This window comes from Carassius auratus, unplaced genomic scaffold (genome assembly GCF_003368295.1).
Source record: "Carassius auratus strain Wakin unplaced genomic scaffold, ASM336829v1 scaf_tig00028952, whole genome shotgun sequence".
NCBI lineage: Eukaryota > Metazoa > Chordata > Actinopteri > Cypriniformes > Cyprinidae > Carassius > Carassius auratus.
The window spans coordinates 119,023-191,111 of NW_020525727.1; the positions used below are offsets into that span (position 1 = coordinate 119,023).

Genomic DNA, 72,089 nt, shown 5'->3' on the forward strand with positions numbered 1-72,089 from the left:
ATAGCAAGTATCGCGCGATGTGTGCTGAATGAGACTTCTTGAACGTGATTTCATAGCGATAAACATCTCATGTCCTCGTGTCGAATTCTGACGCCAAAAGTTTCCCACTGAAAGCAATGAAGGTCGTAGTGCTTCGATAGTCGACGCAGAGAGGCACATTTGGCGCTTGACCATGCTTCGGTTTTTGACGCCTTTGGAGTGAGAATGGGTTGGTTTATAAGTCCCAGACAGTCTAACACAGTACACAACCCCACAACATGTTCACGCCCAGATTACCCAGATTTCTTCTTCTATAGCTGGACCACATCTCTGCAGACTGATGGTCCTCAATTTGGTCATCCACAAGCGTGATTACGTCACCTTTATTTATATAGTGCTTTAAACAAAATACATTGCGTCAAAGCAACTGAACAGCATTCATTAGGAAAACAGTGTCTCAATAATGCAGAATGACAGTTAAAGTCAGTTCATCATTGAATTCAGTGATGTCATCTCTGTTCAGTTAAATAGTGTCTGTGCATTTATTTGCAATCAAGTCAACAATATCGCTGTAGATGAAGTGACCCCAACTAAGCAAGTCAGAGGTGACAGCGGCAAGGAACCGAAACTCCATCGGTGACAGAATGGAGAAAAAAACCTTGGGAGAAACCAGGCTCAGTTGGGGGGTCAGTTCTCCTCTGACCAGACGAAACCAGTAGTTCAATTCCAGGCTGCAGCAAAGTCAGATTGTGCAGAAGAATCATCTGTTTCCGATAAAACACGTTAAAACACTGAAAAATACAACAAACATAAATATATAAATAAATCTTTACAGAAAAAGTAAAATGTAGTGGTAAGTTTGTTTTAAATGACCAAAGCCCAACTTTACCATCCAGAAGAGGCTTTTAAATGACACAACACAGAATTATAACAAAATAAAAGGAAATTTAACACGTGTGTCGATCCTTATTGTATGGCTATTTATACAAGATATAGCTATGCTATTATTACTGTTATTCAAAAGCCTATAGTTTTGAATGTATGCAAGCAGTTTGTATTGTTACCTTCAGAGCTTCATCTGAACCAAGCTTATGTCAGTGTTATCAAATGTAACGGGAAGTTACTCGCTCCAAAATAACTCTGAGGGACATGCGCATTAGTTTCCCTTATTACAAGCAGAAACATCAGCTAGAGACAAAAAAGAAGGTAAGTCTGACCACGCCCCAAGCCACGCCCACAAGCCACACCCCAGCACTCATTATAAAAATATATATTTTAGCACATTAAAAGATATATCGTATATTGTAAAAATACATACTGTCCTGTAAAAAAAGCAACCCCTAATAATCATGTTAACACTATAATGTATTATAATACAGTACTATAATATATTATAGTAAAGTATACAGAATTATTATTATTATTAAAGTACCTGTCAAAAGATTCAAAACATTACAAATTATTAATGATTTTGAAATAACTCTCTTCTGCCCATCTAGGCTGAATTTATTTGATCAAAATAAAGTAAAAAAAAAAAAAAAAAGAAATATTGTGAAAGGATTAAAAATACAATTATTATTATTATTATTTACATTGTAATACTTTATAAAATGTAATGTTATTTCTGTGATGCAAAGCAGAATTTTCTTCATCATTTCTCCAGTTTTCAGTGTCACATGATCTTTTAGAAATCATTACAATTTATTTGACTCAAAAGAAACATTTCTGATTATTATCAATGTTGAAAATAATTTTGCTGCTTCGTATTTTGTTTGGAAATGATGATGCACTTTATTCTTCATGATTTTTCGATAAATATAAAGTTTAATGAACAGAATTTATTTGCATTCATCAAATATCTTAATTATATTTGTAAATGCATTTATTAAATATAAATCACTTTAAATGTCTTCTCTCACTTTTTTGTCACTTTCATGCATGATTAATTCAATTATGAATCTCTCTCTCTCTTTTTTAAATCTTATACATTGTAATTGCAGTTTGTACTTGACAGTGAAAGTATCTCAAAAGAGCTCAAATGACAGTAATATAGTAAAGGCATCATAAAGCAGCGGTGTATGTATGATTTGGAGCAGGCCGTGCAGAGACGTTTGGAGGGGCAGGTGCTCAAAGCATAAAAGGGACACGCGGAGCACGGCTTTTAACAGGGCTGTGCTTCGTGCTGATGCTTTCAAAAGAAAGTAATAAGTAATATACAATGTATTACATTTAGGAAGTAACTTGTCCAGTAGATGACTGAATGCTTTTGTTTTCTTTGGTGTTGTCACCCCTCACACTCCTCATGTCACCCTAAAATTATTTTCTAGATCCCTCCGTTTTTAAGATGACAAGCACTCTAAATAGCAATTATTCAGTTTCCTTAACACTTTACATTGTGTGTTGACTCCTTTTAAATGTAAACCGTATAATTATTTTATGATAAGGAAACAAGTGTATCAGTAAATAGAGTTTCTCCTCTGACATTATGAAGCTGCTGCTTTAGGACAAGAATCGTAAATGTTCATAAAGTATAATGAACTGTTAGTGTTCAAGTTTAATATTCACACAGAATGAGGCAATTAACAATAAACATGGCATTTTCGAAATTAATGTTTCTGGTTTATGCCTTTCTTTATGGGTGTCAATTGATTACATTTGCACTCTTATTAAATCAAAAAAAGTAAAAAAGAAAAAAGAAACCTTTCTTTGAGTATGATTTCTAGGATGATATGACACTAAATAACTGAAACCAAATCTTAGCACTAATGATGAAGTTACTGTAAGTGAAGGGAGAGTCTTCACTGAAGAGACTAGAATCAGAAATATCAGAGGTCAGAGTTCATCTCACCTGCTCTTGAGCTCATCCAGTGGACTTTGGAAATGAAAAGTACTACATGGATGATAATATTTCAAAAGTGTGATAAATCTACACTCAATGCAATGAATTAAACCAGAAAAGACCATTCAGATTTAAAGAGAATTACTTTATTCTGTTTGTAATTATTTTTGTGTGAACATTTTAATACATCTTAGCGTAATAAAAGTTTAAACAATAATAATAATAAAAATAAAGCAAAGTATATACATAAAAAAATAATGCAGAGCAAAATCAATGTAGCAACTGTAAGTTTCGGCACATCAGGTATAGCTATTAAACATATAATTCTGACATAACTGATAGACCTGATATAAGTTTTAGGTAAGTTTTTATAACATTAATCACTGTGGGATAATTGGATGTTTCTATCGTTCAGTACATTCAGATGTTGTAAGTTGTTTTCTGTCAGCTGATGGAATAACAAGTTGTGTCTCAACTCTTCAAATAGTTTTATTTCATCAGATTGTATTCAGTTATTTGATATTCTTTGTTTTATTTGATCAACTTCATTCATGACATTCTGTAACTGATTAATTCCTTTCCTCATTTCATCAATGAATGTCTCTGCTTTTTTCTTGAACTCCTTTTCATCTATTTGTTTATCTGCGGGTGTTTCTTTGAGGTTGTCATTGTCATTTTGCTCCTCTTTGTCTTCGATGATCTCTTCCAGAATTTTAAGCACAGAACTCATCTCAGCAAAAGTTTCTGACAGATCTCCAGTCAAATCTTTCTGTGCACCCACTGCTCTACTCCTATCTCTCTGGAAGAGCTGTGTTTTTTCAAAGGAGGAGGAAAAACGTTCACATCGTGCATTAACTTTGTGCTCTGATAGTGTAGGGTCTCTCAGTATTTCCTGAGCACGATCATAAATCTTCTCTAGCATGTTAATAATAGGGCTGATTTTATACTGAAGTTCCTCAAGTTCTTTTTCTATGGTTTGCCTTGATTTTTTCCCCTGCTGTTTTTTCTTGAATTCTCCAATAATAAAAACAATTGCACCACCTGCAGCAACAGTAGCACCTAATCCAGCGGCAATGACAGAAGCCCCAAAAGTAAAGGGAGCTAAAGCTAATCCTAAAACCATGCCATAGAATCCGATTCTCATTCCGATTCCAGCACCTCTTCGTATATTATCATAAAAAGCATGTCTGTAATCTTTTTCAAACTCATTGACAATTTCAGTCATTTTCTTTATATGCTGATTGCATTCAGGAGTAATTTCCTCATGGAGTCTGTTCAATTCTTCTCTGAGATGAATAATGTCAGATCTGGAGTGAATAAAAAAGAAACATCAGTGTTTTGTAATAGAAATGTTTATATTTGACTGATTATCTAGTTTATTTTGAGACTTTATGCTACAAAAATGAATACATCTTATTAATACGATTTTATTAATTTTGCCTTATAATAAATAAATTAACCCCATTTATGTCAAGCTCTCTCAATTATTCTTGTTCTCTGAATCATGTGAATAACATAAAAACACAATTCTCTCACAGTTCTTCAGTCTGTTCGTCCACACTGTGTCGGCGTCTCTGTGGTTTCATTGTGGCTGCAGTTAAATAACACAAGTGAAAACACTCTTAGTTTTGTTTTAATCCTATCTTATTAACATGTAATACGTAGTCAAGGCATTTACACACGATTTGATGCTTATTGTATGTTGCAGAGCTAATAGAAATCATTAGAGACATATACTTGTCATTTGTGTTGTATTTATGCTTTTGAATGCATTATGTACAATAAAATGTTTAACTGAACTTTAACCAAACTACAGCTTTAAAATTAGAACTTATTTTACTTTTTTATAAATTATATATATATATATATATGAAGAGATCAGATGCAAAAGCCTCTAAGTGCCATCTGAAATTTTCATCTAAAATTAGGATTTTTATCAGTCTCCTATATTTATGTTCAGTTATTTCACTTTAATAGCCTGGAAAATGACCTGCACATTGCTATTAAAGTAAAATGACTCAACCTAAGCATAGGAGCTCAAAATTCAAAAAGCAATTTACTGACTCACATGACATTAAAGGAGGACTGCCCATGCTGTCATCACTGGAGTCAGAGTCACTCTGATGGAGATGCATTTGCATACTGTCTCTCGACATGGTGACCAATCAGAGACGTGCTGTCAGATCATTCAAACCCTGCAGAGAAAGAGTGACAAATCAGGATGGGTAAAACATCTGTTTAATAGAGTTTCATTAAATGGATTCCCATTGCATGTTCTGTTTGAGAGTATAACACGCTTAATATGCTTTACTATAAACTACATTTCAGACACTTAGCCCTTGATATTAATGGGCAAAATGTGTTTATCTGTGTTTGTTCAGAGGCTGAGTTTTCATTCAGTACTATAAAGAAAAACAGCAAAATTTGTATAATTCTGAGAAGCTTGAGAATCTGCCATCTTTCATTTTCAAATTCAAACATTTAACATGTATTGTGTTACAGTGAAAGCTGATTAATTATGCCAAGTTAACAATTTATTTTCGTAAAGTACTGTATAAAATTGTCCTTTTAGGCATAAGAAAGTTAAACCATCCGGAGCAGCGGGACATTTCCCAGTGGCCTGACGGTCATTCTGGTCTGCCGGCTGTCACTGTGCAGTCTATCAGGCTGACGTGCAACTGCAAATTAATTTAAGGACTTATGAATATATGAATCAGGACATGACCCAACATCAGCGAAGCACTGCCTAATTGGCTTTATCCAGAGGCAGGCTTTATCTTAGAAAATTGTGTAAATGCAAAGGAGGAGCAGAGACGCAACGGAGAAAAGCCCTGGCCACAGACGCAGCAAGTTGCTGCAAAATCCCAGCCATGTTCACCAGTAAGGTCAGAATTACATTTATATTTACTAGGGATGGGACGGTTCACATGCTGGCACGAGCTGGAACCGCTTGTTCAATACAAATACAAACACTGGATCAGTGCATTCTTTTATATTATGCATTCAGTCATTATATTAATCGAACAACAACAATAAAGAAATCAATCATTGCTCTTGACTAAAAAGCTTTTGTAACTTTAATAAAAACTAATCTATAATAATTTATAGTCCAAAATGCAATGCTGTTTTACACTTGATTACTTAACTCAATTTTTTTTTTATCTAAAAATAAACAAACCTTGAAAGTATTTTTATTTTATTTGTGTCTTTAATCTATTGAAATAATTTGTGCTGTTGCTTGTAGTTAGAATATTCTTAATAATGTGATAAATATATATATTTTTTGAAAGTATAGTATTTTTTTTTTATAAGTTACTTACAATAGATAAAATCTTTTCTATATATATATATATATATATATATATATATATATATATATATATATATATATATATATATATAAAGATCGAAGTTTTAAAACTCAAGAAACAAAATGTGCAGAATGAGAGAGAGAGGGATTAAGGGAAAGATGATAGAGACCGTGAATGCCTTGATACTTCATTTGATTATTTTGTCCTTCCACAGTCTAAGGATTTTGATGTATTTTTTTAAGTATAACCCAATCCAAACAACTGAAAGAGCCAAAGAGTTGATCAGTCTGGTGGACACATGAATTGGGCGGTGACTGCAGCAACAGAGGTGGCCTGGGATGGAGTCAGATTCCCTGTTTTACTGTCCCAGTCCGCCACTGATGTCTGGTTATTTCTAGTCGTTTACTGAAGACACTGTCTGCATGGAGAATATGGTCAGCCATCAACCCAGAAATTAACTATGTCACTGGTGTAATTCAGAGTTTATGGTGGTAATACCAACTAAAATAACAAGTGTGACATTTTGGACAAATATTACAATGTAAGGATCCACCCGCCAGCCCAAATAACAGAATCCAGCGGCCTGGTCGAAGGTTTAATGCGTATTCGGTCTTTTACTTGGGCTTCTGAATTTATCAGGATTTAGTTTAAATCCTAGTCTAGCTCCATGCTCAATCTGACTCCAATTTCACGTGATCATTAAATTTAGACAATGTTTCTATTTAAACACTGATCACGAAGGTTGATTATGTATCAATTTTGATATTTGATTATCTCGGACTCACTATACTTTCAATTATCCGTTCACTGGGGACCTAATGTCTCTTTTAAGTCTCACGCTAGCTTCACGTGGATCTTACGATCACAAACTCTCCAGTCTGATGTTAGTCAGAGGGTGTAGCTAGACTAATACATGTTTTGCCTGCCGCCTACTGCTTGCTTATAACAAAAGTGTAGTTTATTTAGTCTTTTCCCATACAACTTGCTAACAGCAGTGATACACAGAAATCAGAAGGTCTCCGATGATGTGCCAACTGCTCCAATCATTCTTGAGCCTTCAGTTTGACCAATCCTGGCCATAACTTTGCGGTAACAAAAGCTTCCTCACAGTTTACTAGTCATAATGATTTCAGACGAGTTTAGGATAAATCAAATATAACAATTTATTATTAGTCAGGTATAATTGTATCATGTCAATTACATAATGAAAACAATTAGAAGCCAATTTAGAAAGGATATTGCAAATGTGAATCGCATTGTCACCACGTGGCAACTTTGCTCCTGCACAGACACTGCAGCCATAAAAACAAAAAACAACCATGTGATCCACGCAGGAGACAAACTAATTTAACATAGTCACACATGTAACAGTTATTCTAATTTAAGACACATGTTCTAAAATGTATAGCAAAGCACTCAGGTGTTTTAGAGAATAAACTTAACTAGACAATGTGCACAGGTAGTAACACAAACAACTATATAATGTGCTCTAAGGGCACAATGTGTCCAACACAATTACATTTTTGAGTAAATAATAATATACCTGACTTCAGAAAGATACATAGTATGGAGCATATGAGATATACTCCACACTATGGGCTGATCTGACTACAGAATCGCCCCGTACTGTTTTGTCACCCCCTTAAATACTCAGACCAGACAACAAAGAAATCTTCAAATCAGTTGTAAAAACATAACGGTAATTTTGTCCAATAGGTTCCCGTGGTCACATAAGGGTCAAACCTGGTTGGAGTTAAACATTCTCAAAGACCCCTAAAGGGGAACACACCTCCTTCTCAGCAGAACACAATTCTACAAAAGTTCTTGATCTTTCTCCTAATATAAAAGACTATTGTGTAATAGAGACCATTTTACCAATCGCACAGACCTTTAAAATTATACTAAACATGAATTGGAAAAAAAACAACATTTTCACAAGATATAACATGGCATATGGATATTCTTGCTTTTGGAGGAGAAGAGTGAGAGTCAGAGGCAAGGAGGGGAGAGGAGAGGGAGGAAGGAGGTCGTAAATAGGTGTTGTTTGTACTCCTTGAAGATCTCTTTTCCAGATCAGTTTTATTGTTTTATCGCATGGCAGAATGGTATCTGTTTTCTGTGAGCTCCTGAGTTTTGGCTTGGGGAGTTAATTTCGTAAGGATATAATTTAATTCCTTTCAACAAGATGTACAAGTTGTTTAGTTATTTCAAATGAGTAATCTTTGTTTCGCTCCAGTGTGTTTAGTTTCGGTTTCGTTTTGGATCGCGTGCATTATTTCCATGCATCACTAATAAATTACCCTTACAATTCCTTAATAATGCTTAATAATGCAAACCTTATATTAACGGACCCAGTCAATGAATAAACCCGACCTTGTTGCAGTCTTGATCGAAATTATTTTGCGTTTCGTCTCCTCGTCAACAATGCGATGAACCTGAACTTTATGCGCTGAAACGGTTAAACTGTGGATTACACGAAGATAACTAATCCATACAACTTAGTTTTAAACAGTTTTCCTAAAACAAAATAAACATGGCGTAAATCTACCCGACTGAGGTTAAAACACGAACTTCTTTCGCTCCTCCCTCCTTTTTCTTTTTCCTGTTTGACGAATCACTAAATCATATCGGTAGAAAATAATGCGCACAACAATAAAGAATAATATAAGAATATTTACTCATCTAAATACTGACTTTATAAAAACAAGAACATACAATTTGTACATTTAACTGAGTTACCCTAAAAGTGCATTTTGCTCAAACAATGTCGTTATACAGTAAAGTTTGCCAAATCCACGGTTTTCTTCGGATCTGGGTTACATTAAATCTGTAGCCGTGGGTTATTTTTCATGTCCACGGGTTGAAGCGAACACAATAATGTGATATTTAGAATTTGACCAGTGGAACTTCGCTACAAATGTATATTTTACATATATATCAGTAAACAAAACCATAAACCATTGTGTTTCTTAATAGATTAGATTCAGAATAGATTAAATTTGGTTCACAATATAAGTAAATTAATTCAGTAAAAATACTGCTACCCTTTGTCAGAATAGTCAGTAAAGCAAAAGACTACAGTCACCCATAAGAGATGAATATCTTCAATGATACATTTCTTTTTTAAGATTTACATTTCAAGATTTAGTAACCTGAAGGGGTTAAAGTAATAACAATCGAGAACTTATGTTTTACAAGGAATCCATCATAAGAAAAGAGTGCTCTGTTGTATAACTGACTAATATTCTGGTCAAAACAGTTTTTAAAAAAAGATAGAACGTTTCTATAAATGCATATGAAATACAGTCGCATATGCAAAAATTATGCTTATGTATTTATGACCAAGATAGGAGCATTTCTTTATTTATAACGGCTTGATTAGCTGTGCATTTTCAGCATAAGTGTGGGTAATTTTCATTGTAGAGAAAAAGTGTTTTCAAGTTATGTTTATCACAGACCTTATTTTATTCATTATTTGTAAAACCCTGTTATAAAAACCCATTGGAAAGCCGGCAGCCAGGTGTAAATAAGACAGCAGGGAACAAATTAGGCAGTTCAGAGGGGTTTTAATCCCCAGGGTGCAAACATATAGTTCTCCAGAGTGTCCAACATAGCAGTCAAAAACCATACCAAAAAAATAAATAAAAAAACCCAAACATTTATGGAAATAAATAATTTACAATATACAAACAAGTGTAAGTTTGGCTATGCCAATGTTCATTTTCTCCCCTAAATTGGCTGCCTTTTAAAGCTTTGGCTCTGCCTATATTTGGAACACACCATGCATTTAATATACGTTTAATCTTTTCAGTGCACTGCATCAGTGCCTAATGTTTCTCTACTGTAACTCTAACTGGATCCATAAAGGATCATCAGTTACGTTTCTTAGTGTCTGGTGTGGAGTTTACATCTGTATCCTGTTATGGAAATATAGAAAGCAGACCACCTGTCTGTGTCAATTGTTTATTTGTATTTATTGATTTTATTCCATTTTATCAGTGAGAGTTTTTAAGCATACTAATTACACACTTGATTAAACTTATTTTTCATAAGGGTTGTTTTCTTTGAGTTTGATCTCAACATGCATGTGTCTCATGTTGTGAATCAGCTCAAAGGGGAAATATAAATAATCAATCATAACTAGTTATGACTCATTATGAATATTAAGATCTGCTGTAAGTATTTACTTGACCTCTCCGTTTCAACTGTCTGTCAATTCTAAGAATGTTACTTTCCTTGTTCAGGAAAATAACTTTCTTACTGTATAATAATACTCAGAGCATGTAGCAAAACTCTGCATGATTGGGGACTTCAGTTATGAGCAAACAATGAACAACCTCAAGTTTAATACAAATAAGACTTTATTAATTACAAAAACACTTAAACTAGTCTAACATACACACACACACACACATACAGTTATGTACACACATACACATACAGGCACTGGAAAAAAGGAGATAAAGCTTAATCAGTAAATATATTACAAATAAAGACATGAAGCTATGGTACAATTTGATATTCAGCAGATCTACAGCCTGAAGTAAACATAAGTTTCTTAGTTCTAACACACCTTTGTAAAAGGTGCAGATGATACTTAATGTATAAGTTAATAAGTTTGATACTTGCAAGTCTCACCTGATTGATAAAGACTCCTGATGCACTTCGGGGCTCCGGTTGATCTCTGCTGAAGTGAGTTGATGAGAAAGACCAGTTTGAATCAGATCATCTTGATGAATGAATAGTCAAGGCTAAAGCCTGACACAAGCTTAGTGTGGTTTTAAAGGCTCTTACCTCAGCATCTTCTCCTGGAATTCCTGAATCTAGAAGAACCGCATGATCTGGTGATCGGTGATCTATAAGGGGGATGATGTCACACCCTCAGGATTTGAATGAGCCAATGAGGAATGGTATCTTTTGGAGGGACGTTTTACAACTCTGTTCCTAGTATGGTGTCTTGCAAATGAAATTAGATTGTGGGGATCATTTAGATCATGAAAATACAAACTCATAGATACCAAACATCATATAGATGAGATTATATTAACTAGTGATCCACAGTAGTGTGCCGTGGGGTTTCAGTCAGGGCCTTCAGTGAGCAACTGTAAACTACAGACCCTTACACATCTGTCTTACACATCTCTGTAACAGCTAATATGCCATATGTATATAAGATCCACAATTTCAACTGTAGACTAGATGGGGGTGGATTAAATTCAGAGTAAATTCCCCTTCATGGGTCAGCAGGGCCGTAGCTGGGGTTAGAGGGGCCCTGGTGCAGGTTGTACAGTGGGCCCTGTCTGAAATTGTTTAATTTGTACTGTATGTTCATTCTATTTATTTATTTGTGCTATTTACACAATGTTTACATTTTTTTACGTTTGTAGGTGTCCAGAAACTAATTTAAAATAACACTGCCTAGTCTTCTCTGTAAATTAAAATACACAGTCAAACCAAAATGTATTCAGACACCTTCAAAAGTGGATTTGGACACGACCTGAGTGCACCTGCGGTGTGCGCTTTACACTTTGCGTTTACATCATTAAGATAGGGCCCCTAGTGTTAACAGATAGTGTGCTTTTGGTTGCTAGGGAACCAGAGGCCTGTCCATAGTCTTGACTTTTGGGGGTAGGGTCCATAGACCCTTTGGTAAGATGAGGAGGCATTAGATATTATTTGTTAAATGTAACAAATAATTGTGTGTCTGATTGGTCCAAATGCTACACTCATTATCATTAGTATTATTATTAGTAGTAGTAGTAATAGTTGTAGTATTATTTAATAGCATGTGTTTGAACATCAGAATGAGTTGTGCATCACATTTCTGCTGTCAGTAACACATTAACAGCTGAAGGGTTTTCCAACACATTATACGTAGTTACATTTTCATTGGACTAGAACAATAAAAGTAAGACACAAACTTTTATAAGTTATACAACTTTAAGGATGACCCCGAATAGTCGACGATTCAATGTTTCGATAGGAGGAATCCTGATTCTAATACCAATCTCACATACGTACTGTATATTGGCAGGCTATAATTGTGTTAATGTAATGCCAGGTTCAGGCTACATCATTTTAGCCTGATTTTGCTAGGATTTGCTTGACATAGGGCGTCGTGGGGATTTTTAAACGGCACTGGGCATCAGGATGCAAGATTCCATCATTTCACCTCGTGTACACTAGAGGTGGGAATCTTAAGGCACTTAACGATTCGATCCGATTCCGATTCTGGGAGGAACGATCCGATTCCCAAAACGATTCTTAATTAATTATCCCGCTGTGCAAAAAATAATCTAAACTTTTTATTTTAACCAAAATTGGAGTTACTATGCTTTTTGTATATAGTTAGAATATCTGTTTGACAGTATTGCCAAATTAAAATGATTATTAATATTTCTTTTTCAATACTTTTAATTTATTAACAAAGTTATTTTCAGGATTAACAAACTCTGAATGAATGGTAAGCCATACAATTGCAATGAACAATCATTAAGAATAAACAGTTCTCAATTTGTATGACAGGGAGAATTAGGGATTCTAAGATGTGATCTTTACACTCACTGTAGAGTGCGGGGACAGCCGTCTCACTAAATTAACGACGTGAGGGCAAAGTGTATCGTGGCTCAAGTACCTGTAACATCGTGCGAAATCCTTGGTTTCCACAACCGAGTACGGGCGCAGATCTTTGGCAATAAAACCCGCCACTGATCGGGTAATTCGTTTCGCCTTTTCAGAATTCGGTGGAAGCTTTGCTACTTGATCCAGGGTCCTTTGAATGTAACCGGGAGTGTTCGTGATTGGAAGAGTGGAAGTGGAACCGCGTAATATGTTTCTGCATGTTAGTCGTGTTGCCAAAATATTTGAATTTGGCGCTACAGATTTTGCACACGGTATGGCTTTTATCAACGACACCTTTGGTGTCTTCAGAAAATCCAAAATGTTGCCACACATCCGATTTTAAATGAGATGGTGCAAGTCGTAGTTTGTCCATTTTATCTTAAACGAAGCTAATTCACCAGCATATGAACGGTCGTCCATCACCGTCTTTTTTGTTTGGTCACGTGAGTCTTGACAGCGCTCGCATTTGAATTGAACACAGAATCGATTCTGAATTTTTGAGAATCGATTCTGAATCGTTAGATAACGAATCGCGATGCATCGATGCATCGAGCTTTTCTCCCACCACTAGTGTACACACCTATTGATTATCTCCAGGTGTGTGAGGGCAACTGTTAATTGATTTCAATTCATTCATTTGCAAGGAAACTTAGACTCCCTTTTTCTTTAATTTGCTTCATGTTTATTAAAGACAAATTTAACATTAATACTTTGATCAATTGAAATACAAACAAACATAATATGGCAAATTATTCGTAAAGTATGCTCATTGTGACATGATTATGCAAAAACAATTAAGCATGTAGTAAAGTAATACAGGAATTTTCATTTTCATAAGTGTACTAGTACGACAGTAATCTGAAGTAAGAGGAAAAATGCATCTCCAGTTTATATACACAATTAAAGAACAGTATTCATCTGGAATACTTCAGATTCAGGTTTGGCTTTTGTTTCTATACCCATGAATAAAAAGGTAAGTAATTAAATCACACAAAAATATATCCATACACAAACCTGCAACTGTGTGAACGCATACTGAAATTGATGAAATGTGTGTGATATGGAGATGGTTTGGGCATGTTTTATTCAAAATTCAGTTAGCATTAAAACAAGGCTAAGAACAAATTTATGTAGCCACATACTGTCCACCAGAGTGCAGTATCTTTGTATATCTCAAGTCATTAATACAGTATATGTTAACTGATATTTACAAAATAGAATGATTGCATATGTCACACGTCTTCTGTTGTTTGACTGTGAACAACATAGACATAATTCATTCTCAGCAAAAAAACATTTCTTCACTCAAGCTCATAGACAATTCAGTTGGATGTTGTGTGTGCCACTGAATTGTATCATATTTATATGTTTGAACTCTCTAAATCTCTGTAAGCCCTGGCCACTTCTATACAATTTTTTAGTTCCTCTCTTGTTTCTTTAATTTCCTTTAAGACATTACATAGATCTGTATGTGTCTTCCTAATTTCAGCAATGGACTTGAGTAAACTTGACGTGACCCTGTTTGGATCATCTACTTGTCCCTGTCTCATCTGGTGAATGTCTATGGAGTCCTGTACTATGAAGACCGTGTCAACAATGACTAATAGTCCACTCAACACTCCTGTGACTGCGGCTACCGCTGTAGCTGCTGCGCGTCCTACTCTGGTGGTTTGAGCAAAAATTCTGCCAATATTTGCCAGCAGACCTAGATGCATGAGTTCTGTGCCACACACTAGTCTACTTCTGTCTACACTGCTCAACATTTGCATGTTGCCAGAGGAGTCACTAACAAAAACCCTGAATTTTTGGACTGTTTTCAATACCCTTCTCAGTGCATTCATTGAATCAATAAGTGGTGTCACATCTGTAAAGTTCTGCTGAATTATCTGAATATTCTCACGGAGTGATTTTTGTTGGACTGTATTGGTAATGCTGGAAGCAGCAGCTGTTACTCCACCTGCTACTCCAACTCCAACACCGACACCAGTAACAATCAGAGATGCTCCAAAAGTGAAAGGAGCCAAAATTGCACCAATCACTGCAGTGATTCCTCCAGCTGCTCCAATCACTGAACCTGACAGAGTACCTATAGTGCATTTACGATGAACCTCCTCTATTGAATCTGTTGTTACTCTCCACTCTTCAACTAAGGCCTCAAAGTTTGGATAGTGCTTATTGTAGGCCTCATCAAAGATCTTGAAGGATTCCTTGAGCCTTTTTTCAAGGCCCACTGGAATCCCCTGGTTTTTCTTTACTGCATTGTTCAGGAATGGTTTTGCTAGGATCTCATCAGCCGAAGGTCTCTGTCTTGGGTCACAGCTGAGCATTTCTTGGATTAATTTTTGTAGTTCTTCTGAGTATCTCTCTGAGATTTGGGGGGTGTTTCCTCTCATACTGTTGATATGATGAAAACGACGCTCTATGGCATCTGACTGTGGGATAAAGAATCAAATAAAATAAAAAAATGTGGATAACCATTCAATCCTACTGAGCAAGCTTTATTTAAGACTTTACTTTTAATCTAACACACCTGAACAAACTAATCAAGCTCTTCAGGATCACTAGAAAGATACTGACAGTGGAGTGGACCACCGAGAAACCACTGAGGTATCTCAAACTAACAATTAAAAACTTTTTTTTTACCTTTCATAAATCTAGTGTAAAGCAAGTTCATACATTTACTTACCAATTGTTTATTTTGTTAAATCATGTTTTTAATAATACAGTAGCCTAGGAATGCTAATGGGAAAACAGCTAAACAAGTAAACTTATACTCAATATATTAAATATACCTTTAAAATAACAATGAAATAATTATATTTCCAAGAGAAATTTATAAGGCAAGGACCCCTTAGGTGACAAAGACATTGAGTAGGGACCCCCAATCCAAAATATGTCAAACAGAGCTACATATTAAGTATAAAAAACTTTGATATTAAAATAGACTAACCATATTATACTTAAGAAGTTATATTAAGTAGATCAGAACTACAAAATATGTTCAACACTGTTAAACTGGAAAAATTTATCACCTGCGCTAATGTGCTAATTTTAACAGCACTAAAAATGATCTCTAACATTTAAAATTCAAAAGTTTTTACTTACAGTTACCAGGATCTTAAAAGTAAGTGAAGACTGTGTTTGTAGAATGTAAAACTAGTGTAAATGGACCCATTAAAACCCATCTGGTTCTACTCAACCCTGTCTGAGCGGGATTCAAACCTGCGTTTCCAGCATGGGAGGCAGGCACTCTAATGAGGACACTAAAGACTACATCCTCTAGTGTAGGGCTGTGCGATATTGAAGAAAAATGTGATATGTGATACCTTGTAAAAAAATGCAACATTCGATATGCGATTCGATATGCGATTCGATATTGCTTAAAGTTTGTAAAATCTATTTCAATTATATTTGAAAATATAAAAAAAATAAATTATATAACCAATTTGTTTTACATTATTTCTTGAAAAAAAGAATCAGTATAAGTTTTGAAAGGGACTAGCATGGTTTTAGCATTACAAAAAAGTTATGTCAAAAATCTGAAAATGTGTTTGACTTTTAACACTAATTTTATATGATTGTAACTTTGCTTCTCATACACTTTATTTCTTCATATACCACAGCAAAAACTATAATCTGAGAAAGTTCAAACATGATTAAAAGCAAGTGAACAGTAAGTAAAAAAAAAAAGAAAGAACAATTTACAAGCATAGATAAAATAAACAGTATAGTATTCAGGTACAGAAATGTAATAAGTGTAAAATAAATGGTATAGTGTTCACTGTATGAATTAAATTTAGATTAATCTTTGTTATAGATGTTTTGTTATTTGATTAACATTAGTGACATTCAGCAGGCTGCTGTCCTTTTAAATCTGACTGCATGGATCCAGTATAATGCAACAGCCGATTTATTTATCAGCTATTTAAAACATAACCGACTCCATTTATTAGTATGATCTGTCAAGACGGGTACTACTGATATAATTCTGTGTGTATTATACGTATATGCATATCGCAAAGGTGTGCGATATCTAAATCATTTTAATAATAGGCTACTTAAATCAAAATGTTGCAAAAGGTCAAAGTTTTAGTTCGATGCATATAGCTGAGAATTACGTGACGTTAAAAAAAGAGTTAGGCTAAGTGCAATGAAAACAACTTTTTACTGTCTGACGCACTCCTGAAGCGCACGCACAAGCTGCATCTAGCACAGCATTTCAGCATTTTGTCTGCTCAAACATAAGGAGATGCGAAAGATCTGTATCTGAAACACATCTCTTTGTGTGTGTTAGTATGTGTGTGTGTGCGTGTCACACCCAGGGGCGGGCTATGCTTTGACCAAGCCACACCCCCTCTCAACTTCCACCTCGAGGAGGTCCCCAAAGCCAACCAAATGACCAGACAACACGAGAACAAGTAGGTGATAAAACAATCTTTATTTAAATATTTAAAAAGCTTGGGGAATGGGGAAAGGGCAATTAAAACTAAACTCTGACTCGGCCCTCCAGATGGGCTATGGCCGGGAAGAGGTCAGGGAGCAAGGGGGCCACGGGGATCCGGGGCGTGGGACTCGGGCCCCGGCCTGAGTCTTAGGTATCCGTAGCGCCCTCCTTCTTCCTCCTCTTCGCTGAATACAGCTCACGGTAAGTACTGGTTCACACAGTTCGTTCTCGGGGTGCTCACTCTCTTTCTCTTCCTCCACAGGCAACGGCTGGGACACAAAGGCACAGTTAATTCGGCTTGGTTTTGCTCTCACCTCTTCGCTGATTGCAGCTCACAGTAAGTACTGGTTCACACAGTTCGTTCTCGGGGTGCTCACTCTCTTTCTCTTCCTCCACAGGCAACGGCTTGGACACAAAGGCACAGTTAATTCGGCTTGGTTTTGCTCTCACCTCTTCGCTGATTGCAGCTCACAGTAAGTACTGGTTCACACAGTTCGTTCTCTGGGTGTTCACTCTCTTTCTCTTTCTCCACAGGCAACGGCTGGGACACACAGGCACAGTTAGTTCAACTTGGTTTTGCTCTCACCTCTTCGCTGATTACAGCTCACAGTAAGTACTGGTTCACACAGTTCGTTCCTTGGGTGCTCACTCGCTTTCTCTTTCTCCACAGGCAGCGGCGTAAGTACAGGTTTCCTCGGTCTCTCCTCGTGTTGCCCACTCTCTCTCCTTTTCTCTCCAAAGGTATCAACTTGGGCACAATAGCACAGTTAGTTTGCTTTGAATGGCTCTCACCTCTGGGCTGGACACAGCGTACTGTAAGTACAGGTTTCCTCTGTTTCTCCTTGTGTTACTCACTCTCTCTTTCCTTTCCTCTCCACAGGTATCAACTTGGACACAAAGCACAGTTAGTTTGCTTTGAATGGCTCTCACCTCTGGGCTGGACACAGCGTACCGTGCTATCTCCGGAGATCTGAAGCACGCTCACAACATATACTGTACTGAACTAGGCTAGGACCAGCAGTCTCCTTGTCCTCCCGCGACGAAGTGCGTGAAGGCGGGGGTTTATCTGACAGGACACACGGCAATACACAGCAGCCCACAGCAATATACAGCACCACGTCAAAATTATAGGTTTTCACAGCACGAAGACTCACCCACCACACTCAGTGTACGAAAAGGACACCCGTCTTCCTTCACTTCGCTTGGTTCGGATCTGGCGATGGAATATGCGGCCTAGCTAGTGATGTCGTCGTTGTGACTACTTCAATAAGTATTCCTTCGGCTCTCCCACCACGCTATATTAGGGGTAGGGCCGCCCTCCTCCTCCTGGAGAGATCTACACAACGCCAGGTCAATATACAGGGCACTTTCGACTGGCTCTTAGTACTCACATCAATGCCGCTTCCAATCCCCTTTTTCACGTCGTCTCGGTTCGCCGTATAATCCGTTCACTTCTCAACCTTTAAGGTTCGCGATGTCTTCACAATCATACAATTCCAGCCTGAGGGAGAGAGAGAGTTAGACAGCCACCAGCAGCGCACCAAGACGGGCACAACACAGTGCTTCACACACACCAGAAAGAGCTCTCAGACTGTGAAATAACTTGGCCTTAAGTACTGCCTTGTCCAGCGTATCCTCCAATCACCAACCGCTGTCCCTAACTAGGCACAGGTGCATCGAATTCCGGTACCGGAAGTTCCGGTGTTCTGTTTTTTCCGCCCCTAAAGATCGTCACCTTGTGACATCCTCCCCCGCCAATCCGTTCTAGTCCCTAGAACGTCCTCGGGCTGTCCACTCACCATAGCGGGCAGGGGGTCGGCCTCGGTTCTCTCGCTGGGATCGTCTCACTGGTAAATCGGGCTCAGCTTGTTCAGGGGCTGCTTCTGGTTCTCTCAGGGCGATCGGGGGTGGTGCCACCACGGGTCTCCCTGGTACCACAGCCCAACCTTCAATCCAGGGGGCCGCTGGTACAGGTTCCGTGGGGACTTCTTCCACGGCTTCAGGGTAGTTAGGGCATGGGCGAATCATGTTCCGGTGCACCACACGGTCGGGGCCTGACTTCCCTTCTGGCCGGATGGTATAGACCGGCTGTCCCGGCCTCTGCTGCCGGCAGACTACATAAGGGGTGGCCTCCCAACGGTCACTCAGTTTCCCCTTCCCCTGCCGCCGATTATCTCTCACCAACACCCTCTCTCCTGGCAGTAGAGGGGCTTCTCTAGCAGTCCGATCATACAACCGCTTACTTTTCTCTCCTGCCGTCTGTATCCTTTTCGACACCTGCTCGTAGGCGAAATGCAAGCGCTGGTGATGGCGCCCCACCCACTCCGTTACACTTGCTTCCTCTTGGTCGGCTGTCACTCCTAGGACCAGGTCAGTAGGCATTCGTATGTGTCTGCCAAACATCAGGTAAGTGGGGGCGTAACCCGTAGTACTATGTATACTGTTGTTATAGGCCTGTAGGAGGTTTGGCAATGCACTCACCCAATCGTCCTGCCGTTGTTGGTCCAAGGTCCCCAGCAGCCCCAATAGGGTCTGATTGAATCTCTCACAGCCGCCGTTCCCCTGAGGATGATACGAAGTGGTGTGAGTTTTCGTGCAACCGTACAACTGGCATAGTTCTCTAATTACCCTGGACTCAAAGTTGGCTCCTTGATCGGAGTGCAGAAACTCCGGGCATCCGAACGTCTGGAAGACGGCCCGCCATAAAACTGTAGCGGTGGTGGCTGCAGTCTGGTCGAGGGTGGGGATAGCCCAAGCGTACTTTGTGAACAAATCCGTTATTACCAAGATGTTCTGGTAGCGATCTCGTGGTCGGCCCAGTGTCAAGAAGTCCATAGCCATGATATGAAGGGGGGCCTTCGCATGGATGGGTACCATTGGCGCTCGGACCTCCCGTCTGGACTTAAACAATATGCATCTCGGGCAAGCTTGAATTAGGGCGTGCACCGATGCCTCTAGCCCGGGCCAAAAGAAGAAAATCCTAAGCAGGGACACGGTCCTCTCCTGTCCCTGGTGCCCCAACTGGTTGTGGTACGCCGAAACTAACGCCGTTACCTCATCTGCGGGTACCACGATCTGGCGTACTTCTTTGCCCAACTTCGGGTCACTGACCCTTCTGCACAGAACGCCATCTCTCAGCTCCAGCCTGTCCCATTGCCCCAGCAGCCTCCTCCCAGTATCCGTCTGGGCTAACCTCTCCGCTGGCGTCAGCCGTCGGACCTGTTCCAGCCATTCTCTTACCAGCCACACATCTTGATCCCTGGCCTGTCTCTCCCTCCACCGACGGGGATCCCATCCCCAGTTCTCAGGCACGGCCTCTTGTCTGCTGCCTGGTGCCTCTACTGCTCCTACCATATAGCCCTCCTCCGGGCTGGCCCCTCCGGGGCTTTCCGCTTCGGGCAGCCTTGAGAGGACGTCCGCGTTCGTGTGTTCACGCCCTGGTCGGTACTGTAGTTGATAGTCAAAGTTGGCCAGTTGGGCCACCCACCGCTGCTCCACGGCTCCCAGCTTCGCCGTCTGTATGTGTACTAATGGGTTTTTGTCTGTAATGATCGTCACCTTGGCACCCCAGAGGTAATCTTTAAATTTCTCACTTAGGGCCCACTTCAACGCCAGCAGCTCCAATTTGAAAGAACTATAGTTCGCATCGTTTCTCTCGGCTGGGTGGAGGCTCCGGCTGGCGTACGCGATGACCCTCTCAACTCCGTCCTGCCGTTGAGCCAACACCACTCCCAGCCCGAGATTTCTGGCATCTGTATACAAAAGGAATGGTTTTGTGAAATCTGCGTATGCCAAGATAGGGGCCTGTAGCAGCTCCTGCTTCAATGTCTGGAACGCCGACTCACAATTTGCATCCCAGTCTACGTTGGGCGACCCCCGGCCCCGATTACGACCTGTGCCAACCAGCAACTGATTAAGGGGTTTAGCAATTTTTGAAAAGTCCTTTATGAAACGCCTATAGTATCCCACAAATCCTAAAAAGGATCGCACTTGCCTCACTGTCCTCGGGGCCTTCCAGTCCTTCACGGCCGATACCTTTCCAGGATCTACGGACACTCCAGCCGCACTGACCACGTGGCCCAGAAAGTTGACTTCTCTCCGTAGTAAGTGACACTTATTGGGCTGTAGTTTCAATCCGTACTTCTCCATGGCCCGAAAGACTTCCTCGAGGTGCCTCAGGTGTGAATCAAAATCTGGGGAGTAGACAATCACATCATCCAGGTAAACTAATACTGACTCCATTAACTGACCTCCCAAGCACCGCTGCATCAGCCGCTGGAAGGTGGCCGGGGCATTACAGAGCCCGAAAGGCATCCGGTCCCATTCAAATAGTCCAAACGGGGTTGTAAAGGCAGTCTTCTCCCGGTCTGCTTCGGCCACCTGCACCTGCCAGTAGCCACTGGCCAAATCTAGGGTAGAGTACCATGCCGACTGCGTGAGGCTGGCAAGCGAATCTTCGATCCGTGGCAAGGGGAAAGCGTCTTTCTTAGTCACGAGGTTCAGCTTACGGTAGTCCACGCAGAATCTCCAAGCCCCCGTCTTCTTTTGCACCAGCACTATGGGGGCCGCCCACGGGCTGCTGCTTTCCCTGACAACTCCTTGCTTCAGCATGCCTTGCAGGAGTGTACGTACCTCGGTATACAAAGTGGGCGGAATTGGGCGATACCTCTCCCGGCTGGGCCCTGCATCCCCGGTAGGTATATGATGTTGTACCACCTGGGTGCATCCGTAGTCTTCATGGTAGGTGGCGAACACATGCTGCCATCTCCGAAGGAGGGCCTGTAACTTCTGTGTCTGTGCTTGCTCTAAATCCTCCCCTTGTAATGACTCACCCGCCAGGTGGCTCGGCACACTCCTCTCCATACCACCCCATGGGGTGTCTACTTATGTCAGGGCCACCTCGATGACAGTGGGGCACACCTGACGAAAACTAATATCCCTCTCTTCCCTTACTTGGTGGGGTGCAACCGTTGTCAGACGGGCTAATCGTTGGTGCCGATGTAGTTGCACCGCGTATGGGTGTACATTCCGTATCCTCACGGGGACTCTCCCCCGCCGGACCGTCGCTAGTCCTCGTGCCACTTCCACTTGTGGACAATCCACATGGGGCTCCACCAGCACCCACTCTTCTGGGCCCGCTCTTCGGGGCGGTACTCGCGCCCACACAACAGCCTCACTTTTTGCGGGGACAGACAAAGCAAAACGACACATCACTCTTCCTACCTCTTCCTGTTCTCTGCGGACTTGGCTCATTTGCACCCTTCGACAGTCAGCTACCACACACTCCCACTTGGGCCTCTCTGCAGGTGGTATCTTCGATACGGGCCTAGCCCGAAATAGCTCTTCCCAGCAATCAGCGAGGACATTCATGCCCAACAGGGCTCGATGTGCACCCAGACAATGGTCTTGCACGATAATCACACCTTTCTGGGGGACCATCACTCCGTGAACCTCTAGGTCCGTCAATCGGTAGCCAATATATGGGATGTCGAGGCCATTTGCGCCCTTCAGAGTAAGCCAGGGGGCCTCCGCCCCTGGTGCCCCTTGTTTCCCAAACACTTCTTCGGATAAACTCTCAGCAAATAACGTCACTTGGGAGCCTGTGTCTACCAGGCATTGAATCTCCTTGCCGCACACTCTCACCTTCGCCACGGGGCTACGCCCAATCATCTGGCTCCTAGAGCCATATCCTCTTCCAGGGTCTTCTCGAGGGGTCCCGGCCACACGACCCACAGTGGCCGGCCGACCTAAAAAACCCCTTCTGACGCCCTGCGGGGCCCACACTGGCGGCTATAGTGACCTGGTTTGCCACAGCGGTTGCAGATGGGTCGCCCTTGCTCGTCCCATTCAAAACGGGGCCGGTTAAAGTGGTTCGGGCGCCTGAACGGCTCTCGGCCTCCCTCTGAGTACACTCGGTCTCGGGGCGCCGGCCGTGGTTCCTCCCGCGCCCGTCCTTGGCGCAATTCTCCTACGAGGGCTTTAGACACTTCAGACATCTGATCGCGGACATCCTTCAAAAGTTCAGCCTTCAGTGCTTGCTTCCAGTCAGGGCCTCCGGGTTGTGCTGGTGCTACTTCACTGACGGCCGCACACACTGGGGGACCACTCACCTCAGTCTCATCACCTTCCAGGGCCAGTGCCTCTTTCTTCAGATCTTCGAACGTAAGACCCGGGTCCCTTCGAAACTGGATACGTAGGCTCTGTCTCACCGGACCCTCCTTCAGCCCCAGAAGAAACTGGTCCCGCAATAGAGTCTCTCCATCTCCCAACCCGTGGTCCTGACGGGTCTGTAGTCGGGCGAATTGCTCTCGCAACCTCAGGGCGAAAGCTCTAATCGGTTGACGGGGGCCCTGCTTACAATTGAAGAACTGGGAGCGAAGAACAGCTACGGGGGTGTGGTCACCATACTGTTCAGTGAGGAACTGGAACACGGTTTGGGCGTTGGCTCTAACGGCTTCGGGGGCGGCATGCACCTCTCGCCGCGCTTCTCCATCCAGGGAGTTTAACACAAATTGAAGCCGCTGGGCTGCACTAAGGCCCTGTAGGTCAGCCAGGTACTCTAGTTGGGCCTTCCATTCAGACAATCGTACCTCGGATTCTGTCCCCCCATATTTTTGGATCCAGGGGCTCTCCATAAAAACGGGCATAGCACGGGGTTGGGCTGAAGGCCCCGCGTTGTCGGTCATTGGACGACCTTGGTTACACAACTCGAGGTGGAAACCCTGCCGACTACGCCAAAATCTGTCACACCCAGGGGCGGGCTATGCTTTGACCAAGCCACACCCCCTCTCAACTTCCACCTCGAGGAGGTCCCCAAAGCCAACCCAATGACCAGACAACACGAGAACAAGTAGGTGATAAAACAATCTTTATTTAAATATTTAAAAAGCTTGGGGAATGGGGAAAGGGCAATTAAAACTAAACTCTGACTCGGCCCTCCAGATGGGCTATGGCCGGGAAGAGGTCAGGGAGCAAGGGGGCCACGGGGATCCGGGGCGTGGGACTCGGGCCCCGGCCTGAGTCTTAGGTATCCGTAGCGCCCTCCTTCTTCCTCCTCTTTGCTGAATACAGCTCACGGTAAGTACTGGTTCACACAGTTCGTTCTCGGGGTGCTCACTCTCTTTCTCTTCCTCCACAGGCAACGGCTGGGACACAAAGGCACAGTTAATTCGGCTTGGTTTTGCTCTCACCTCTTCGCTGATTGCAGCTCACAGTAAGTACTGGTTCACACAGTTCGTTCTCGGGGTGCTCACTCTCTTTCTCTTCCTCCACAGGCAACGGCTGGGACACAAAGGCACAGTTAATTCGGCTTGGTTTTGCTCTCACCTCTTCGCTGATTGCAGCTCACAGTAAGTACTGGTTCACACAGTTCGTTCTCGGGGTGCTCACTCTCTTTCTCTTCCTCCACAGGCAACGGCTGGGACACACAGGCACAGTTAGTTCAGCTTGGTTTTGCTCTCACCTCTTCGCTGATTACAGCTCACAGTAAGTACTGGTTCACACAGTTCGTTCCTTGGGTGCTCACTCGCTTTCTCTTTCTCCACAGGCAGCGGCGTAAGTACAGGTTTCCTCGGTCTCTCCTCGTGTTGCCCACTCTCTCTCCTTTTCTCTCCACAGGTATCAACTTGGGCACAATAGCACAGTTAGTTTGCTTTGAATGGCTCTCACCTCTGGGCTGGACACAGCGTACTGTAAGTACAGGTTTCCTCTGTTTCTCCTTGTGTTACTCACTCTCTCTTTCCTTTCCTCTCCACAGGTATCAACTTGGACACAAAGCACAGTTAGTTTGCTTTGAATGGCTCTCACCTCTGGGCTGGACACAGCGTACCGTGCTATCTCCGGAGATCTGAAGCACGCTCACAACATATACTGTACTGAACTAGGCTAGGACCAGCAGTCTCCTTGTCCTCCCGCGACGAAGTGCGTGAAGGCGGGGGTTTATCTGACAGGACACACGGCAATACACAGCAGCCCACAGCAATATACAGCACCACGTCAAAATTATAGGTTTTCACAGCACGAAGACTCACCCACCACACTCAGTGTACGAAAAGGACACCCGTCTTCCTTCACTTCGCTTAGTTCGGATCTGGCGATGGAATATGCGGCCTAGCTAGTGATGTCGTCGTTGTGACTACTTCAATAAGTATTCCTTCGGCTCTCCCACCACGCTATATTAGGGGTAGGGCCGCCCTCCTCCTCCTGGAGAGATCTACACAACGCCAGGTCAATATACAGGGCACTTTCGACTGGCTCTTAGTACTCACATCAATGCCGCTTCCAATCCCCTTTTTCACGTCGTCTCGGTTCGCCGTATAATCCGTTCACTTCTCTACCTTTAAGGTTTGCGATGTCTTCACAATCATACAATTCCATTCTGAGGGAGAGAGAGAGTTAGACAGCCACCAGCAGCGCACCAAGACGGGCACAACACAGTGCTTCACACACACCAGAAAGAGCTCTCAGACTGTGAAATAACTTGGCCTTAAGTACTGCCTTGTCCAGCGTATCCTCCAATCACCAACCGCTGTCCCTAACTAGGCACAGGTGCATCGAATTCCCTGATTTTCCCTCTTACGGCGCTACCGGAAGTTCCGGTGTTCTGTTTTTCCGGTCCGGTCCGGTCAAACTTCCCGAATTTTGGTTCCGCTCCAAAGATCGTCACCTTGTGACATGCGCATTTCACACATCTGCAGCTGAACTGAAGAAATTCTGTGCTAGATGCAGCTTGTGCGTGTGCTTCAGGAGTGAGTCAGACAGTAAAAAGTTGTTTTCATTGCACTTAGCCTAACTCTTTTTTTAACGTCACGTAATTCTCAGCTATATGCATCGAACTAAAACTTTGACCTTTTATATATATATATATATATATATATATATATATATATATATTTTTTTTTTTTTTTTTTTTTTTTTTTTAATTTACATGGGCTTATTTTAATACAGTGCTTTTTTTTTTTTTGAAGGAAAACCAGAAATACTCACCCACACATGCAGCATGCAGAGATCATGGAGCACCCATCCCAATGACCAGATGTCACTACGAAGATACAGATAACAATGAAAAATAAATAAATACATAAATAAAATAGCTGTACTTAAATTAAAAAGTGAATTGCATTATTTTACACAACTAAAATAATCAACGTTTGGCAAAAACTTTGTAACAACTTTAACAAGTCTATCAGAATTTCACATTCAACATACAAAAAGCAAACCTTTTGGACTTATATTTATTTTTCAGAACTTCTGGACTGACATACAGCTCTGTACCCACTACTGATTCTGCATATGCTTCAGCTCTGAAAAAAGAACACACATTTGAACAGAAAGATTACTTTCACATTTAATGAAAAAAAAAAAAAAAACACTGATGTGGAGAAAAACATAATTTTTGTAAAATTATCCTAGTTTAGTAAACAAGGTATAAAAGAAGAGTCTGCTTTTATCATAAAAATATGTAATCATGAGGTTGTTTTTTATCTGTCTGAATGAAGTAGAATGACTGACTCTGGTATGGACTGAGATGTGTTATCTATGATAATTATTGTGTCTGCATGGGAAAGCATGGGTATTGGACTGAATGTTTACAAATTTTGGTTCAGTATTGATACAAATGCATGTAACACCTACATAAATGTGAAGGTTACAAAGACTATCAGGAGGAAAAGTGGAACTGAGTGCACAGGGTCCAGAACGATGTCCTCTCACTGAACATGATTTCAAAATCTAGATATTTTCAGGGAGACATTATATTCTGATAATTAATTGTACAGAATTTCCCAAACTCAACAGCACTTTAAGTTTTTATCCAACATAAGCCGATGTGAGAAAGCAGTGGTTGGTAAACATACATGACTGTTTCATCACAGGGTGTCAGTGCTCTAAACTAGTAATCATGACGTTGAAGTGTTTTTGATATCTGATAAATACCTTTATTGATCAGTATTAAATAGAGCTTGAGTGACCGAAGAAAAAATTAAGTTACAATAGGTATAAAAAGAATCCAATGCTGTATTATGGAGATGCTAGGAGGTAAAGAAGTGGAGGTGGGTTCAAATATCTGTGCAAAAGACTGAAGAGCATGCGTTGATTGGTCTGAAATAGGGTTGTTGTTTAGAGTAGGTGGAGAAACCGATCAGCTGAGTGATACCTGATATGGTACTGTAAGCCTGTATACTGTACTGTATGTTTAAAATAGTATACATGTAATGTGGGCAGTGGGCAAGTGGTCTTCTTGAACTACACTTGAATTCCATTCGGTCACTCTGTTTAATTTGTGATTGTCATATTGTCTGCATATGTGTATATCTAAGAAAAAAATGGTTGTTGTCAGCCTGGGGGATCCATGCCTTAAGGATGTATCTTAAACTGTTTATGTTAAAGTGTATGGCAACTGAGTGCCTTAAATCCTAAGCTTTCGCCACATCCAAGAATTGCCAAAAAGTGTTTCAACATAAAAACTTCCCTATACTATAATTTAAATCTATAGTAGTATGCCCATCGCCCAGATTGCATGCATACTATTTTAAACATATGGTATATTATCTAATTTCTTGTATCTTATTTTATGATAGTAATCAGATAATAACATAAATATATTTTGAAATACTATAGTTAGAATTTGTTTAGCTATCGCAGACAAAGTGAAGTATGACTGAAATAAAGATCTATGTATCTACAGTATATATAGTATATGTATCTATGTAGTTAATTAAGTATTTATTTACTTACCCTTCCAATCCCTTTGAGCATCCAAAATCTCCAAGATTGACGTAACCATCCTCAGTCAGGAAGATATTCTACAGTGACAACAGAAATTATTATTATTTCATATTATTTGGTTTGGTGACTAATTATTTATAGAGCTTCTGCCAGTGTTTACCTGTGGTTTAATATCTCTGTGAATAATATTCTTCTTATGAATATACTGCAGAGCCAGACAAATCTGAACAAGCCAGTCAAGAATCTACACAGATGATAAACATGGAGAAAGCAGTGAGTTCATTAGTACAGTATTTACTAAGTAGTTAAACATTGCAGACCTCTGTATTTGTCTTTTATTTATTTCAGGCCATTACGTTATACCCTAAAAGGCTGCATCTTTACTCTTACAAGGTTTTTGAGTCTTTCATCAGTACTAGGGTACAGGCTGCCCATTAAAAAGTGTACCTTTCTGTATGGTGGTCTGGAATTCCTCAGTACTTTCCATTTTAGTACTATTTTGGAGCGTTAATATTAATAATAATAATTCCTTACATTTATATAGCGCTTTTCTAGGCACTCAAAGCGCTTTACATACATTACATTTACATTTATTCATTTAGCTGACGCTTTTATCCAAAGCGACTTACAATTGTTATATATGTCAGAGGTCGCACGCCTCTGGAGCAACTAGGGGTTAAGTGTCTTGCTCAGGGACACATTGGTGTCTCACAGTGGATTCGAACCCGGGTCTCCCACACCACAGACGTGTGTCTTATCCACTGCGCTAACACCACCCCACATAGTCAGGGGGTATCTCCTCATCCACCACCAGTGTGCAGCATCCACCTGGATGATGCGACGGCAGCCATATTGCGCCAGAACGCCCACCACACACCAGCTTACTGATGGAGAGGAGACGGAATAATGAAGCCAATCAGCAGATATGGGGATTGTTAGGAGGCCATGATGGTCAGAGGCCAATGGGCGAATCTGGCCAGGATGCCGAGGTCACACCTCTACTCTTTTCGAAAGACATCCTGGGATTTTTAACGACCACACAGAGTCAGGACCTTGGTTTAACGTCTCATCCGAAGGACGGTGCTTGTTGACAGTATAGTGTCCCCATCACTACACTGGGGGTGCTAGGACCCACACAGACCACAGGGTGAGCGCCCCCTGCTGGCCTCACTAGCACCTCTTCCAGCAGCAACCTAGTTTTCTCAGGAGTCTCTCATCCAGGTACTGACCAGCTCAGCCCTGCTCAGCTTCAGTGGGCAACCAGTCTTGGGCTCCAGGGTGATATGGCTGCCGGGATTAATGTAACCTATAGGCTACATGTTACTTTTTTATATATATGTTTTTTTTTTATTATGTGAAACCATCATCTGGGCCTCTATAGAATAAACTATTAGCTATTTATCGAAGGAACATTGCATAACTTATACATTAATATTACAAACTTGTACATAAATGTTCATTTGCCTAGAGTATGTATGTCCACATAAGACACTCACCTGCTGTTCTTCAAAAAATCCTGTCTCTTTCTGTTCTTGCATCCTCTGGTAAAGATCTCCTCCACCACAATACTCCATCACAACATAGAGTCCTGCTTCTTTATCTAAATAAAGAAATATCCAGTCAGTGATATAACTTAGAATCATGTATTAGTATAATGGCTTTATTTCCAAAATCTACAGATGTTTTTGTTTAGTTCATGTAATTATCTTTCTCTGCACACTATGTCTTTATACATTTATATATTTTTTTCTTTAATAAACATACAATTTAAACATACCTTCAAATAAATCCACATAAGTAACAATATATCCATGCTCCAGACTATTCAAGATCTCGATTTCTCTATTCTGTGGGGAAAAATTGTCATTTGTAATTATATTTGTAATTATATTCAATTATATTCAAGATTGACACTCATAGCAATTGAAAAACTACATCTTTAATAGCATTAACATTAATATGGTACTAAGTACTTGATTTAGTATATGCTTTATTGTACTTACATTTCCGGAATTAATCTTTTTGATTACATAGGGATTTGCTTCTTCGTCATGCACCAGAAACACTATTCTCGAACCCCTTTGTCCAAGTTCTTTCTGTATGGTGTATCCATGATCTTTGAACAATTCTACAATCAAGATTTACACATATTAGAAGATAAATCATTTTCATGAATTGGGAAGTTATCAGAACATATTTATTTATTCTATACAGATACTTTTCTAATTGAAATTGAAGTCATATGCCACATTTTCAACATTAATAATTAAATGATTAGCAAATAAAGAGACATTTTGACATGGAAAACTATACTGAAAGACTGTGATGGATATAATAAAGTGAAAAGAGAGAAAATCTAAATTTTAACCAGCCCCATGAATATTTAATATTGTCTCAAAATTACTATACTAGAATATACTCATAATAATCTATCAGAAAAACTATTTATAACACATGGGCTAATATACATAACCTTAATTGTGAATTTGAGTTATAACTACATTATCTGAGACATCTGATTGTGGTTTCTGATTTTGCTGCTTAATGCTGCTTATACAAAACACTGATGTTACTCAGTTACTTCATTATGAATTTTACTCACGACTGAATGAAGGAGGTACTTCAGTGCTTGAATCAGTGTCAACACCGGAGTCAGAGAGATTGGTTCCACTGCTGTCACTTCTGGAGTTAGAAAGTCTGCTATAGCGATGCATCTTTAAGAAAAAGTCAAACCATCTCTTAATAAATTATATTTCATATTTCAAATTGTAAGTCTGTGCACTGTACTCGGGGAAAAAAGATCCTGCTCATGTGGTATAAAGGTCAATATTCAAGCTGAGTAATGTTGCCTAGTCAGTTGTGTATGCTGTTTAAAGAAATCATGTTTTTCTCTAGTTATATTTGATGATTATATTCTATCATATACAAGTATTTCCATTTCAAGTATTTCCATTTTGTATAAAGGAGACATCACGTGTCAAACAGATGGAGTGCAACAGAGAATGGCAGCCCAATAATTTCGACTAAAATCTTGAAGATATATAATGCATAAGGAGCCCCTACAAAGTATTGAGTACATGTACAGGAAATGAACTTTCCAGAAGGCCAACAATTCACAAAAAAAGTTTTTTTATTATTATTATTTTTTTATTGGTCTTATGAAGTATTCTAATTTGTTGAGATTTGTGAATTGTGGTGGGTTTTTGTTTAATGTGATCCAAAATCATCACAATTAAAAGAACCAAAGACTTAAACTACTTCAGTCTGTATTCATTGAATTTATTTAATACATTAGTTTCACAATTTGAGATGAATTACTGAAATAAATTAACTTTTCCACAACATTCTTATTTATTGAGATGCACCTGTATTTTCATAAAATGTATCAAAATGTAAGCCACGATACACTTAAAAAAAATGCTGGGTTGTTTTTTCAACCCAAACCTAGGTAGGACATTATGTTGAAATTTGGCCTTGATTGTAACCAGAGACAATTTATTGTAACCCAGCGGCGCTGGGTTGAGAACACGGACATGAAGGAGTTTTTTTGTTTTGCACTTGTAGAGGTGTTAATAGAACGGTTATGGTTACAGTCACTCATGTTAATTTATCTTATTTATCGCAGTTAAACTGAACGTACATCAGTTTCCTAAACGAAACACCGTTATGTAATAAAGACTAGCATAATTATTTTCAGACTGTTGAAGGGGTATTAGTTAAAAGTATGTTTTGCATGTAATATTTCAGACTTGTTGAGCTCGTGTCTTCATTGTGTCTGCGGTGGTAGTTAACTAACGTTAACATACACAGAAGCCTGCTTTTGTGAGGAGGAGGTTTTTCTCTCAGCTTATTGTGTAGAGAGGGAAAGACGGGTTTTAAGGCAAGTAAACTTCATAATTATATCATGTTATCTTTCTTTTTTTTTTTTTTACTAAGACTAAAATAATGTTTGTTTTGTAGATGTTGAAAGCCAGAGACAAGATAACTTAATTCTTTTGAAGACTGGTGTGAGTTATTTTTAGAAAATCTATGTTTCTGTTGTCTCCTGCCTGTTTACTTCAAGTCAAGTCAAGTCAAGTCTGCTTTATTATCGATTTCCACATGTACAGTTGTCACGCTGTCTAGTCTCTGTTTCCCTGGGTGTCCACTAGTAGGCTCACTTCCCCTTAGGCACTTCACCTTAGGCACTACAATTCCTCTAGTCTTGTCCTTTCATCACAGTAATTGCACTGGTGCTAATTGCACCAGGTGCATTCACTTAATTGTCAGCCTCCCTATATTTACCAGTCTTTTCATGTTGTCTGTATGGAGTCCTTACCTTTCGTGTTTCCAGTCTTCTCGTCCTCCGAGATTCTTCATTGTCTTCTAGTCCTCCGAGACCCCTCGTTTTCCGAGTTCCCTTTCCTGTCCCTTTCCTTTGTTTGTTTGTTTTGGACTGCCTTTTTGGTTTTGACCTTGGCTTGTGTTGACAACGATTTGGATTACCCCTCAATAAATACCTGCTATTGGATCTCTCTCTCTCCCTGTGTTTCACTGGTCGCGATCGTCACAGAAGGACTCCATCACTGAGATCCAGCGGTATGTTTGTTCATGTTTCCTCCCCAGCCACCGAGCGGGATAGGAATGGTTTTGAGGGCCAGCCCAGCGCCACTGCCCAGGATGGCCGCAAGTCCAGCTCCACGGCACAAGATGGCCGCCAGCCCAGCGCCATGGCACAAAATGGCCACCAGCCCAGCACCTCAGCACAAGGTGGTCACAAGCCTAGCGCCACGATGCAAGATGGCCGCCAGCCCAGCGCCACAGCACAAGATGGCCACCAACTCAGCATCACGAGGCAAGATGGACACCAGCCCAGCACCGCAGCAAGAAGTGGTCGCCAGCCCCGCACCACGATGCAAGACAGGCACCAGTCCAGCGCCACCGCCCAAGATAGCTGCTGAGACATTTCATTTTTGGATTATTTCTCCATGCTGTCCAAAATCCTAGAGATTCCCAGGAGTGTTCACGTCACGTCTGCTGATCCAGAGACTGTTCACGTCACGTCTGCTGAGCCAGTGCCACAGTACAAGATGGCCACATACCCAGCGCTACTGCACAAGGCGGCCACCAGCCCGGAGCCACTGCAGAGGATGGCAGCTACAGTGGGCTTTCCAGAGTTGAGTTAGGTTCCCGTTGACCCTCCAGAGTTGAGTCAGGTTTCCGTTGACCCTCCAGAGTTGAGTCAGATTCTGGTTGACCCTCCAGAGTCGAGTCATGTTCCCATTGATCCTCCAGAGTCCTTCCTGGACTTGTGTTTTTGTGTTTTTTGTTTTGTTCTTCTGTCTGTTTTCCACCTATGGACCTGGCCCTCCGTCCCTCCCCTGATCCTCCGCCGGTCCACCTCCCTCCTGGGTTTCTTGTCTGTGTCTTTCTTTCTGTTTCCCTCTAGGACCTGGACCTCCGTCCCTCCCCCTGATCCTCCGCCGGTCCATCTCCCTCCTGGACTCCTTGTTTTGTGTTGCACTCCTCTTGTCTCTGTTTTCCCATTTTACCTTGTCGTCTTGTCTCTGTTTCCCCATTTTACCTGGTCCCCTTGTCTCTGTTTCCCCATTTTACCTGGTCGTCTTGTCTCTGTTTCCACATTTTACCTGGTCCTCTTGTCTCTGTTTTCCCCATTTTACCTGGCCCTCCATCCCTCCCCCTGGTCCTCCGCCGCTCCACCTCCCTCCTGGTCTCTTTTTGTCTATGGTCTTCCCTTGGGTTCGGGTAGAGCATCTGGCAGCTGCTCCGTGGAGGAGGGGGTAATGTCACGCTGTCTAGTCTCTGTTTCCCTGGGTGTCCACTAGTGGGCTCACTTCCCCTTAGGCACTTCACTGTAGGCACTAGAAATCCACTAGTCTTGTCTTTGCATCACAGTAATTGCACTCCTTCTAATAGCACCAGGTGCCTTAATTTATTGTCATTAGCCTCCCTATATTTACCAGTCTTTTCATGTTGTCTGTATGGAGTCCTTACCTTTCGTGTTTCCAGTCTTCTCGTCCTCCGAGATTCTTCATTGTCCTCTCGTCCTCCGAGACCCCTCGTTTTCAGAGTTCCCTTTCCTGTCCCTTTTCTTTGTTTGTTTGTTTTGGACTGCCTTTTTGGTTTTAACCTTGACTTGTGTTGACAATGATTTGGATTACCCCTCAATAAATACCTTCTGGTCGCGATAGTCACAACACTACATACATACAGAGAATCGAAATTGCGTTACTCTCAGACCCCGTTGCATACAGATAAAATTAAGATTAAAGCCTAAAAATCTAGATCAAAAATAAAATGTATATACAACTATACAATAAAAGATAGTCCAGTGGTGCCTGGGGCAGAAGAGGGGAGGGGGGTAAGTTCGGGAGTGAGTTCAGATTCCTGACAGCCTGATGGATGAAGCTGTCCTTCAGTCTGCTGGTTCTAGACTGGAGACTCCGCAGTCTTCTCCCTGACGGCAGCAGACTGAATAAGCTGTATGATGGGTGGGTGGGATCACCTGTGATGCAGAGGGCTTTGCGGGTGAGACGGGTTCCATAAATATCCTGCAGGGAGCGAAGAGAGACACCAATGATTTTCTCAGCTGCTCTCACTATGCATTGCAGGGTCTTTCGGCAGGATGCGTTGCAGGCGCCATACCACACAGTGATGCAGCTCGACAGGATGATTGATGGGGGGTGGGGCTCTGGCTCTCCTCAGTTTGCGGAGGAAGTAAAGTCGCTGCTGTGATTTTTTTGGCCAGTGCTGCAGTGTTTTCAGTTCAGGAGAGGTCCTCTGTGATGTGCACACCCAGGAAGTTGGTGCTGCTCACTCTCTCCACAGTCGCACCGTTGATGGTCAGAGGAACGTGCTGAGTGTGTGCTCTCCTGAAGTCTACAACAATCTCCTTTGTCTTCTCCACGTTCAGAGAGAGATTGTTGTCACTGCACCACCCGGCCAGGCGGCTCACCTCGCTCCTATAGTTTGTCTCATCTTTGTTGCTAATGAGACCCACCACAGTCGTGTCATCTGCAAACTTAATAAAAAGGTTGGAGTTGTGTGATGGTGTGCAGTCATGGGTCAGTAGAGTGAAGAGGACGGGGCTCAGCACACATCCTTGGGGGGCCCCAGTGTTGTGTGATGGTGCTGGATGTGTTACTGTCGACCCGTACTGCCTGAGGTCTTCCAGTCAGAAAGTCCAACAGTCAGTTGCAGAATTGTTAGACAAAACTGATCATCTTTGGAGAGTTCAGACTCTCTCCCCAATACAGGAAAGTGAACTTCATTCTTTACAAGCAAAACTTAATAGCTTGAATAATAACAATGTTAATGGAGCTTTCATGTGCTCAAGAGCTAAATAGATTGAAAATGGTGAGAGGAACACAGAATTATGATTTTTTTTTTCTTGAAAAAAAAAAATTATTTTAAGAAAAATCATTGTCAGCATAATGTATTAATAACACCTTATGTGAGAACCCTAAATTAATTTCAGAATTTGTTAGATATTTTTATGAAAAATTATACCAATCTGATTTCAATTACGTTATCTGCTAATCTTCTACTGACAATTTTCTACATTTTCTCCATTGATACATAATAACTTTAAAAACCTTGTGATTCTGACCTCAAGAGAGAAAATTGCAGATAGCTCTCCGACATATATATATAAAAAAGGTAAGAGTCCATGTTCTGATGGACTTTCGTAGCTCCTAGTGACAAAATTCTAAGAAAATTCTTAGAAATGTGGGCGTTTACTCTTAAAATTAAAGAAAAAAATCCTAGTAAAGAAAAAAGTAATTCAGAAAGCAACCCTTAAAAGAGGTTTTAAGGTCAAACTTGTTAGGAGCACAGACAAGGACTTTTAAAAGGTTTAAGAGTTTCTTTAGCAAAGGAGAAAATGGCAGAAAGACGAAGAGGAAGAAGAAATTACATTTATTCATTTAGCAGACACTTTTAACCAAAGCGACTTACAGATGAGGACAGTGGAAGCAATCAAAAACAACAAAAAGAGCAATGATATATAAGTGCTATAACAAGTCTCAGTTAGCTTAACATAGTACACGTAGCATGAGATTTTAAATATAATATAAAGAAAAACAGATAGAATAAAAAAAGAATAGAGCAAGCTAGTGTTAGAGATCTTTACACACACACACACACACACACAATTGCATAATAAATAAAAAAGAAAATAGAAAATAGAATACAAAAAGATTAGAGAGGTAGATTTTTTTTTTTTTAAGGTTTTCAACTAAATTATCTCAATTTCACCAGCAAGCGTTAGTGGCTTGGAAAATGTGTTTCCATCACAACCTTTTTCCGCCTACATTGCTGTTACGGAACAAATATCTTATTACTTCTAGGAATAAATTGTTATTTTTGCCCAAGTGGTTTTAAAGTAATATGTATTTTGTAATGGATCTGTTCTATAATAATGGAAGCATTCTGTCTTATAAAGACTTTATGCTTTTTCACAACTTTCCCATCCCCTTTAAATAATTGTTGCATAATCACCTCACTTTTAGAAGTAATGAAAATATACTTCCAAAGTTAATAGTTGATGGTATTGCAATATTTACTTCGCCTACATTTTTTTTACAAATTGTTCAATCAAAACATAAAATCTCATCTCGAGATAAATTATTTTGGAATGCAAACATTTCTGATATTAATTGGATTAATTTGTTTTTTTAACAAAGTTAAAGAGGTACATTTTCAAAATATTTCACAACATTTTTCCATGTAAAGAAGCTCTCTCAAACATTCAAAATTGTTGCATTTCCTGTAACACTCATGAGGAAGACTTGTCCTCCTTTTATCTTTTAGGTTTTGTTCTGTTGTTAGTGCCTTTTTATTTGTGCAAATAAATGTTAATTGCATCCTCTTTTTTAAAGATGTTGTTTGCTCTTATTCACACAAAAGCAAAATGATGCAGTAAGACGTTAACTTTTAAATTTTTAAGATAAATATTGCATTCCTAAACAGAAAATTGCAAAATGCTTGACAAAAGTTAATTTATTTTTTATTAGAAATTGAATTTTTGAAAAAGTGTCTAATGCAAATTAATAACAATTTTTTCACATGTAGTTCCTCCGCTGTAGTCCTTGTTTTTTGTTCAAAGGAAATAAGAACATAACTTTAACCATTGTTATTTTTTATTATTACTATTTTTTTTTTTCTCTTTTCTTAAATGTTATCTTAGCAGTGAAGACTGCTCTTCTTTTTTGTGTATGTAGACTTGTTTAAATGTATTATAATGTTCAATCATTTCTTTAAAGGGAACAAAACACACATTTTTAACCAATCTCATGTTAATCTTGAGTATGTATATAGTGGTACTGCATTCTATATATTTCTGAAGAGTCTTTAGTTTTATCAGATTTATAAAAGAAAGACACATCTTTATGATTCTCACCAAAAACAACCGAACTCCTGGAGGTGTGCCGTGGGTGGAGCTAAAGAGTCACAAGCACTTACGCACCGATTGCCAACAAAATACAGAAATTTGATGCAGTTTACTAGAGATGAGAAGTTCAAATTATTTTCCTGACTGAGATCTGCAGCAAAATGAACAAATACTTTTTTCAAGTCATTTTATTCATTTCAGCAGAATACAATTAAAATGTTACGTGTTAATATGCAAAACCCCCAACACATCTATTTACACTGATCACAATATATAAAGTCTAATGCAACCAAGACCAAATTAAAAGAAACAGAAATGATTAATTATTTGCTCAGCTGGCTGTTCAGTCTGTTAGCTCACCTCCCCTCCCCTCGTTAGTTTCCCAATGCGCTTGTTTGTAAGGAAGGTTGGGAATTATTAACTAATTTCTGTAACCATTGTTGCTCTCACGTGTCAAAAGAATGAACGACTGTTCTGTTTCTGTGCCATTCATTAATGATTACTAAATCAGCAACTGATAAAAAGTATGTCTGATTAATAAAGCAATATATGGATTGTTACTAATTAAATGTGTCATCATGTATTAATTCCTTAATAACATATTAGACTACAGTATAAACTAGTAGTCTAACTTAATGTGTTAACTACCACAATGGGTGGTAGTTTCAAAGTATCCAGTATCTGTTTTAATTAATCATTAGCTAAAGATTTGCAAAGATATCATAATATTATGCTATTACTTGTTGAGGCACATGACAAATTATGTTGCGTAAATATTATTTTTATTTTTATTAAATTCATTGACAATTAAACCATTTTACTCTAAAAATGTAAACCTTGTAAATATTAAATTGTACTCACCTGTAAGTCATTCATGTTTCCACCTCATAGAAGACAATGACAACTCATCAGTTATCTGCTAAATACAAGATAATAACATTTATTAATAGGCCTACATGTTTTTTATTCGTTTGTTTGTAAAACCTTGTATCCTTGGTATATTTTATTTTATTTTATTTTAATTTTGCATATAAACAGCTGAATATATCTAATTGTCTCCGGCCTTAATAAACAATGCGTAGAGAAGCTTGAGCTCGACCTTTACACGTTGAAGAAGAGAAACTCTTGAGCTTTATAGCGAAAACTGATAGAACACATTGAACCAACAGATCCAATTTAGTTTTAAACAATTTGAATAACACAAACATAAACAATGATTAATTTGCTAAAAGTTACCTACATTTAAGTTAAAATCCACTTTCAGCGTTTTGCTTGTGCTTGCTCCTCCTTTGTCGTTCGTCTTGACTTTCTCTTTCTTTCCACCCGCCCTAGTCCAAAAGGTCACACAAATCCGCCCACAAATTGACCAAAACTTTAACTTTAATTTAATAATTTGAATAAATATGTCTATCAATGTTGATAAGGGTCATTATTTAACGTTAGATGCAAAAAAAAAGTGATAGAAAAAAACAACGCAATTAGCAGATATTTCGCACTCGTTCATGCAAACACCATCATGACAGGCAAAACTGTCATTCAAAAAAAAAAAAAAAATATATATATATATATATATATATATATATATATATATATATATATATATATATATATATATATATATATATATATATATATATATATAAAAAACAACAACAACAACAATAATGCTCTTACCTTCGTGTCTCTTTAACTTTAGACAGAACTAGAGGAGGCCTCTTGTTTAGTTCATATTGCAGAACATAATACAGAACTGTGCACAGTCAAAACTAATAAAGTCTAGCAGCTTTCAGGGATTTATCAATCTGAACTGTTTAAAAAAAATATCAAAGACAGGATCGTATGAACCTAGATGTTTATTTTCAGCCTTGATTAATTAATTCAAATGTGCTCTGATTTCAGAATTCTTATGATACATCCTTCGTTTCATCTCATTCCACAATAATTCATGCTTTGAGACTTGTTTTAGCAGATAATGTCAGTTGATTTATTTATTTGCTTATTAATAATTTTACCACTAGATGGCGACAGTGTACACGGTGCTGAAATTCATATTTAACCCTCGTATGGTGTTCGGGTCTGTTGGACCCGTTTTCATTTTTTATCAAAAGAAAAATTATAAGATTAATTATTTTTAATTATTATTAATTATTTATCACAAAAACAAACATGTGTGTGTGTGTGTATGTGTGAGTGTGAGTGTGAGTTTTGTGTTTCTGCACTTGCCATTCCCACACAAGGTCACAACATTGTTGCAAAATTCAAGCTCGACCACGGTCCGCTCTCACATTCCCGCACATTTTAACATCTGTCTTGCGGGAACCAATCTTTCTTTTCTCATACTCTATCCCAGCTGCGAATTGGGCACGGGACACAATAAATAATAATAAATAATAAGCTTTGCCAGTGTGGTGAAAATTGTAGGTTCTGTGTACCTTCACTCTGTCCGGGCCTGCTGTTATTGTGTGTGTGTGTGTGTGTGTTCTTTTATATATGGTTTATGAGGACACAAGTGTGTATAATGGGTACTACAACATAAACATGGTTTATGAGGACATCTGTGTTCTCATAAAACAAACGACTTAAAAAACATACTATATGCTGTTTTTTGTAATTCAAAAAATACCAACGTTTTAGGGGTGGGGTTAGAGTAGGGGGTAAATTATACAGTTTGTACATTAGAAAAACCATTATGCATATGGAGAGTCACCAGAGGAGGAGATGCCTCTTTCTCGAGGAACTGGGAAAAGCACTGGTACAACCTCAAATCCAGAGAAGGCAACATGTTTCAAGCGCCCCAGCGTCTGCAGCCATCACGAGGAGGATTCAGGAGGAGAATGGTGGTGCCCCATCCACTCGACCTACAGAAATACCATCTGCAGAGCCTGAAAAGTGTGTTATGCTGTTGCAGTATAGGATCTCCTTGCGAGAAAGAGAGACCTGACCCGAATGGGTTAAATTTCTAATGAAATTCACATAAATAAAAGTCAATAGTTATGAAAAACCTTGCTTCATTTGTAAATTTGTTGAATTTTTCCACTCATATGTTGATTATAATAGATTTTTTTTTTTTATGTCATTTTAGTAAAAAAAAAAAAAAAAAAACGTGTAGCACTTTAATTATTAATTGTGATCTAACAAAGTTAAAAAGAAAATATTAACCATATATGCTGTTTATATTGCTTCTAATTGGGATGAAGTAAACATCTGTTGAGTATTTTAACATAAAATAGTTTGATTGTGTTGAATTAAAAACCCCAAAATGCAGCAGGTCCACCAGACCCACAAACACTGGCTGAATAACAAAAAAATGAACATCATACAAGGGTTAATAATGTCACCGCTGAATAATGAACACGTTACAATACAGCTGAGAGGAGTAACATACAACACATAAAGAAACATATTCATATTTTTACTTAGACTGTGTAAAGTCTTAGTTTAAAACTATTTTTAAGCAACATTGTTTAGCCTGGGAACTTTTTTGTTCACCTGCAGTGCAGCTTTCGGTTGTTATTTGATTACATGATTTGTTCACTATAACGCTGACTTTACTAATAAAGCTTCTGCAATAATAACTGTATTATTAGCAATTTAATATTATTAGTATTATTATTTTATTTTAATTTTTTAAACAGTAGGCTAACTGCTAATTAGTGATTTCCATACAATGATGATTCCTCCTGATAATTCTATAATATCCCCATCTATATCTATATATTTATCCCCATTGCTAGACATTTTGTTAGCACATCTGAAATCTTTATATATATATATATGTTTTGATGATATCAAACAAACCCTTAACTTCATTAGGCTAATAGCATTAATAATTTCGTAGGTATTATCAGCATTATATAGGCTATTAGAGTTATTTAGCAGAAACTCAAAGCGTTACATTGTGTTAAAAAAGTACAATGTTATATTGTAGTGTAAGTGGCAAAATTGTTATTTGTTTTTTTTATTGATTGCACTGTGCATTCTGGGTAATATTCATCATTTTTGAGAAGGTAGTCTGCTGTAAATTCATGGCAATTAGTTGCCAGGAATTTCCTGTAAAATTATAATAAATTTTTTAACAGTGTTTTAATCTAAGACTGTGGCTGAAGTCAGTTGTAGTTCTTGTGTTTTTCTTGTTTCTCTTTTCTTCAGTGATTCTGCTCATTAACAGCAGCTGTTGATCAGTGTCTGAATTCACTCATTAATTTTCATTCTTTCTGTCAGGTGGATTATATTAGTTAACTCATGTAGGGAATAGTGAATGAGGGAGTAGGGTGTGATGTGAAACACAGCCGCTGAGTGTCAACTTAGAACTTGTTAATTTAAGATAAATAAAGGGTGAAGTGTTACTGTTTCGTTTGACTTTAACATTGTAGAGATCAGTGTTTGCATTTTTAGTTGGGCTCCTGACCCTTGACTTTTGAATGGTCAAAAGTCAAAATGTGAGAATATTTGTCTCAATATAGAGGGAAAAATTACTGATGACTCTTTTGCAACAGCAACAAATTTTAATGATTATTTTTTAAACAATGTCCAAAAAATGGCTCAGAATTTTCACATTGCTCACCCCCCTCTCACAATCAGTGACAAATCTGATTTTAATCTTAGCTCAATAACTAAAACTAAAGTTGAAAAAAAGTATTACTGTGCTAAACAGTAAAAGATATTTATGGACTTGATACTTCTTTTCTTAGACAATATCAGTTCAGATATCTTCTCTGATCCGTTGACAATAACGATCAATCAATCGATTAGTGAGGGTATTTTTCCAGAAGCCTCGTTGAATCACATATGGTCAACAATCATTCTTTTATAAAGCAGCGAACCTTTGGAATATTCTTCCAAACGAAATTATCTCATGCACAAACTATAGTACATTTACACACCTGACCAAACAGTGGTTATTATTAAAGCAAACCTGTACGCACTGAATTGACTGTGATATGAACGATGTAAATTCTGAGTGAGTGAGTGAGTGATAGATTCCAGAAGTGGAGTGTGTTTTTATGATGTGAGTGAAGTAATGATTTTGTGTATTATTCTGTATATATTTTATGAACTTCTGTACGTAGGGCCTATAACATCTACCTGACCAGGGACTGCGGGTGGAAATTAGCATTTTTTTGCTATAACCTGGCACGTGACATCTCTTCTTTTTTAGACTAATGTTTTTTTTCTGTGCATTGTCCCTGATCAAATAAAAATAAATTCAAATTCAACTTTAAGTTTGGTTTGATTGCTATATTTGTGTCTTTATGATACACCTGGTATAACAAAATTTGTTATTAAAAAGTTATAAAAAAATGTCAGCCATGATTCCCTAAACTGATTTAAATCGTTGCTAGAATAATTTGTTGTTGAAATATATTTGTATGAATTACACATACACATATCACGGTTCAAGAGCCCAACTGAAGTAATAACTGATCTCCATCATGGTAATGAAAAAAAAAAATCAATAAGATTTTCTGTAGACATCTGACAGAAATAAAATCAGTCTACTTAGTAATATGAAGCTGTTTTAGGAGTTGTTTAATCAGATCTTGAGAGTTTTTATGTATTATTTTATTTCAGTTGATTTCATATAAGGCTGAGCCTGAAGTCAGTTGTAGTTCTTGTGTTTCTCTTTCCTTTAGTGATTCTGTTTGTGTGACGATTGTGCACCAGAGAGACACAGGGAGATAGAGAGATCCAAATGCAGATGTCTTTAATGAGGGATAATCCAAATCGTAGTCAACAAGCCAAACAATCAGTCCAAAACAAAACAAATAAAGGAAAGGGACTCGGAATACGAGAGGACTCGGAGGACGAGCAGACAGGAAGAATCTCGGGGGACGAGAATGCTGGATACACGAAGGGTAAGGACAACAGGAAAAGACTGGTATTTATAGGGAGGCTAATGACAATAAAGTGACTGCACCTAGTTGCAATTAACAGGAGTGCAATTACTGTGATGACAGGACAAGACATGACAAGACTAGAGGAATTCTAGTGCCTATGGTGGCGTGCCTAAGGGGAAGTGAGCCCACTAGTGGACACCCAGGGAAACAGAGACTGACAGCGTGACATTACCCCCTTCTCCACGGAGCAGCTGCCAGATGCTCTACCCGAACCCAAGGGAAAACCAAACAGACAAAGAGACCAGGAGGGAGGTGGAGCGGCGGATGATCAGGGGGAGGGACAGAGGGCCAGGTCCATAGGAGGAAACAGAAAGAAAGAGAAGAACAAAGATGAACACCGCGTGTGCTGTCTACTGTTTAACAGGTAATAACTTGGGCTACATTCGATTACAGTACACGATACCACTGTGACATTAGTTTGTTGTACGTGTGTGGCTTATAACAGAGCGGAGTCAAGTTGAATGCAGCTTCCAAAAGACAATAAAATAGCAGATTAAAATTTTATTAATTTTAATACAATCACACCGGTGCGAGTACGTTCACAAAGTCATATCATCAGCTGCTAAATTCAGATCTGTGATCGCTTGCTGGCGCTGAGCCAGAGACAGACGCGTTTTTACAGCGCTGCGCATTATAACCAATCACACACGATTCTGTTGAGCTCTTGAATGCGTCACTCGCTCACTGACGGAATACCTTCTGACGAATTCTCTCGTCAGAAACAACAAAGTGCAGATGTGTGTACGAATCTATAATAAAGATATTGATTTTACAGTGTAAACAGTTTCAGTGATTTTAATGGGAGTTTCTGAGAGTGATTGAAATCTACACTGTCAGTGAAAATGATCTTTAATAATGTAAATGTTATTTGCTCTCTTTCTGAACAATGAAAGATTAGCAGCAATATTTATATTACATTAACTTTCAATGTTAAATTCACATTTAATATAAAGTCAGTCGTATTAAAAATATGTTATGGCATGACACCTATATCTGTTACTTAAGTAAACAGACAGGGTTTTATAATAAATTGGAGTAAAGGCTGATGAAATATATACATTTATACACACACACATACATTACATACATTTTGTCTATATATCTAAATAAAAATAGTCTCAGTATATATGACCCAAAGTAACTAGTAACTAACTACTTGAGTAGATTTTTTATCCGATACTCTTTTACTCTTACTCAAGAAACTATTCAAGACTAGTACTTTTACTTTTACTTGAGTAAATATTTCTAGAAGTACTTTTACTTTTACTTGAGTACAGTTTTTGGGTACTCTACCCACCTCTGCCTCCTGGTGGAATGACCTTCCCAACTCAATCCGAGCAGCTGAGTCCTTAGCCATCTTCAAGAATCGGCTTAAAACACATCTCTTCCATCTTTATTTGACCCTCTAACTTTAACACTCACTATTATAATTCTATTCTTAAAAAAAAAATCTAACTACCTTTCTAATCTTTTTGTATTATATTTCCTTTTCATTTATTATGCAATTTTATGTGTGTGTGTGTGTGTGTTGTTTGGTAGATTCCCAATTTAGGAATGGGGTCCCCCAATCACAATATTCCCAATCGTGTCTCACTAGGTAACTATAATAGTAAACCAGGTAAATTAAAGATTGATTTTGATGATTTACTTGTTGAAGGCCTCCAGAAAGACTTGAGCAAGAAGGTTAAACGACAAAAGAATAAAGACAAGCGTCGAGAGAAACAGAAGAGGAGATCAACCGACGGACCAGCAGAAAATAGTTTCTAAGATAAGAAGAATAATTCGACTGGTGCAAAGACAAGAAGGCATGAATAAGAAGATAATAAAAATGATGATAGAAATCATTAATTGTATTGAGTTGGTTAATGTTGATTTAGAGTTACAGTCTCTGGCAAATGGTATCGAGGCCTTGAGATTGCAAACCTCTGTTGCAAGACCAGAAAACCCTTAAAAGGTAACAATGAGATATATGATTTGTTATACATCAACTCTAAAGGGCAGTAATAAGAAATGGTATGATGTTAACATTTGCTCAACAGTTGAAACTGTCACGTACGCCAGTTGAGACTGTCATGTATGCTTGCTTTTTGCTAAGATAACAATGAGTGTGCAAGGAAATGCATCTTGCAATCTGGATTGCAGGATGGACTTTCTTTCTAAAAATTGTATTGTAATGTGTTTAATCTGATTAACACAGGGAGGAGGAGGATGCTGTGCAGTTTATCAATAGTTACTTACTTACCCTACGCCTTAAGATTTTGTAACAACTTGAAGACTCAACTGAGCTGATCTGGTTCTGGTGGGAAGAAGTGCAGAACTCTCCATCGCCACAGAGAAGACATCAAAGGTAAGAACAATGGTTTAAATTGCCTTTACTGGTTTGAAATTTGGATGTGTGGAGAGAACATCTGCATATTTCTTTAGTCAGTTAACACAGCAGTGTGTGTGTGTGTGTGTGTAAGTGTAAATATCTCTAACACTAGCTTACTCAGTAACACTTTATTTTGATAGTCCACTTTAGACATTCTACTAGCAGTAAGTGACTTTGCAACTACATGTCAACTAGCAGTTAGTAGAGTATAACAACCCATTCTCACTCCAAAGGCGTCAAAAACCGAAGCATGGTCAAGCACCCCTAGCATCACTTTTATGACGCCAAATGTGCCTCTCGGCGTCGAATATCGAAGCACTACGACCTTCATTGCTTTCAGTGGGAAACTTTTGGCGTCAGAATTTGACACGAGGACATGAGATGTGTATCGCTATGAAATCACGTTCAAGAAGTCTCATTCAGCACACATCGCCATACTTGCTATCAGTTCCACAGTTTGGGTGAGTAGTCGTATATACGCTCTTTTAATGCCTTTTATAAAATGTATTCTGTCTTATTTATTAATCAGATTAGTGCCATATGTTTAATCGCTGTATTATATCGGTCATCCGCGGCTGTCTTTGAGTTCCATTGCGTTTAAATAAATGAACACAGCTGCTAATTAGTGTGATTAAACTCTATCTGTCACGTGACGTGCCATAGACCTTCGATCCGTTTTATATTAATTTCAGGTTCAATAATGTAAGTTGTATTTGTAGTAAAATCATGGTAATCACGACACTTACAATAGTAATAAATGAAATGTGAAGTTAAAACACAGTAAACGGGACATTAGTAACTGTAACTGTAGTTTTACTATGATATATTAATAATCAATACAACAATACAATAATCACCAAACCAGCTATGTTTGTATCACTGTAATGTTAGTGTTTTTATGTGCTTTTATATGACAGATATCAGATATTATATATATTTATTATATCTAAATATTTTGCTCACAGATCATTATTAACATTCTGTATATAATTCAATTTTATTTTCTCTCCCCTTTTTTATTATTTTTATTTTTAGCTGAAAAGACGTGAAGGCAGTCAGCCCAGTGGTGTTTCTGGAGAGGGATTCCTTCAGAAATGGAGAAGACAGAAAGCTGCGGAGGCAGATATTTGCAGCAGTAAGTCTGTGATAGTTTGTCCCTTTTATCAAAAATTCCTGCTGTTATAATTTGTGAGTGTTCAAGTGAGCATGATGACCACAAGTGTGTGTACATGACAGTGTGTGAACGAGACTGTCCCCGGTCTTAATAATGCCAAAGCACAGCGTCCTTAACACACACTAAACCTCTCCAATACTGCTCTGGAGCGCTATACAAAGCTTAGTGTATCCCATCATGCATCATGTTTTGGAATAACTCGTCAGACTTTTTGCCGAGATCTCACAAGAGGTCACGGAAAGCTGTCCAATGTACAGTATGTGAAATATTGATAATTAGATATTAAAAATCTCTGTAAACACATACATGTCCCATAAGGCAGTGGCTCCCAATCCTGGTCCTGGAGAAGCCCAACACTGCACATTTGAGATGTCTCCCTGATCAAACACACCTGATTCAACTCATCAGCTCATCAGTGAAGACTCCAAGACCTCAAAAGTGTGTTTGTCAGATAAGAGAGACGCCAAAACCGTGCAGTGCTGGGCTTCTCCAGGATCAGGATTGGGAAACACAGTCATCAGGTCATGAAAAGTTTGACACACACTTGTGGTCATCATGCTCACTCGAACACTAGGCCAAATACAGGAAAGACTTCAAATAAGTAATCAAGTGGTCAAGTGCAAAGATGGCAAGTGTGGGTATTTGGACAGTGCAACAGTTTAAGAAACAACAAATGCTGTACAAATTATAACAGCAGGAATGTTTGATAAAAGGGACAAACTATCACAGACTTACTGCTGCAAATATCTGCCTCCGCAGCTTTCTGTCTTCTCCATTTCTGAAGGAATCCCTCTCCAGAAACACCACTGGGCTTCCTTTACGTCTTTTCAGCTAAAAATAAAAATAATAAAAAAGGGGAGAGAAAATAAAATTGAATTATATACAGAATGTTAATAATGATCTGTGAGCAAAATATTTAGATATAATGTATATATATATATATATATATATATGTATATATATAAACTGATATGAATGAACTGCAAGATGGAAAAATACATGTTTTATTATTTATTTATTTTTAATTTGATTTTTTTAAATTCTTTTATTTACATTAAAAGGTATTAAAAGCATGGTACAGAACATATGATTACTGTGATATCTGTCATATAAAAGCATATAAAAAGTGATACAAACATAGCTGGCTTGGTGATTATTGTATTGTTGTATTGATTATTAAAATACCATAGTAAAACTACAGTTACAGTTACTAATGTCCCGTTTACTGTGTTTTAACTTCACATTTCATTTATTACTATTGTAGGTGTCGTGATTACCATGATTTTACTACAAATACAACAAATACATCATTAATCCTGAAATTAATAATAATATAAAACTGTTCGAAGGTCTATGGCACGTCACGTGGCAGATAGAGTTTAATCAGACTAATTAGCAGCTGTGTTCATTTATTTAAACGCAATGAAACTCAAAGACAGCCGCGGATGACCGATATAATACAGCGATTAAACATATGGCACTAATCTGATTAATAAAGAAGACAGAATACATTTTATAAAAGGCATTAAAAGAGCGTATTTACGACTACTCACCCAAACTGTGGAACTGATAGCAAGTATCGTGATGTGTGCTGAATGAGACTTCTTGAACGTGATTTCATAGCGATAAACATCTCATGTCCTCGTGTCGAATTCTGACGCCAAAAGTTTCCCATTGAAAGCAATGAAGGTCGTAGTGCTTCGATATTCGACACAGAGAGGCACATTTTGCGTCATAAAAGTGATGCTAGGGGCGCTTGACCATGCTTCGGTTTTTGGCGCCTTTGGAGTGAGAATGGGTTGAGTATAAGTAGACTGTCTGCTTAATATCTTCTAACACTTTCTTTGTCAACTTATTGTCAACTTATACTAACCCTAAACCTACCCTAACAGTCTACTCTGAGAGTTAGTAAGACATGTAGTTGCAAATTTCTGAGATTTAGTTGATATGTAGTTGACATGTAGTTACAAATTTACTTATAGTCAGTAGAATGTCTAAAGTGGACTATCGAAATAAAGTGTAACCGCTTGCTCTATTCTTTTTTATTCTATCTGTTTTCTTTTTTTATTGATTATATTATTTAAAATCCCATGCTCCGTGTACTGTGTTAACCTAACTGAGACTTGTTATAGCACTTATATATCATTGCTCTTTTTGTTGTTTTTTATTGCTTCCACTGTCTTCATCTGTAAGTCGCTTTGAATAAAAGCATCTGCTAAATGAATAAATGTAAATGTAATGTAAATATATATGCCAACTGTATTGAAGGGTTCTACAAGCTATTTTAGTCATTTCACATTAAACAACAGCATAGTTTTTCAATTATAAAAAATAGACATAATCTTAGACATCATATTAGTGATTTATTTGAGCACTAAAAAAATACAATAAGATTAATTGGAGCAATACAAATAAATAAAAAAATAAATAAAAAAAAGATTTAACTATTGTATGCCAATTACAGTATGCGACGAGTGGGGCAGGGCCAAGAGCCGATTGGAAATGAGCAACACCTGCTCGACCCACCGGTCTTATGTCCCATGGAGGAGATCGGAAGGATACAAAAGAGGAGCGACGACAGTGAAGGACAAGAGAGGAGCAGGCCTTGATTTTAGTTGTGTTTGGTTTTTGTTCGTCCGCGAGGGGCTGCAGCGCTGTTTTGTCTTTATTTTATTATTAAAGTCATTTGATTGTCCACCGGTTCCCACCTCCTTCCTCCTTCCGAGGTGGGAACAAGTATTTACAAATATTTAAAATAAATCCATAGCTTTCACCTTGGATGCTCTCATTTCCCAAGTTGTGCTTCCGTTAATCTAAGGCTAATAAATGTATTTCACAATGTGGGTCATTATTTAATACAAAACCACACATAATGTTTCTACTGTATCTCTGTCAATCACTCTGATATTTAGTTAAGATGAGTGCTGTCTGTCACTGTCTTTAATCAGTTCTGTGAATTACTGTCCGGTCATTCTTTATAAAGTAGCAACAATGTATTTTTTTAAATACAGTATACTGTGAAAAAAAGGGGTTTTAAGGCAGTTATTTATATCTTTTGCTGTAGTGTGTTGGTAGAAAATATCAGTTTTCCATTAATTCTAATAATAATCTAGTGTGATTTTGAATGCACAAGCAGTCTGACAACGGCAAAATGAATGTTTGGAAATGTAAACTGATATTTTCTACTGACACACTTAAGCAAAATATATAAATAACTGTTTCGAACGCCATTCTTTTGGGTGAAAATACTAACTTGCCTAAGACTTTTGCACAGTAGTGTATGTATAAAGTACGTATGATTAAATTAAGTATATTAAAATAAGTGTAATTAAAGTATGTGTTTATTCATATGTGTTAAAGGGATAGTTCACCAAAAAATCTAAATAATGTCATTAATAACTTCATGTTGTACCAAACCCGTAAGACCTCCGTTTATCTTCAGAACACAGTTTAAGATATTTTAGATTTAGTCCGAGAGCTCTCAGTCCCTCCATTGAAGCTGTGTGTACGGTCTACTGTCCATGTCCAGAAAGGTAAGAAAAACATCATCAAAGTAGTCCATGTGACATCAGAGGGTCAGTAAGAATTTGTTGAAGCATCGAAAATACATTTTGGTCCAAAATAGAAAAACTACGACTTAATTCAGCATTGTCTTCTCTTCTGTGTCTGTTGAAAGAGAGTTTAAAACAAAGCAGTTTGTGATATCCGGTTCGTGAACGAATCATTCAATGTAAGCAGATCTTTTTGAACCAGTTCAAATCAAACTGAATAGTTTTAAACGGTTTGTGTCTCCAATACGCATTAATCCACAAATGACTTAAGCTGTTAACTTTTTTAATGTGATTCAGTGTGAAGCAGATTGACACACAGAGCGTCTTAACTGAACTGATTCTTCACTTGCGCAACTCCGCCGCGGTCTGCGGGTTGAAGAGCGCGCTGAAAGAAGGAAAGGAGACCGGTCTGATGCCGGTTTCATATGAAATTTAAGGGGACTGACTCTGAGGCGATCGGATACCGATTCCATACCCAACCCTACTTTTAAGAAATATATTTTTTTGATAAACAAATGTCCTTACTGGAGTGTGATGTGATTTGTGTCATGTGCAGGTGCGATGGATCGCATACAAACCAATAGGGTGTCGGAATGGTATTTGTTTATACTTCTCATCCAACCACAATCCAATTCACTTCATCCAGATTGCGCGATTTATCTGGATAGTTTTTTTTTTTTTTTTTAACGATGACAAGCCGGAATGAAATAGCAGTAACAAAGCTATTTTTAAGTAAGGTAAAGAAGTAGCTATTTGTACTTCGTTACTTGACACCTCTGGATTTACTCACATCATGTGTGGGTGAGAGTCTGACTGTTTTATGTTGCAGACTGACTCCCTTTTATTTACATCTGACTCTTGGTGAGTTTAACTCTGGGACCTGAAGAAAATGACCAGATTTAAAGATGTGTAAACATCACAATGAAATGGAAACAGGAATTTGCTTTGACGGAAGGAAACCAGAAGAGAGGAAACATGTTTACAGGAAATATAGCTGCTTAGGCCTGTTTGGAGAATTCATTCTCTTTGACAGCAGACCATCAGATAGTTTAAGGTGGTCTCACAACCTCTCTATTTCCCTGACACACCAAGCCGATGGTCAGGAGGTTTAATTGAGGGTCTGATGATTGGTGGTTGGTCTTTGCAGTTTTTTTTAAGTTTTATTATGGTTAATATGATACATATAATGTTAGTCCATTATATATGCCTGCATATTTAATTATTGCTTTTAATGGTTTAATACTTGTGCAATTTATAGTAAAGGTAAAAAAGAAAAGAGCTACTGACTAATAGTAAAATGTGTATGTATATAAATGCAGTTTGAATGGACAAAAGTAATATTTCAGACTTTTGACGTGTTTTAGATATTCTTCTTGATTCTTTGTATTACTGCCCCAACTAAATAAAAAAAAAAATAATAATTTTCCATTGCTACCCCCCCCCCCCCTTTGGTAAGGATGTTAAAGGGTTAAAGAAATTCCAATCCATTGATGTCTGTACATTTTATTACATGTTTTGTTATATAAAGTGATTAATATAAAGCACATAAAACACACAAAATAAAAACATATTCTTTTGATCAATAATGCAAAACAAAAACAATAATCCTAGATTTCTGCATTTAATAAAGTATCAATTTCCATATATATAGTAACAAGATATTTATTTTGACAATGTTAACATTAATTGTAGGACTGTATCAGCAGCTCATACTTTTCAATTTGTCAGGTTCAACTCAAAATATCTGATAAACTGTCTGTTGTTTGGCTGATTGCTTTCACTCCATTTCTTAAATCACATATTGCTTTCTGCATGCCATTTAGAAATTTCTCTACTTTCTCCTTAAACTCTCTTTTATTTATTTGTTCCTGTCTGGGTTTTGCAGGTTTGGCACGTTTCCTCTCGTTGTCTTCGATAATCTCTTTGAGGATATCAGGCACAGAACTAATCTTGGCGATCATTTCTGAAATGTTTCCAGACAAATGCCCAATTTTAGCCACTTTACCCTTGTCCTGTTCCTGGAAGAGATGCCTTTTTTCAAAGCAGTGGGCAAAGTGTTCACTTAATGCTTTAGTTTTGTGGGCTGATAGTGAAGGGTCTCTCAATATTTCCTCAGTGCGTTGACAGATTTTTTCCATCATCTCAATAATAGGGTTCATTTTATCCTGAAATCCCTTAAGATTATTTTCAACAGATTGTTTTAAGTTCTTCTTCTGCTGTGTTTTCCTGTTTCGTCCAAAAACAGCACATGATATGCCAACTAAAGCCAAACTTGCCCCTACTCCAGAAAAAAATAAAGAAATCTCTTTTTCAGTTATAAAATTATAAAATGATAATGCTGACAACACCATTGCAATTCCTCCAGCTATTACCCCTCCTCTGATGGCATAAGAAGTAAATCTGATACCATTTTTAAACTCATTGATGACATCATTCAATTTCTCTTTATGCTTGTTACATTCTAGGGAAACGTCCTCATTAAGTCTATTCAATTCATCTGTGAGATGAATAACATCAGATCTGAAAAAAAAAAAAAAAATCAGAAACATCAGGAATTTTTATACACTATATATATTAGTACATATATGATAAATGTGTATAGGATGGAGGACTTGAATCAAGTGAAATGATTTATCCTCACTCCCTTCAGCGTTACTTCAGTGTCATCAGCTGTGATTAAAGGGATCTGCCCTTATGTTGTCAAAGTTTGCTAATTAAGACATTCATAATAAATATTAATTAAGCAAGATGTCCTGTTTGAAATATATGACATGCATGGTTTATTTGAAGTGAAAAGGTAAAATATAAATGAAATTTATTACAACAGATGTGAAGGGGAGGAGAATTTATAGGGGCGTCTCGATCCTCGCCTCCTTGTGGTGCAATTAGAGAACTGAGATGTCCTTCAAGATGGCTGTGCTCGATTGGTTTCTGGGTCATAGGATGGAGGACGGAGAGGCGAGGAGACAAGGAGGGATATTGAGAAGCACCAAATGTATTAATAACACCTTTTTCTTCTTCTTCTTGGTTTTTAATGACGGCTGGCACCAATGTAAAATAGGTCCATTACCGCCACCTTCTGGTCCGGAGTGTGGAACAGGGTTCTAAATTCTATATAACTACACGTGTCTCTTATAAAATCTAAGAATATTTTACTATTTATTTCACTTGCCCATTTTATTAAAACCTTAAAATTAATATCATGAATTCAAATTTTCCTTATTTCTACTATTATTTTTCCTCTTTCCCATTAATACTTACTACATTCAAGTACTACAGGTGGTATTGTTTCTTCAACATGACATTGCTCACATAACCCAATTAGATGTTTCCGTATTATTTAAAGAGTGCTATTTAAATTTGAATGCCCTAAAAATATCCCATTAAAGATAACCTCTTTCTTTCTTGTCTTACCCACACACCTTATATTATGACTTATTTTGTTCTTTATTGCTCCACTTTAATTGTGATTCTTTAATCACTTTACTCCATATTAAAACCCTAATCTCAGATTTACTTAATGGAACTTGTATCTCTATAATTTCTCTCTGTAGAGCTTGCTTAGCTACTTTATCCACTTCTTCATTTCCCCTTATTCCTATGTGTGCTGGGACCAATATAAAACTGATTGGTGTACCTTTTTGAACAATTCTTGAATGTATTTGGAGGATATTAAAACAAATATCTATTAATAACACCAATCTCTTACAGCATGTTAGTTGGCAGCTCCATGCTTCCGCGTCGATGCCGGGGTCTGGGTGAAGCCATTGTTGCTGTGATTAAATAACACAAGTGCTGTTTATCATGTCAGTGCCAGCTAGGACAACACTACAGATTTTTAGTAACTCGAAAGATCATCATGCAAAAAGTCAAGCCTTCTGCTGCATGTATCATTATTGTACACAATAATTCCATTCAAATATATGTCATATACTAGGAAGGTCAAAAAGGATCTAGAATACATCACCCAAGAGGTGTAACACTGATTATGTTAAGAACTTACCTGGATAGTGTGTAGAAGTTGACCTGAACTCATCAGTGGAGTGTTAGTGTAGCTCAGATTTGGCATTAGTCTTCTTTTATCTTCTTATAACCTATCAAAAATGTTCAGAACAGGAATTTGATGTTAAACAGATATAAATATGCTTATACTATCAGAGTTTCTGTCTTAGAAAATAAATTCAACAATGAACAGAAACAGAAAGGCACAGTATGTAACTGTTCGCCGCTAGAGGTCCACTTTTCTAAACAATAACAAAGTTGAAGCTTTTAAAACACAATTATGAAGAAGAGTGGAATGATGGGAGATGTCATTTTTACCATCCAGAGATGTCTGAATCATCTTCATGGACGTAATTATTATTATTATTATTATTATTATTATTATATTTTTTATTTATTTATTTTATATAGAATGTGTTACTATTCAATCTGTTTTTTATCGAAATATATAAGAAATAAGGTAATTTGTTGTTTTAACATTGAAAAAATGTTTAATGCTAAATGGTTGAAAAGGATTAAAAAAAACTATTGTAAATAAACATTATTATAATTTTTCTATGAGATCTGTATGTTGAATCAACTTAATGTGTTCAACAGCATGCAAAATACATTTCTGCCTTTTAAATTATTTATATTAAATTATTTAATATCATTTTTATTAATTTAATAGCATTTTGCAATATTTTGATCATGAAACCTATTCTAAAACTAAAGGTATCTGTTAAATATTATCATCATTAACAACAATAAAACTAAAGAAATTTTGCTGCATTATCACGCTGAAACAATTCCTATTGGTTGTTTTATTTTATTGCTTTGATCCTGATTGGTTAATCTGGTTGTCATCCAGGAAACTGGACAATGAAATGGTTCACGCCTTTCTAAATTTGAAAATATGATGGTTATTATTATGGTTATTATTAATGTCTTTCTGTAAGTGAGGCAGCTGACTGTGAGCTCTTTCTACTCATTATAACGGATCGGTCAGTTCCAAATTATTTTATATTTGCCTGTTATTTTTTTTATTTTATTTTACTTATGTTTTGAGCAAATTTGAGTGGTGACATGTCAATGGAGAATAAAAACTGTAATGTGAACACAAGAGAGTCAGATGTGTTCTGCGAGGTCCTACAAACATACTGTCAAAATGAGATAAGAAAATCGCTATCTTTATTATCTTTCGAAAATAGTAAATTATAACGTTACCAGAGTTTACATACAGTATGGGTAAAGGACATGTAACCTGCAGAAGATAAATACCTGTGCATATTTTTCTATTGCTTTATCACAAATGCTCAAGTTATATGTTCATCTGATGTTGTGTTGATGGTAAGTTATGGGTTAATGTCTGTCTTTTAGAGATCTTTCCACATTTTCTTGATATGAATGCCATGCATTAAGTGTGTTATATATTTTAAAATCTTATAATCAGGGTTCCTACAGATTTTCCATTTCAATATTCCATACTTTTCCAGACTCAAATGTCTACACCTCTCATTAGATTTTTGTAGAGACCGACCATTTTATCGTTTGAGGATATTATCGGCCGATATGAGCCTGTCACAGATATATCGTTATCAGTGAATATGCATATATTATATATATATATATATTTTTACAGTACATATTATGCAGATTAAATGTTTCCAAGTGGTGTAATTACTTAGTGTATTACTCACTGCTCCGGGTGTGTGTTCACGGTTTGTGTGTGTTCACTGCTGTGTATATGCACTTTGGATGGGTTAAATGCAGAGCACGAATTCTGAGTATGGGTCACCATACTTGGCTGAATGTCACTTTTACTTCACTTCACTTTATTGAAAGCAAACTCCATTGTTTGCTACTTGTAACTCAGGTCAGTGTAGGGATGAGCAGATGAGCTCAAACTTCACCCAAGCTGCTTTAAATAAATGATCCGTCAACCCCCTCCCCCCATCCCACCACATCTATATTTAATCGGCACATTTAAATGATTTTAACTCTTAGTTTTGCATGATGATATGATGAATGGATGGCTCATTTTTAACAGCAGATTCAGTGGCATTAGAGCTAATCATGGCGCTCTTGTCAATACCTGTGTTTATACGGGCAACGCTGCAGCCCTGAACTCATGCATATCATATCGCTCACATCACATTTCCTAAATGGGTGTCTACACATGATGCGAGCAGCACGACACAACAAAATACAATAGAACCCATTATAATCAGTGATACTCTCTGCACTAGATGAAGCACCAGTACCGCTGCTAGCCATTTTGTTGCCCTAAGCATAATTCCTTTATGATGCCCCCCACCCCGACCCCGAGAAAGAAAAAAAAAAATGTTTGTTTTTGCCAGTTTAACTTTTTATTACCAAACATAACTCAATACCAATAACACACAATAGCAGCATCACAGTATAAAACTTAAGAACTCTAAAAAGAGAAAGTAAATCTTCACAGCTTTGCTGACTTTGTAAACAGTCAACAGAATAGCGAAATAAATTTTTTTTGCAAATTCAATGTCACTTTGAATAAATAAAATAAAATAATCATCAATAAGTACTAGGGCTGTCACTTTTGTGAAAAAATCTTTTTCGATTTTTAAGACATAAGTGTTCATTGAATCAATTGTAAAATACATTTTTCCATGTCAAAAAAAAAAAAAAAAAAGTTTCCTTTTTCAACGTCAATAAACGGATGAACGTAAAGAGAGAGCTGGAAACACTGAAGTCAGCAATATTTCTTATTTATTTGCATGAAGTTTCATGGCAAAATTTTCGGCGTCCAGAGAAGAGCGTTTTTTTATTCATTATATGTCCAGCTGTTGAGAAGACGTGCTCCGACAGCACTGATGTACCAGGGACACTCAGGTACAGCTGTGCAAGGTGGGGGTATTACTGACAATTTTCCACCACAAAAGCCGGTCACTATCAGCCTGCAATGGTCCTTTTCATAACTCAGAATCTCTTGTAACTAGATGAGCGAATGAGGAGAATTCGCGTCTACCATGCCGCGAGAACTCCAGACGCATGGAAACACGTCTTTACAATGTAAGTTATAATAATAAAATAGTTTGCTGATGCTAACATTAACGTCAGCAAGTTTGAGGTGCTTTACGATTAGCAGCAGCACTCACATGCAGCACATTTCTGTCTTTTCTAGACTAGACCGGACTAGACTAGAGCAATTATTAAATATCTTTCTTGTTCCCCCTTTTTTGTTACATATACATGGGTAAAATGTGCCTAATATTTCTATAGGCTAATGAAATAATACTGGCATTTAAAAAAAAAAAAATCATTAGGCTATTTTTGGTGCCCTCTCAGCACTTGGTGCCCTACGCACAGTGCGTGATGCGCGTGGTGGGAGCGGTGGCGCTGTCTAGCACAATGCAACACGACAAATCCTGGCAGTAAACTGATGCCTCATTCTATTCATGATGGACTGACACAAAGTACAAATGATTTTCAACAGTCGCTTAGTCATGATCAGTGTAGAAGTAGTTTGTCAGCATAGATTGTCAGTAAAGTCAGTAACGTAGCAGATTGACAATGTTGTATCCTTCTGCAGTCCAATAATAGATGTCAGTCATTTTTTATAATAAAGTTCAAAGTTAAATAGTTAAATACCTTGCTTCCATTACATAGACCTATTTGTCACATAGAGACACAAGTGTTTGATCACCACATTTGAGTTATCATTGCTATTTTCTTTTATGTATTTACAGTATTCTAAATATAGTACCAGTCAAAAGTTTGGCCAAATAATTGTAATATAGCCTACACAAAGAATATCGACCAATACATAAATATTGGCCTTTTTTTTACCCCCTAATATCAGTATCGCCATTGGCCCCAATTTGCAAAATCAAAACATAATCCAATGTTGATTAAACCACGGTACCAATGAATGGTATTCACCAGTGAATTAATGTTGAAATGCCAGCTGGGTAGAGAATAGGGATATTTTTAAAACCCTGCACAGTAAAATAAAAACTGAATTAAATTCATGTTTATTTATTGGACTTTTCACATGCTTGCAAATTCAAAGATGCTGATTGTTAATGCTGAATTCAGATTTTCAAGCATGAACTACACAGTCACTACATCTGTGTGGATCATGATTCGCATCATCAGATAACGTTTATTATACCTGATATATTTACAGAATATCTTTTTATAGAAAAAAAAGCACTGAAATATCAAATAAAAACATAAAATGCATCAATTAGGCAATGGCCAGATAAAACTTGTCATTCTGTCCACTCGTATATAACTTCTGAAATGATGGCCACACCCCCTGTCAGTGAATCACTTTTGCAGCTACAAACTTACTTCGGACATTACAAGCAAGCACATAAACACATACATTCTCATCATTTACACCAGACCAACCTTTCTGCAGTCCTGATCTAGGCTCTAATATAGTGCTGAAACTGGAGAAGATCCAGCTTTAAGTCCACGAGTTGAAACAGGAGCTTCATGCTTTACAGCGATTATAAAAACTAAATTACACTTAAAATGCATGGAACTGGAACCTATCTATACAATTTAGTTTTAAGACATTTACATGAAACAAACAAACATAAACAACGCATAAATAATTAAAAAATAGACCGAAATTAAGGTAGAAAATCAACAGCACACTTTTAGTATCCTCCCCTCTTCATTCTCTTCTCTTCCTCCTCCGCCCCAAAACAGGTCAAACAGGTTTTCAGTAAAGAGCGGAGGACACATGAAAATTAGCTTTATATCCATGCTCACAAACAGGGGGACTCTCGGGTAGTCAAGTCTGTTTCTCCATTTTTTATTAATTTCTTTTTTCTTTTTTTTTATCTAAACTTAACCGAAACCCTAATCCTATTAACAGCACCACTTCTGCAATTTTCATTCCATGAATGTGTTAATGTGGCAAGCGACATGTAACAACCTGCATTGTAACTGACGTTATGCACTCAGCAAAATCTGTGAAGCCAACTTCATCCAGCTGGATAGTGACAGAGTTGTAAATTTGGGCTTCCCTTTTAGTTAAGCTGTTAAAAAAATCCTGGGTCACTGGTTGCATTTTTGTAAAATAACTTGTTTTTGCTTTTCAAATTTTTTTTTTTTTTGAAAAAATAAAAATAAAAATAAAATGGTGGGCTCAGTTTGATAAATTGCGGTTGCTTACTTGTCTCACTTGTTGAGCAACAGTGGATAGTGAGTATGAGACAAAAAGAGCAGGAGAGACGGAAGAGAAAGCAGGCAGCAGCATCTTGAATGAGATCAGTGAATAAGGGAATTGCATGACTACATCATCAGCAATAAGCAACTAACATCACCTGACAGGAATTTCTCTTGCATCTGCTGCTATAATGAATGTGTGTCAGAAACACAAAATTAAAGCAGCCAGGGAAAACAAATGTTTAAGAAATGAAAGGTCAACAGGCGAGCTAAAGCAAACTCTGATGTCCATATTGGTGACATCAAACTGTACTTTTTTCACAAAAAACATTAACATCTAAACATCTGTTAATTCTGAATTTGAGTACTACTATAAGTGAAAACGCAGAGATCTTGAGAGATCTGTTAGTGTTTAATGATCTGTTCCTGCAAGTCATTTAACTTTTTTTTTTCTTTACAATTCAGAAAATACCTGTAAAAATGATTTTTCTGTTAAATCTTTGATGCAAATTTCTGAAAATATTTTGCACTGTATTTAAATTAGGATATTTAAATGAATTGTTCCTTTGGCAACTATGACTACCAGTCATTTGACCTTTATTTATTTAAGTATGTATTTATATTTTGTGAGCAATGGTGTCATCTGTCCATTTGCACCATCTGGTAGTGATTTCACAAATAATTATTGTGAATTATGTTATTATTTACAGACATATTTAGGTAATTTAAGAAAACAGAAAAATATCTATAAATAGTACAGTCATTACTGATATAATATTTAAAATAACACCCACATTGTTCATTTTACAGACATAGTAATTTTACAGTTTTGTGTACAATGTATGGTAATTTACATTTATTTACATACATGCAATATGTCATCATACCTCAAACTCTAAAATGCATGGCTCAAGTTTTGTTTGCTTGAAGACATTGCAGGTTATTCTGTATCCAAAATTAAACTTATTTTATGATAAGGGAGTAGGGTGCTGATTAAAGGTATAGTTCACCCAAAAATGAAAAATAGCTGTTAATTTACTCATCCTCTGGCCATCAATGATGTAGGTGATCGTTATTATTGTTATTTTTATTTTTTTCCTTAAGTAGCGAGTAAAGAAGATTTTAAATTTTTTAATTATTTGCAATCAAGTCAACAATATCGCTGTAGATGAAGTGACCCCAACTAAGCAAGCCAGAGGCGACAGCGGCAAGGAACCGAAACTCCATCTGTGACAGAATGGAGAAAAAAATCTTGGGAGAAACCAGGCTCATTTGGGGGGCCAGTTCTCCTCTGACCAGATGAAACCAGTAGTTCAATTCCAGGCTGCAGCAAAGTCAGATTGTGCAGAAGAATCATCTGTTTCCTGTGGTCTTGTCCTGGTGGTCCTCTGAGACAAGGTCTTTACAGGGGATCTGTATCTGGGGTTTTAGTTGTCCTGGTCTCCGCTGTCTTTCAGGGATGTAGAGGTCCTTTCTAGGTGCTGATCCACCATCTGGTCCGGATACGTACTGGATCCGGGTGACTGCAGTGACCCTCTGATCTGGATACAAACTGGATCTGGTGGCTACAGTGACCTCGGAATAAGAGAGAAACAGACTAATATTAGCGTAGATGCCATTATTCTAATGATGTAAAAGGTACATAGGGTGTTATGGGAAGTGTTCCCGGTTCCGGTTGACCTAATTAATGCAGCCTAAAAATCCTTTAACAGATTTGGATATTAAAAGCATATTAGTATGTTATGTGTAAGCCAGGTTAAAGAGATGGGTCTTTAATCTAGATTTAAACTGCAAACGTGTGTCTGCCTCCCGAACAATGATAGGTAGGTTATTCCAGAGATTAGGCACTAAATAGGAAAAGGATCTGCTGCCTGCAGTTGATTTTGATACTCTAGGTATTATCAAATTGAGTTTTGAGAACGTAGCGGACGTAGAGGATTATAATGTAAAAGGAGCTCATTCAAATACTGAGGCTTTATAAGTAATAAGCAATATTTTTAAATCTATACGGTGTTTGATAGGGAGCCAGTGCAGTGTTGACAGGACCGGGCTATTATGGTCATACTTCCTGTTTCTAGTAAGAACTCTTGCTGCTGCAATTTAGACTAGCTGTAGTTTGTTTACTAAGCTTGCACAACAACAACCCAATAAAGGATTACAATAATCTAACCTTGAGGTCATAAATGCATGGATTAACATATCTGCATTTGACATTGAGAGCATAGGCCATAATTTAGATATATTTTTGAGATGGAAAAAAGCAGCTTTACAAATGCTAGAAACGTGGCTTTCTAAGAAAAGATTGCAATTAAATAGCATACCTAGGTTCCTAACTGATGACGAAGAATTGACAGAGCAACCATCAAGTCTTAGACAGTGTTCTAGGTTATTACATGCAGAGATTTTATGTCCTATAATTAAAACCTCTGCTTTTTCAGAATTGAGCAGTAAGAAATTACTCGTAATCCAGTTTTTTATATCGACTATGCATTCCACTAGTTTTTCAAATTGATGTATTTCACCGGGCCACAAAGAAATATAGAGCTGAGTATCATAAGCATAATAGTGAAAGCTAACACCATGTTTCCTGATGATATCTCCCAAGGGTAACATATAAAGCGTGAAGAATAGCGGCCCTATTACTAAGCCTTGGGGTACTCCATACTGCACTTGTGATCGATATGATACATCTTCATTCACTGCTACGAACTGATGGCGGTCATATAAGTATGATTTAAACCATGCTAATGCACTTCCACTGATGCCAACAAAGTGTTCAAGTCTATGCAAAAGAATATTGTGGTCAATTGTGTCAAACGCAGCACCAAGATCCAATAGCACTAATAGAGAGATACAACCACGATCAGATGATAAGAGCAGATCATTTGTAACTCTAAGGAGAGCAGTCTCAGTACTATGATACGGTCTAAATCCTGACTGGAAATCCTCACATATACCATTTTTCTCTAAGAAGGAATATAATTGTGAGGATACCATCTTTTCTAGTATCTTGGACAGAAAAGGGAGATTCAAGATTGGTCTATAATTAACTAGTTCTTTGGGGTCAAGTTGTGTTTTTTTGATGAGAGGCTTAATAACAGCCAGTTTGAAGGTTTTGGGGACATATCCTAATGACAATGGGGAATTAATAATAGTTAGAAAAGGATCTATGACTTCTGGAAGCACCTCTTTTAGGAGCTTAGATGGTATAGGGTATAACGTACATGTTGTTGGTTTAGATTATGTAAGTTTATACAATTCTTCCTCTCCTGTAGTAGAGAATGAGTGGAACTGTTCCTCGGGGGGTCTGATGTGATACTGTAGCTGACGGCTGAATGGTTGCAATTTTATCTCTAATAGTATCGATTTTAGAAGTAAAAGAGTTAATAAAGTCATTACTGCTGTGGTGTTGGGAAATGTCAACACTTGTTGAGGTTTTATTTTTCGTTTATTTAGCCACTGTATTGAATAAATACCTGGTGTTATGTTTGTTTTCTTCTAAAAGAGAAGAAAAGTAATTGGCTCTAGCAGTTTTTAATGCTTTTCTGTAGGATAGGCTACTTTCCCGCCAAGCAATAAGAAATACCTCTAGTTTTGTTTTCCTCCGGCTGCGCTCCATTTTTCGGGCTGCTCTCTTTAGGGTGCAAGTATGCGCATTATACCATGGTGTCAAACTTTTTTCCTTAATCTTCCTGAAGCGTAAAAGAGCAACTGTATTTAAAGTGCTAGAAAAGAGAGAGTCCATAGTTTCTGTTACATCAAGTTGTTCTGAGGTTTTGGATATGCTAAGGAATTTTGATACATCAGGAAGATAACTTAAAAAGCAGTCTTTTGTGGTACAAGTGATGGTTCTTCCATACTTGTAACAAGAAGTATAATTTACAATTTGGCTATATGCAGTATGCACAAAACTAAATAATGATCTGAGATATCATCACTTGGCTGAATAATTTCAACACTATCAACATCAATTCCATGTGACAGTATTAAATCTAGAGTATGATTTCGACAAAGAGTAGGTCCTGAAACATGTTGCCTAACCCCAATACAGTTCAGAATGCCTATAAATGCTGATCCCAATGCATCTTTTTCATTATCAACATGGATATTAAAATCACCAACTATTAAAACTTTATCTGCAGCCAGAACTAACTCGGATGTAACCAAACTCTAACATTGGTTTCTCTGGATAATGTTATATGAAGCACCATTACTTCAAACGAGTTATACTTGAAGCCTGCCCTCTGAGAAATCCTGAAAACGTTATTATAAATTGAAGCAACTCCTCCCCCTTTGCCTTTTAGACGCGGCTCGTGTTTATAACAGTAATCTTGGGGGGTGGACTCATTTAAAATAATGTAATCATCAGGTTTTAGTCAGGTTTCTGTCAAACAGAGTACATCTATATTATGATCAGTTATCATATTATTTACAAAAAGTGTTTTCGTAGAAATGGATCTGATATTCAATAAGCCAAGCTTTATCATTTGTTTATCCATATTGCATCTGTTTTTTATTTGTTGAACCTCAAATAAATTGTTAATCTTAACTTGTTTTGGACTTTTTTTGTATTTTGTAGTTCGGGGAACAGACACAGTCTCTATAGTGTGATATCTAGGTGAACGAGTCTCTGTGTGCTGAGAATTAACTGACCTCTGTGACGTGATGCAGCTAGCAGACGGTCGGTTTAGCCAGTCTGTCTGCTTCCTGAGCTGGGCCCCAGTTAGTCAAGTATAAACACTAAGACTATGTGCCATATTTCTAGACAGAAGAGCAGCACCACCCCAGGAGGGATGAAGACCATCTCTTTTCAACAGGTCAGGTCTGCCCCAAAAGCTTGTCCAATTGTCTATGAAACCTATGTTATTTTGTGGGCACCTCTTAGACATCCAGCCATTGAGTGATGACAATCTGCTATGCATCTCGTCACCACTGTAAGCAGGGAGGGGACCAGAGCATATTACAGTGTCATTAAATAAATAGTATTCATTAAACAGACTACAATCAATGCATGTCTTCTGTCAAAACTGATAGACAGTGGAACAAACAGTTATTAATAAATATATATGTTTATATAGTTTTGCTGTTGTCATTAAAATCAGTGCACTTCAAATTACTTCATATCATTTTCACTATACCTCCTCCTCAATGTAAAGATCCAAAAGATTTTTTGATTCAGAAACATGCAAAACAACATGTAATGCTGTAGTAATTTATTAATATAGAAAGCAAATCTAAACAAAGGATGGGAGGAAGGAAGGATAAAGGTGTATAAGTAAAATAAAAACAATGAAAAAAGTGCAATATTGGTATTGCTCAGAAAACAGTAGTTTGATTATTTCTGCTCATAGGATCAGTGGACTGTGGTGTATCGTCATCTTGTTCCACTTAATCTGGCAATGAAATCAGAGGGGGGAAAAATCCTTAAGGCAACATAAACATATAGTACATATATAAAAATTAAAATGTCTCTCTCCCTTTATCTCTCACCTGAATAAACCTCAACTTCACACAGAGTGAGGAATTCATTGCGTCCAGGCACAATAAGGTTCACGTATCGTCCCTTAACAGGCTTAAACTGAAAAGTTTTTGTGTTTCCAAGTGGAATGAACCCAACAGTCGCAACCCTGTGAAGAGACACAGGAACAGAGAAAAAGAGGGGGGCGTATCAGATATACTTCTTTCAAAGGCAAGTTTGTATTAAAAGGATTTAGGCCTCATCCACATGAACACAGTTGTTTTTAAAGTTATTTTTACTGGGTTTCTGATTGGCCAGCATGGCTTTAGAGCTGAGATTGTATCACCAACTGTTGGCTTGGCACACTCTTGGCAGTGCTTCATAGCACACATTTGCGTTTTCATGTGGACAGAGATTTTTTTTAAAAAGAAGGAAAAACTCACTTTATAAAAATAAACATGTATGTGTGGACATGGCCTTAAAATTGCTTAGTTTTGTGTTTTGCTAATCTTTAGTTTTGAGAAATGGAGCTATAATTTCAAAAACTGTGTAAGCATTAGAAAAATAAATAAAAAAACCTGTAAAAGGATTTATTCAAAGCAATTTGATCATATTTATTAATTTTCTAATAATTTATTTAAAGTTTTAAGAGAGAGACAGCACTTACAGCTGATTATTGTTGCCGTTATTCTCCAGGCTGTTGCCGATACGGATTTGAACACCCTTGATCCTCTTTTCACAGCAGTCTCCACGATTAGTGATGCTAACCCTGGTTACCCTGTAGACGTCCTTCAGGTCAACTCTCCACCAGGGGTCCTTGTCCCCGTTAGTATGGCTGCATGACCTGAGTGCGTACATTGACTGCCTGTTTCCATCGATAGCATTTTGAGCATCTCCGAAATTATCGTATGTCGAGGTCTGAACTGCTTGACCTCCAAGAGCAAGATTTCCTGATTTATATAAAATAAGACATTATTGTTATTACGATAAACATTTATTTATAATATCTGTAAATATTGCATTTATTACTAGTGAGCTGATTAAACATTTCAACTCAAGTCCGGGGCCATGCTGAGACCTTTGAAGAGGCAGGTCAAAGTGTAAAAGGGACACATTGAACAAGGCTTTAAATAGGGCTGTGCTCAAAATATCAATACAGTAATATATCGTGACACTTTTCTTGCTTATACGTATATCGATATGTATTAGTAAAGAAGCATATTCCGTGACACAGTTTTATAAAAGAAACAGAAACAGAACAGAACAGAAAAGACCATTTTAAAGGGCATCTCCACTGTAACATGTTTGGACATAAATGTGTGAAAACAACCACCCTACAATAATAAAAAAATAATTCCCATTAAACCAAATCAGTCTAATTAGACATGCTGTTGTGATTCTCTGAGCAGTGTGACATTACATTGTTTAGGCTCCGCCCACAGCTGCTGACTGACAGTCCTGTGTTACCGTAGTTTCTGCCCTCAGAAACTTAATTATGGCTCAATTATTACTCATTATTTTTTCTAATAGTAAGATTGGGCAGGCCTTCACAAAAGAGCCTTAAATAACAAAACTAAATAAATCAAATTTACCTTGACAAAAAAGCACTTTGAGCATGTTCATAGATAACAACTGTCTGAATGTACATGATCCCTTATTGGTTATAAAATACACGTGTAACTGACAGCATTCAGAGAAATGAAGAGCACTCACTTGGAACACAAATGTACAGTGGTTTGCCTGCTTCTGTTAATAAAATAATAACAGTCATACACACATTAGTAAATACATGAACACAATCTATCACAGAGCTGTCTTTTCTCTCTGTCCCTTACCTCCAAACACCTCGACTTCACACAGAGTAATAATTTTATCATACCCGGGTATAAAAATGTTGACATATCGGCCGTTAACAGGCTCAAACTCAAATGTTTTTGTGCCATCGAAAGCATAGACAACAGTTGCAACCCTGCAAACACATAAAGGACAGTGTTAAAATGGAAACCAGAGGCCTCTCAATGCAATGTAAATTCAACAAATTCAGTTAGACTATTGAAATCAAATGAAGTTGAATAGCACTCTTCAAAATACAAAATGATTGTTCATGTTTTATATCACATTGCTATAAATGACCTGACATCAACTGATCCTTCTCAATTACCCACCCTTCCATAGTTACTGTTGCTATGTCTCAAAAGCCATGGCGATCTCACCACACATCATTTTCTCACGCAGTGAAACATATATTGCAGAGCAAAGAAGAAACTAACAGGTCGACAGACATGCAGTTTGACCAATGTTTGCTTACAAGACGACCAATTGAGGCATGTGAGAATTCGGTACCTAAAGAGAATTTTAAGAGCAATACAAAATTGCACAAAAAGAATGGCGACTGTAGAAAACCAAAGCTGAATCCCAGACTTTTTCGATGATTTAGAAATCCTGGTTGGACGCATCTTTTTTTTTTTTTTTTAAGAGGACATGTCCAGGAAAAAGTGAATGTATGATCTCCCCAGTTAAACCAGATCGGGCATCATAAACATCAAACATCAAAGATTATAAAACATTTGAAACATTTCTTACAGCTCATTGTTGTTTCCGTTGTTCTCCAGACTGTTACCAATGCGAATCTGAGCTCCTCTGATTCGCTCTTTGCAACAGTCTCTACGATTAGTGATGGAAACCTTGCTTATACTGTAGATGTTTCCAAGGTCAGCTCTCCACCATGGGTTATACTCAGCTTTAGTGTGAGAGCATGAGCCCTTCCAGTAATCTGCATCTCTGTTTCCATCTACTGCATGTTCAGCATCTCCCTGTTGGTTTTCTAAGGATGACTGCATCACTTTGGCATTAAGAGCAAGATTGGCTGTTCAATTAATAAAAAAAAATTAAAAAAAGAGACAAATCAATCAATCAATTAGTTTACCAAAAGCTTCCAATAAAAATCCGTCAGCCTATAATTTTAATAATTTAATCTGATTGATATGTAATATGACTACACACAAATGGTTACAGATAAACATACCTGTCAAATTCTCAACGCACAACCCAGTAAAAAGTGTTAGTACCACAATCACACGTATGGCCATCCTGATTTAAAACATGACAACTCATCAAATCATCTCAGCATATGAAGAAATAACTGTTAATTTTCATCCTCATTTACACAGAAAAGGAAATACAGACCAGATTGAACATCTAATAAAGCTGCAAAGTTTTTAATGCAGTCAGTAAAACTATTCAATTGCATCTGTTTTCAATATATATATATATATATATATATATATATATATATATATATATATATATATATATATATATATATATATATATATATAGTTAGTTTTCAATATATATATATTAGTGCATAAACCTTGAACTCACCTGGAATCCATCAATGACTCAACCTCAGTTATCTGCTTTTAAACAAAATAGTAAATGTTTTATATAATAAATAAATTATATTATAAATGTTTGTTTATAAACAATTGCTGTTTATCATATATCCAATATATTATTCATATGAAGAATATTAGGCACGGACTAAACATCTCAAACCAAAAGTGTGCTACTGTAGATATGACAATGAATACACACCAGCAGTCTGTGAAGAGTGTCTAGTTGAATAAGACTCTGCTCAGAAATGATGCTTCATTTATTGTTGAATAAGTCCCTCCCAACCACATGAGGTATCTGATATCTGAATATTCAACATTAAATGGACCTATTACAACAGAGTTGCCTTTTTTTTGTTAGCTCTTCTTATGATAATAGACAATTACATGCAGAATTTGGAACATTTCCCTATATATGTAATCATTATTTTACAAATATGTAATCAGTATTTTTATGTTATTAGCGCTATATTTGATATTATCAACTACAATATTATTTTGATTAACCTCAAATTATGTTGGCATTAGTGGAATTGCATTAGCATGGTTGAAATCATACTTATCGAACCATAATTAGTTGGTAATGGTAAATGAAGAGGTTTCATATTTATCACAAGTTCAGTATGGAGTACCACATGGCTGAGAAGTAGGACCATTGCTTTTCACCCTGTAAATGTTACTGCTGGGATATATCATCATGAAACATGATGTTAGCTTTCACTTTATGATACTCAGCTCTATATTTCTTCACAGCCTGTTGAAACATAGCATGTTCACAAAAGTAACAGTTTGTTTCAAATATTTTTATTAGAGCACATATTCACATTGTTATATAATCTACATCATACACAAGAGTATAATGTATATCCATATAGAAATATGTGCAGTTAGGACCTACTGTCCTCTTTTTGTTTTTAGAACATACAACAATGCTAAAAGAAGAACAGAATCAACAGATAGACATACAGAGTACAGAAAAAAAATAATAATAAATAAAAAAAATAAAAACCTAAATGATCCCTCTTCCCCACCCTACCCAGCCTTATCCTTCCGTCTAAATACTACTATATTATAGTTAGAGGGAAACATTAATTTCCACTGCCAGATGTGAGATAATGAATGAGAGGTGTCTACACTTTTTCAAAGCGTGGGAGTTTATCCATAAGAATATATTTTATTCTTTCTAAGTAGAGAGTGTTAGTAAGATCACTAAGCCATATCTTTGTGGAGGGTGTTTCTTTATTTTTCCAATGCATGAGAAGTAGCTTCTTTGTGGTGATTAGACTATAGAACCTTTTAATATCGTCTGCAATTCCTAAAATAATAATGAGTGGATTAGGCTCCAATTGTATTTTGAGTATCCTAGAAATTAAACTGAAGATATTAAACCAAAATATCTTAACCTTGGGACACAGGACGAAGCTGTGAAACAACGTGTCTTCTGCATCAAGGCATCTGTCGCATAGAGGGGATATCTCAGGGTATATTTTGTGTAACCTTTCCTTAGAATAGTGAAGATGATGTAGAATCTTAAAGTGAATTAGGCAGTGCCTAGCATTATTAGAACATCGATGAGTATGTAGTAAACTATTCTATATCTTCTTGGTTGACTTAATCTGGGTTTCACTTCTGCATTTGGGTCATGCTCACCTCTCTGTGGCCTTAGCCTGGTGAACATAGCAGTTTTAGTTTTGACCACAAACCCTCCTGAAATATCCAGTTCCCTAACTCGCTCCCCGAATGCCTCTATGTCTATTTCTAGCAAATTTGTGGTTGTAATTCTAATCAGTTGTGCTTGCTTTCCCTGCATGTTATTCAGGAATGTGTTAATGAACAATGCCTTTAGGCTATCATTGATTGGGAGCTTATTCTCCTCAACCCATGCTTTCTTAGATCTCAGATAGAAATCTGAGGCAGTTTTTTTTAGGATTCTGCTTTGTGTTTGCAGCAAATTACAAATCTTGTCTATTTCCTAGACGCTTATCTAGAAAAACTCTCAACTTTTTAAAGAATGCTGCATGGTTTTCCTGCTTTTCCCAGAAAAAATCATGTGGCTCTTTTGACGTAGCTGAGCAAGATATCTGATCATTAGCATACTTAAGCGATTTGCATTCACTAATCAGCATTTCTTTGGTGACATCACCTCCCAGTGTTCTTGCCAGAACCGCTCTGTAATCTGCACCTGTAAAATGAGCATACTTTGTGTGTGATCGCAGAATAATTAGAAATTCGCTAGGGTTCTCTGGAGAAGGCAAACTTTTACAGATTGCCTGCATGTCTGCCATTTTTACTGGTTTAACCTCTATCACATTTCCCGATCTCATCCACACCATTGCAACTTGAGTTTTGAAAGATTCCAGTTTATCTCTGGATGTACCCAATTTTGCAATAACATGACTATTTTGCAGTGGTGGTGGTGCTGAGGGTAGACGAGGCATGCAGTAGGGCGGTGGTTTGCCTTTAAAAAAAACTGTTTTGCTTAGCCAGAAAAAAAGCAATTACCTTTTCTTTTCTGGTCCTTAATCCCAGACTTTTTAAAGATATTTTCAAAGATTATAACTCTTAGTCATATACTTACAATCCCAAATGGGATCTCCCCACCCTTCTAAAATTAGACTTTTAGCCAATTCCAAGCCCTCATCTGTGAAAGAACCCTCTCTAGGATACAGTGTTTCAATTTGTGGTTTCATGCGTTCTGACCATCCTGCCATATCACTTACAAAAGGTTCCGTATTAAACCCTTGATTATTTCTGAACATAAAATCAACTGGTGTTTCTCCTGGTAATGGTCTTGAGATTGAACCCCCCCCCCCATCTTCCACTTAAGATAGCAGTACCAATGGTATTGTCTAGGCAGTAATAAGTAAGCAAGTTTGCAGTTAAAAATTCTCCTATACACTTTTTCCCAACCTCAACTGTGATTCATTTATCATATTGTGACCTTGGGTGATATTCCTATGTATTGACTACACAAAGCTTTCGCCCTGATTGTCACTAAATCACCTTCTTTTGTTTAGGTATTACCTTGTTTTGGGCTCTCGCAAAACCAAGTTCGGGTCGCCCGCTAAACACCTTTTTCTTTTGGGTCACAGTATATCAACATGTTATAACAATTGTTAATACATTTCCACAATATGGAATTTGATTAAAATTCTATCCCCAAACTAAATAAATTTCAGCGAAAGTACAATATGCAGCCGTGATCAAAAATACAGTATGGCCAGTACTGCACATCCAATCATTCCATGCTAATAGTCAACAAAGAAATCTTGTAACAAGTGACTACTGTTGCCAGCCGTAGTGTAACAACAATGGAAAGTTAATTCCACTAGCAAATAGTGATTACAACTCCTTCCCATCTATTTTACGGGAAATGTGGGATAATTTTTACATGAATCCCCCACTAGGATCCTACAAATCCGCTTTGAAGTAGGTCCGCCTAATTCTCCGGTGCGTCTTTCCTCCTCAATCTCAGGACTTTTCTTTCCCGGTTCTCTAGGAGATTCCCCCCTTTCGCGGACGAGCCCCACAGACTGTAAGAATAAATTGTATATGCTTGCCTTTGAGATTGCAACTATAATTTTGGTTCAGGTTGGGTTATCTGAGCAGAGGAGAACTGGAACCAGGGACCAAAGAATGAGACACATTCTGACACACGAGTGGAGCAGTTCATTCTAAGCTTAACTTTATAGTGCATTGGGTGGCACATTTATACAGCAAATTAGAGGAAGTGAGACAATGGAACGTTTGGAAAATACAAGCTGAATAAGCTGAGTAAGCCTGAAT

General features: G+C 37.8%; 3 protein-coding genes and 1 long non-coding RNA gene across 6 annotated transcripts; all 4 read right to left on the reverse strand.

Moving 5' to 3' along the window:
- Positions 1–2,958: 2,958 nt before the first annotated feature.
- On the reverse strand, positions 2,959–8,704 carry LOC113079659 (uncharacterized). 2 transcript variants are annotated; one of them, XM_026251907.1, is made up of 4 exons: positions 8,503–8,704; positions 4,887–5,013; positions 4,355–4,409; positions 2,959–4,125 (listed from the first exon to the last, which is right to left on the reverse strand). In XM_026251907.1, exons 2-4 carry the CDS (start codon positions 4,972–4,974, stop codon positions 3,327–3,329), a joined length of 942 nt encoding a protein of 313 aa, XP_026107692.1. In that variant the 5' UTR covers positions 4,975–5,013; positions 8,503–8,704; the 3' UTR covers positions 2,959–3,326. The 2 variants fall into 2 exon arrangements, with proteins under 2 accessions (XP_026107692.1, XP_026107691.1); XM_026251906.1 differs by having other exon boundaries at positions 8,466–8,704.
- Positions 8,705–13,548: 4,844 nt separating this feature from the next.
- LOC113079654 (serine/threonine-protein kinase KIN3-like) lies at positions 13,549–38,629 on the reverse strand. Of its 2 annotated transcripts, none has more exons than XM_026251900.1 (11): positions 38,551–38,629; positions 38,172–38,226; positions 30,522–30,633; positions 29,923–30,047; positions 29,697–29,766; positions 29,416–29,519; positions 28,080–28,163; positions 27,929–27,996; positions 26,413–26,496; positions 26,180–26,234; positions 13,549–15,182 (listed from the first exon to the last, which is right to left on the reverse strand). In XM_026251900.1, the coding sequence occupies exons 2-11, from the start codon at positions 38,184–38,186 to the stop codon at positions 14,112–14,114; spliced, it is 1,788 nt and encodes a 595-aa protein (XP_026107685.1). In that variant the 5' UTR covers positions 38,187–38,226; positions 38,551–38,629; the 3' UTR covers positions 13,549–14,111. The 2 variants fall into 2 exon arrangements, with proteins under 2 accessions (XP_026107685.1, XP_026107686.1); XM_026251901.1 differs by having other exon boundaries at positions 38,172–38,229.
- Positions 38,630–51,809: 13,180 nt separating this feature from the next.
- On the reverse strand, positions 51,810–58,974 carry LOC113079663 (uncharacterized). The gene is made up of 4 exons (XR_003281743.1): positions 58,683–58,974; positions 54,307–54,397; positions 54,013–54,076; positions 51,810–52,823 (listed from the first exon to the last, which is right to left on the reverse strand). It is a non-coding gene; the product is annotated as an uncharacterized LOC113079663 (long non-coding RNA).
- Positions 58,975–64,683: 5,709 nt separating this feature from the next.
- LOC113079656 (fucolectin-7-like) lies at positions 64,684–68,567 on the reverse strand. Its single transcript, XM_026251904.1, has 9 exons — positions 68,506–68,567; positions 68,293–68,324; positions 67,934–67,998; positions 67,492–67,774; positions 66,744–66,877; positions 66,622–66,654; positions 65,576–65,858; positions 64,941–65,077; positions 64,684–64,843 (listed from the first exon to the last, which is right to left on the reverse strand). The coding sequence occupies exons 2-9, from the start codon at positions 68,301–68,303 to the stop codon at positions 64,839–64,841; spliced, it is 951 nt and encodes a 316-aa protein (XP_026107689.1). The 5' UTR covers positions 68,304–68,324; positions 68,506–68,567; the 3' UTR covers positions 64,684–64,838.
- Between the last annotated feature and the right edge of the window lie 3,522 nt (positions 68,568–72,089).

Bases quoted from the DNA above. Each gene is read 5' to 3' on its own strand.
- LOC113079659 (XM_026251907.1), bottom strand. From the start codon at position 4,974: ATGTCGAGAGACAGTATGCAAATGCATCTCCATCAGAGTGACTCTGAC. The intron at 4,410-4,886 runs GTGAGTCAGTAA...ATTTAACTGCAG, and splicing joins CAGTCCTCCTTTAATGTCAT to CCACAATGAAACCACAGAGA. The intron at 4,126-4,354 runs GTGAGAGAATTG...TATTCACTCCAG, and splicing joins GACGAACAGACTGAAGAACT to ATCTGACATTATTCATCTCA.
- LOC113079656 (XM_026251904.1), bottom strand. The intron at 67,775-67,933 runs GTATGTTTATCT...TTAATTGAACAG, and splicing joins GTGCGTTGAGAATTTGACAG to CCAATCTTGCTCTTAATGCC. The intron at 65,859-66,621 runs GTGAGTGCTCTT...TATATAAATCAG, and splicing joins ACTGTACATTTGTGTTCCAA to GAAATCTTGCTCTTGGAGGT.
- LOC113079654 (XM_026251900.1), bottom strand. The intron at 29,520-29,696 runs GTATGTTTAAAT...TTCTTTATTTAG, and splicing joins TTATGTGGATTTATTTGAAG to ATAAAGAAGCAGGACTCTAT. The intron at 15,183-26,179 runs GTGAGTATTTCT...TTTATCCCACAG, and splicing joins TCTGCATGCTGCATGTGTGG to TCAGATGCCATAGAGCGTCG.